Source organism: Peromyscus leucopus, chromosome 5 (assembly GCF_004664715.2).
Source record: "Peromyscus leucopus breed LL Stock chromosome 5, UCI_PerLeu_2.1, whole genome shotgun sequence".
NCBI classification, from domain to species: domain Eukaryota; kingdom Metazoa; phylum Chordata; class Mammalia; order Rodentia; family Cricetidae; genus Peromyscus; species Peromyscus leucopus.
The window spans coordinates 37,616,363-37,688,451 of NC_051067.1; positions in this window are offsets into that span (position 1 = coordinate 37,616,363).

A 72,089-nucleotide genomic window follows, 5' to 3' on the forward strand; every position below is an offset into this window, starting at 1 on the left:
CTAGGCCCTCTACAGATATGTGACAGTTATGTTGCTTGCTCTGTTTGTGGGACTCCTAACAATGGGAGCCTAATGCTTTGGCTGATTATTGGGAACCTATTCCTCATATTGGATTGCTTTGCCCAGCCTTAATAAAAGGGGAGGTGCTTAGTCATACCCCAACTTGAAATGTTTTGTTGATACCTATGGGAAGTCTGTCCCTTTCTGAACAGAAACAGAGGATGAGTAGATAGGGAAGAGGAAATGAGAGGAGAGGAGAGAGGAAAAAGAAAAAAGAAAAAGAAAGTGCCATGAGACTCCATCTCTTCCGAAAGAGCCACCAACTGTTTATAGTTACTTTGAGAAGAGATGCCATTTTCTTCAGTGGTATAGGCACTGCAGGACTAGATGGGGAGGAGAAAGAGGTCCAGAGGAAAAGGGGTGGGGAGAGTAGATTGGAAGGGAAGGGAGAATTGTGTGTGTGTGTGTGTGTGTGTGTGTGAGAGAGAGAGAGAGAGAGAGAGAGAGAGAGAACAAGCAAAATGACCAATAATGAAGAGCAAAAGCAATGTGATTCAAAACTATATTCTTGGTCAGCTGTATTGGGTCCTGGCATTCCAGAAAGCACTCTCATCCCTGTGAGGGGCTGGAGTTCAAGGAGCAATCAGATTTAAGACAATTGGCATTCAACCTTGGCTAGGAGCTCAGACAGAAGGCCCTTTGTTGAGTCAGCCAGCCATTGAACCTTGTGCTGAGCATGATCTGGAGTAAGAGTGCACATAGTCGCTTGTCACAAATGTTTTATTGTGTGTCTGGGCAAGTCATTCTCACTTGTTAAAGAACAGCCAGGGCTTTGTTCCCCATGGGCTCAAAATAAACCAGAAAAATCAGAGAGGTTCAAGGTGCTGGGGCACAGGCAGAATGGTCCTGCTGAGAGGTTATTTTTGTTTGCTTGGCTCCTTAGCTTTGGAATCAGCAAATTCCTGGAAATTTTAGTTTAGAGTCTTCATCAGCTCTATTTTAAAGTACCATTCATATTGATAGTTTTAGAAAGTAAATTGAAATAAGAAACTGACTAGCTATTTTGGAATAATCGTCATCTTGTTAAGCTGCAACTTAACCCTGACCATCAAGCGACGGACCAAAGGAAGACAATTGAATTGGTGAGAGAAAACCTTTTTTGAGTTTAGTTTCCCTCTATTTTTTCCTTTCTTGCTCATCCCTCATTTTGAAAACTGTAAGAATTTCATAGATTTCGTTCTGTTTTTTAAAAATTACTGACTCAATTAAAGACATATCAAATAATGGGAATATGTTTTTTCCCCAACTGTTCCTCTTCCTTCTTGCCATCTTTCCAGTGTCTACCACCTACTCTGAGGACTGTATTACCTAATGGAAAGACATGAACTCTTCACACAGTCAGAGATGCTGGGATCTGACACTTAGTGTGGCTTAACTTAGCTGTCATGTGATTTGTACAAGGTAGTTATTCTCTTTGGACATCAGACTCCTCATCTGGCTGTCATGAATAACTGTCTTCCTTTCAAAAGTATATTTTGATTATAAATGATAACAGTTGAAATACTGTGTGGATACTCCTAAGTCCTTTAAAGAGCTGTTGAGAAAGCTAACAGACACAGTGACAGATTGATAGATAGATAGATAGATAGATAGATAGATAGATAGATAGATAGATAGATAGATAAGGGAGAAAGGCTTTGTGAAGATCTTTTTTTGTAGAAATCAATGTTTGTTATGAGTTCACATTTGATGTGAAAAAGAGCAGTGAGACTCACTGACCATCTCTTTTACCTCTAGGCATAGTAAAACAATATTTAGAGGACAACACAGAAATGTTTAAAATCTTTCATGGCCTTTAGGAGAATCATACTACTCAAAGTGTGGTTTAAATCTAGGAAGACAACAGAAGGCTATGGAAGAGGAAAGAGGTGACTCCATTGGATTTAGTAAATATGAGGAGGTGTTTGCAAATAAGCAGATAGACATAAGCAAAGAAGGAGAGAAGGCAAAGATGGCTGCCAGTATATTCTATGCTGTGGGACCACTCACAAGGAGAGTGTACAAGAGGCTCGAACAGATGCTGGGAACTGTAATGGACTATATTTCTGTGAGTTACAGAATAAAGAGACTGAACTAGGACAGAAATGCTCATTCCTCCCATGTCCTGACTAAGCTTGACTAGAAGGTCTCCAGGAATCACCATCACCAATAGCCAATGACAGTGCCCAAAGGAAGAGGTCAATATTAACTACAAAGTTCTAGAAGTAAAAAAGAAAAGAACACACCAGGAAATGCTGCCCTGTCTCCTTCCTGATCCCTTTTTTCACATTTGATATTAGAGGGATCTATAAGGGTAGCTCGAGTTTTCTCCAGTCCTGCCTGGCCCACAGTCAGGACAAATCTCTCTCACCCACCAGTCCTGCAGTCGCTCAGACCCAACCAAGTAAACACACAGAGACTTATATTGCTTACAAACTGTACGGCCATGGCAGGCTTCTTGCTAACTGTTCTTATATCTTTCATCAACCCATTTCTATTAATCTGTAAATTGCCACATGGCTTGTGGCTTACTGGTATCTTTTACATGTTGCTTGTCATGGCTGTGGCTGGCAGCATCTCCTGACTCAGCCTTCCTGTTCCCAGAATTCTCTTCTCTGCTTGTCCCACCTATACTTCTTTCCTGGCTACTGGCCAATCAGTGTTTTATTTATTAACCATTCAGAGCAACACATTTAACATACAGTACACCCCACAGCATATAAGTACCAGCTGTTTATACCTATAAGTACCTGGGGCAGAAAGAAAAGGCTAAAATCTAGCTTAGAGCTTTCTACCAAGGACCAGAAGCTACTGTTTCAAAGTTATCAGAAAGAAAGAAACTATATCATTATCTATTTATCAATCTATCCTCTATCTGTCTGTCTATCTACCTATCTACTGTGTGCCCATGTATGTCTGTGTGAGTGTGGGTGCATGTGCGTCACGGCATATATGTAGACATCAGAGCACAACTTTGGGTGTCTGTCATCACTTTCCAACTTGAGATATAAACTCTTGATGTTTGCTGTGATGTATGTCAAGACAGTTGGACTACTAGCTTCCAAGAATTCTCCTGTGTCCATCTCTCATGTATGAGCACTGGAATTACAGACTTGTATTAGTGTGTCAAGCATTATATGGGTCCTGGGGAATCTGAACTCAGGTCCTCATGCTTCCACCACAAGTACTTTTTCCCCTAAGGATTTCTCTAACCAGCAATCCTTCATTTTAAGGAAAATTGGGACCTTTATTAATGTTTCAATGAACACATGCTTCTTACAAAATCGTTTGTTTGAGACTATCGAGCAGTTAGTGTGTGAGAGCAGAAAGGAGTGTCTGCATGGAAGCTGTGCTCAGTTGTGCATCTGCCCATTTCACCCTTAAATGCCTACACTTTTGTTTTGGAGAGATTTGCTTAATTGATTGATTGAATGTAGTAGATGTATAGTCTCGTAATGTGGCCATAAACTTGCAACGATTCTCCTGACTCAGTTTACCAGGTGCTAGAATCACAGCAACACACTACCACGCCTAGCTCTTAAATATGTTTTACTATGACAAGAAAGATGGTATGAAACTGCATTTATGTTTTTTATGATCTTGGTTCACTATATTGGTTGTAATATATATATATATATCAACTTGGTACATCAACTACTCACACTTAAAAATATAAACTGTGAATCACAAAATATAGTTTTATTCTGGGGTCAAAACTCTGAAACTCAAAACTCTCCATAGTCAACCACTGAACATGTATATTGCACAAGTAACTCTATTAAATGTTGTCAGGAAACAAGGAAAGGAAGTAGAAAAGAAGTCTCTGCCCTTGGGTTAGTTTGTAATTCAATTGTGGCTTGAGAAATGAAACAATATTTCAAGTTTTGAGCAACTGTACAAGGGTTTCCTAACATTCTAAAAATATCCATTCAGCAAACCTGGTGTAAGACAGTAAGGCAGCCCCAACACCCATTACAATGCTTATGTTTTACTTTCTTACCTTGTCCACACTAGAAAATAGGGGTCATAGAGTATGTTCATTCTCCCAGTGTGTGTGTGTGTGTGTGTGTGTGTGTGTGTGTGTGTGTGTGTGTGTGTGTGTGTGTGTGTGTGCCCATATGGAAGCCAAAGGTTGATGCTTAGTGTCTTCTTCAATCACTCTCCACCTTATTTTTTGAGACAGGATCTCTCAGTGAACTGGAAGCTTGCTACTTCAGTTAATATGGCTAGACCACGAGCTCCAGGGATTGTCCTGTCTGCCAGTTCAGAGCTAAGATTACCAACATGTGTACCCTGACCTACACTTTTACATGGGTGCTAGGGATTGAACTAGGTCTTCATGCTCACCCAGGAGGGGCAAATGCTTTACTGAGCAGTCTCTATAACCCCTTTACATCTGTATTTACTGTGGACACACTAACATGCATGTCTTAACTTTATCTTTTGAAACTCAGACCTCATCTCAGGTGAATCACATAGCTCTTGAGGAATGCACATCATTGGACCGGGGCAGACAGATGCAGTACATGGAAGCAGCAGATCTTTGCTCTGTCTACAGATCTTCCTAAAATGTGTCTCAAGAATCCCTTTGGAAATATTTATCAATTAGAGTCTTATACATAAGGGGGCCATGAAAGTCAGCCCACTTGAGATCATGGTGAAACAACTCAAAACTGAGCTCTTCAAAAAGCCAGCTCATGCACCAGGGATGGATCCTGATCCTACTGCCAGGGGGCCTCTTAAGCTGATCAAGCTACACAACTGTTTCTTTGCTTTTCAAAGCCCACTACTTGTGGAGGGACACCTCCCACAGCCTTGAGGCAGGAGGAGGGGCTTGGACCTGCCTCTACTGGATGTACCAGGCTCTACTGACGCCCCATGGGAGGGCTTACTTACCTTCTTGTAGGAGGGAATGGGGGTGGGTTGGGGGATAAGGCTTGAGGGGCAGAACAAGGGAAGAGAGGGATCTGTAATTGGTATTCAAAATAAACAAAAATTTCTTAATAAAAACAACTGAGCTCTCTAGAACAAAAGATTGTCAAGTGATTAGAGAACAAAAGTTAAGCTTTGTTGTACATTGAATCGTGCTTTCTGCTGAAAATAAGTTTGGGGGTTTTTTTGTTTGTTTGTTTGTTTTCCTATGTTGAAATATTAGCTACCAGAAGCCAAGAATGTGGCCTCACTGGGTAACCATATCACTGAAGAAGTAATTAGTAACACAGAGTTATACTAGAGCAAAGTGGGCTGTTCACCCAGTAGGACTGTGTCTGTGAAAGGAGGATTGGGGCACAAAGACCAAGGACCGTATTAGGTGAAGATGGAAGTTTGCCCTGGAGCCTGCAGAGGCAGCATAGTCCTGCAGCTTCCCACGAGACAACACTTTGCTGTCGCTAATGCCCCTCAGGGCATGAGATCTTTTCACAGCTTCCTTAGCAAATCAATATTTTCTTAGAAACCACTTAAAAAAAAAAAACAACAATGAAAGCATTTCTACATATAGTCTATAAAGGTACAGAAACCATGCTTTAAAAATAAAGCAGAATCAGATCCTTCTGTAAAAGCAGGCATGTTGGACATGCTTCAGTACCTCAGCCTCAGGTGTCATTAGAAATTAAAATGGAAAAGCCAAGTTTTCAGCTGTGGCCTTCATAACTGTTTTCAGCATCACATGTTAGTGTGTGTTCTCTCCACATCTCTCTTCTCAGGTATTCCCAAGTGCCTCAGTTGAGGCGCTACCTTATTTATTCTTACAGTCCTTGTAATTTGCACAGGATCCACGGCAATTCTATGAGTTTCCCAAGAATAAAAATTATTAGTTGTTCCAGAACAAGGTAAGAGGTTAACAAACTATTAAAAGTTGATAGCTTCTGGGGAGAGAGTGTCAGTTGTCTCTAAGTATGTGGGTCCTAATAGATCGACCATGGGTCCAGTGGGTGGCCCCACACTCATGAATTGATAAGTAGCAAAAATTGGTGGACTATTAAAAATAAAAAGTTGGAAGGGGTGGAGGTGGATCTGGGAGGAGTTGGGAGAGAGTAGAGGATGAATATCATCAAAATACATTATGTGTATGTATGCATTAAATTCTCAAAAAATAATTAAAATACTGTATTTTAAAAATCAAAATGCCCTGTGCTTTATCCAACCTTGGCTTCAACAATTCTCGCTCATATAAACCCTCTTCTTTCTCACTAATTAGACTCCCAGTGCTCCACCAGGGGCCCAGCCGTGGATGTCTGCACCCAGATTCCTCAGTCCTTGGATGGGGTTTATGGCACAACTATCAGGGTGTCTGACCATCCCATCACCAGAGTAGGTCAGTTCCTGCCGTCTCTCGACCATTGCCAGCAGTCTTTTGTGGGGGTATCTTTGTGGATCTACCAAATGAATGGAAGCACAGGATCTATGAACCAAAGGCTGAGGGGCCCCCAACTGGATCAGGCCCCCTGAATGGGTGAGACAGTCATTTGGCTTGATCTGTTCGGGATGCAGCTGTGCGTTGGTGCCGGGTCCTGGGCTCGTTGCATGAGTTGGCTGTTTGAATCCTGGGACATATGCAGGGACGCTTGGCTCAGTCTGGGAGGGGGGACTGGACCTGCCTGGACTGAGTCTACCAGGTCGATCCTGGTCCTCAGGGGAGACCTTGATCTGGAGGAGGTGGGAATGGGGGGTGGGCTGGGGGGAGGGGGAGGGGGGCGAGAGGGGAAGAACAGGGGAATCTGTGGCTATTATGTTGAACTGAATGGTGTTGTAAAATAAAAAAAATCAAAATGCATTGCATACATACATGAAAATTTTAAAGTATAAATAAAAACTGTTTTAAAAACAACAAAAAAGTGTTCCATGGTTTCCAGAAAGCCAACCTACAACAAGGAATTGTTATCTAGTTGGTCTGTGACTCCACGCCATGCCTAAGAATATTTTCTTATTGTCATTTAAATTCAATTTTAGATATTTAATAATATTTACTCTTGCATGTATGTATATTTGTTTTAGCGTGTGTGTATGCTACATATGTGCAGGTGTGCACAGGGGCCCAAAAAGGGCAATGGATCCATGGGAGCTAGAATTACAGACTTTGTGACCCAGCTGGGTGCTGGTAACCAGACTTGGGCCCTCTAATGGGCGATACACAGTCTTAAATACTGAGTTATCACTACAGCCCAGATTTCAGCTATTTTCAGTGAGTGTGTATTTAATAAACCACATTCTGGTAAAGAAAACTATCATGTTACTATACTTCCTAATAAACTTATTTCTGACTCTAAGCTCTGACTTCAAGATGAAATGACGGGAAGAGTGGTGATGATGTTTGTTTCTGCTTCAACAGTTGTTTTTGGTTGACTGTTAGTTTTACTCTGTGTGGTTAGTTTAGCCTGGAACTTGTGAGGCCTCTGCCTCAGTCTCCGTAATGTTGGTTTTTCATGCCTGGGCTTCTACTCCTGGTAGTTATTTGGGTTTAGAGGTGTTTCCTTATGTCCAGGATGGCCAATGGTGGGAACGTGCATTATCCTACAGTGAACAAGAACATGCTCTATTTTCTGTTACAATTTCCCTGGAGCTTCTCAGGAACCTGTTCCTAAATTTTTCTCAGAAGGCAAAGCTGCTTTTCACCTTCACTGAGGCCTGGAGCCCATGGGTCTGGAAAGCGAAGTCTAGTCACAAAAATACATTATCCCAATGGGCACAAAAAGGCATGCCTGCTCTTGCTGCCTCTCTTAGGAAAACATCTCCATTCCTTAGGTGTCTTCACCTTGGGAGGAACTGCTTTGCTTGCACACTCTAAGAGCTATCCAATCCTCACCTTAGGGTGCATCTCCACTCATGATTCTAAGGCTGGACCTTCTCTGGTGAAGAAGCCCTAGACCCATCCCTGACATCAGCCTGGAGCTCATTCCCAGTCCTCAGCTTAGAGATAGACCAGTCTCAGCCTTTACTGTAGGGACAATCCCATGGAGTCTTCCCCAGCTCCTTGCATTTTACCTAAGATCAATCTGGTTTCCTTGACAGGAAAGTCAAAAGGAAAAACTGATTCTCACTAGTTATTTGTTTTACTTTTTGTTGTTGTTAAATCGCTCTGTTACATGCTTTGTGTCTATTTTAAGCTCCAAGACAATTAACATTTCATAGACACCACATTGATTATCTGTTAATGACTCTTTAATGTACCCTCATTCAATACACTTCACTTTCTCCCTGGGAATAAGGTAAGGAGATAGGAGAGAAGGAGAGAGAAGTGGAAGGGAGAAGAAAGAAGGAAGGAAGGAGGTGAAGGGGGAGAAAGAAGATGAGAGGAGAGAGAAGAGAGGAGGAGAGAGAAGGGAAGGGAGGGGGAGAGGAGAGGAGAAGAGAGGAGAGGAGAGGAGAGGAGAGGAGAGGAGAGGAGAGGAGAGGAGAGGAGAGGAGAGAAGAGAAGAGAAGAGAAGAGAAGAGAAGAGAAGAGAAGAGAAGAGAAGAGAAGAGAAGAGAAGAGAAGAGAAGAGAGCTGGCAGCATGTAAGACAGGCTTCCGCTAAAAAGCAGCAGGTCTTAGAATACCTACCCAGGCCTCCCCATTCCCAGAAGAGTGAGGAAGGTCTGTACTTGGTGTTGAGGATTCACATGGGGAAGAGGAACATCTTTCCAAGCCCAAACCAACAGCTATCCACCAGGTGTGTACTGCCCCACCTGTACCACATCCAGGTACACTCTGTATAACCTGCAGCTTCCTTGAGGAAGCTTCTGAAGGAAGAAAAGGAGTCAGGAGTACAAAACCCAAGCCTAATTGGGGGACCAGCCTCCATAGAAGAGCATCTCTCTGCTTTTACCCTTAATGAAATTCCAGAGAACCTGTGTCTTTTCCATACTACTTCCATGTCCTTGATCATCCTATTAACTCAAAAAAAAAAAAAAAAAAAAAAAACCCAACTCCCATATGACTCCTAGTATACTATAGAACTACTACAGAGGAGTTTAAGAACTACCTCTGGACCAGTGTGTGTGTGTGTGTGTGTTTATACATGCCTTCATGCATAAATGCAGAAGCACACTGACTGTGTCTCGGGACTTATGTGCAAAGAATTGGCCCCATCGACTGTTTTATGAGTGTTTGCACATTTGGTGCAGAGTCACCATGCAGGCCTCAGTGTCTGCAGCAGCTCTGGCAATTAGCTCTGAATGAAACAGTCATAAATAGTAATTAGCCATTCCCTCAGTCATGTCCCAAAGCCTTTAAAAAAAAAAAGTCCACGGAGAAATCAATGCATTTTTTTCTAAAGACCTATTACATACACACCTCCCACTCACTCTCGCCAGATGCTGAGAGCAGCAGCAGAAGCATGCCTGCTATTCAAAGCCTTGTGTGTGCATTTCTGATGTGGGACTGGGCAGAGCAGGTGGCCAAAAGGGATGCAGATTGTGGTGCTTGCCTGACCCGAAGTCAGAAAAGTATTTCCTGAGCAAGGAAGTTGAGGGCTGCAGGACCTGGGCCTATTCAATAAGACAACATCTGAGTTTGGATTTAGCTCTTTCCTTTTACCCATCAATGAACCCTAAACCTTTAAAATGTCCAGAAAGCACTCATCGCTCTTCACTACACTTGTGGGTGTAGCATCCCACAGGGTCTCTTGTTAACTAAACCTCCTTTCTTAGAAAAGTGGATTATGAAATCTTGTGTAGTTAATGTGGCATTGTGACAGTTAAGCCTTGGCACCTGGAGCACAGTGGTTTTTGTGAGTGCTAAGCACCTGGATGCTGTCCGACTCACACAGTTGCAGGCCTGCGCTTATCGGGTTTATTCCCTTGGCTTTGGCAACATCTCCTTTATTCAGTTCCAGATAACTTTACATACACAAAAGACTGAGCTCAGTCAGTGTCTATCAACCATCTAGATTCAGGTCCGATCATTCACAAAACACTCAGGGTGCTTTCAGAAATGTGACCCAGGTAGTACCCAGGCAACAGTTGGCAGAGTTTCTTCTGTTTATTGGGAATTCTAGTGTCCTCTAGCCTGAGGCACCAGAAATGCGAACCCAATCATGTCTTAAATCTTTTTATTCACCTTACACCTTTTGTGCCCTAGTTAGCTAGGTTGCTGTATGCATTATCTCCTCAATATATTTGTATATGTCACACACATACACATGTGGATGTACACGCACACACTTTGTTAACGATGCTCTCTGCCATTGTCTTGCCCCGCTCTTCTGGACACAGCCTCTCACATCGGGAGAGGTTGAATTTGGCCCCTGAGCTCTAACCCTGACCTTTTACCCTGCATTACGTGTATGAATTTGGACTCATTCTTTGGTTCCTCTGAGCCATGACTTCCTAAGCCTGGCTACACATTAACATCACTGGAGAGATTTAGCTAATGAGAACTATGAGCACAAACAGCCACCAGCACCACTTTGCTTTCCTGCATCTGACCGCCCCTCAAGCTTACAGGGAAGGTTTACAGTCAACTCTTTCTTAAAACAAATGACACCTCTACACTAGAAAACATAATTGCAAAATACGTCTTTAAAATGAGAGAATCAAAGCTCAAACTCCACTTCCAGCTCCTCAGGGTCAACTCTAGGAGGAGTGTCCTGACATAGGTACTTACAGAGAACTACTCCCTACAGCTCTTCTGTGTACAGGTAAGGCCCGGCCAGACCTAGAAAACTCAGCTTTACTCATCTCTGTAAATGAGTGATTATAATGATTTGCTTCCAGGAGAGCACAGTGGCTCACCTCTGTGATCTCTCTACCCAGGAACCTAGCTAGCCTGAGTGGATCATCAGGAATTTGAAGTTAACTGGGCTACAAAGGCTACAAAGTGAGACCTTATCTCAAAAACCAAAAACCAAACGAAAGCTCTACCTTCTAGGTGTCCGTATGGATCTTTAATTCCACAGCATGACTAAAACACCTGAACTGCATTAAATATCCAATCCAATCGTGGTGACTATGCTATTACTGGGTGCTGAGTGAAAGCTTTACCATCCCTGAAGTCTGTGGCAGTGAGTCTGCTGCCCAGTGCTAGGCCAGTATCTGACATAGGAGAACAAGGTCATGAACGTTCCTTCCTGTTCCTCCTTCTTCGCAGTCACCCCATCTTTGAGGCTTGGGTCAGATTCCTCTTCTCTATTCCAAAGTCATTGCTGCCAGCATCTGCGTCTTAGAGTGCACCGTGTTCACGCAGCAGCGGCAGCAGCGGGTTCAAACTCACCTGACCGCACTCCTTCCTTTACGGCCTCACACTGCTTTCTCTCATCTGGTATTTCTGTTTCTATCTTTTCTGTCAAAATAAACATTGTTGTCCTCTAGTCTTTTTTCTATCCTTCAAGGAACTTTGTGTGGGATATAATATTTGGCAAATATTCAGAAACTAAATAAGTCCTCTGCTAAAGGGTTTAGAAGCGCTACTCAGATTTGGGTCCAGTGTGAAATGAGACAGAACCAGACCTTGAGTCAAGATTCTTAATGTGCTTACAAGAACTAGAGGTGCTTTTGCTTTGGATGTAGGTAAATATACGGTGAGCAGAAAGAGGGCAGAATCATATGAGAAAAGCTGCAGTATTTAGAGATGTGGACCCTAGTTCCAGGTCAGTTCCTCTAGTCGTTGAGACCTCCTGTGGCCAAGGCAGCTTTAGAGCTTCAGAGCCTGGAGAAGGTGAGCAATGTGTACTGATCTACAAGCTAGATTTCACCCTTGCAGTCTGCATTTGTGACTCTATTCTTTTTAAAGACAACTGTGCCAAGTTACAGTCATTGAAAATCTCCCCCTGGACACCATTATTCTCCTGAGCATGGATGATCAAATTATGCAGGGAAAGAAGGCAAATCTGGTTCAAGCAGGAAAAAGAAACAAAGAGTTTGCAACCACAGCCGCATTAGTGGGTCTCTACTGCCCTCCTCAGAGGGAATGGTGGCAGTGGGGCTCAAGGTAGAACAGAGTGGGAGGAGGAAAAGGCCTCTCCTGCAGCCACCCTGCCAGAGGCAGACTACCAGGGAAGCAACTTTTGTGAAGATTGAATTACATGTTTCCAAGCTTGAAATACGCTTGTGTAAGTTAAGAGTGTCAATTTGAAAACTAATCAAATAACTCCCTTAATCATTCAAACCACTATTACCAGAGAAACTGTTATGCCTTGCCCCCCAAAGGCAGTCTACTTAGGTCCACGATGAAAGCCTGTTACTCCCTTCTAGGTGAGCTACCCATTCCTCTACCTGGCCAGCCTTCCAGTAAGTGCTTACTTTGTTTTCTGTTTTGTTTTGTTTTTTAAACCACTCTGCATTTTCTTTCTCTTGCTTTATGAGTTGTTAAAGGGCCTGCAAGTGGGATGCTGTGGAGCACAGTCCCCAGTTTCTTGGAAATGTCCCTTTCCACAGCACCAGGGTCCTTTCCTCCAGGGCCTCTTTTCCATTTAAGCTTTTACCTCTTGTCTTACCTCCTGGTACAAAGATCAATCATTCATAAAATCCCACCTCAAAATTACTCCTTGGTGAGACATCTCCTACCCTTCCAGTCAAAACCCATCCATAGTGATATCACATAGGCCATCACCTATGCAAGGTTCAATACAAATATCTACTTCCCTTCTGGTGCCCTCTGCAAACCAGGCAAAAATGAGAGTAAGGAACAGAAAAGTAAAATGCTCAAGGGAGAGAAGAACTAAGACAGCCTCCTAAAAGTTTCTGTCATGATTAAAAATAAGAAAGAGTTCTGGCTGAGTTCAGTGGGAAAAAAAGGAACAAGAAACATATTTTCAAAGGAATTTTTCTTTACAAGAGGAAAAAAGTAGACAGAAAGAAATTAAAGAAAACTATCTCAAGTAGCATGAGAAGACAGGAAAAATCTTAATGTATCATATAACAAGCTGTTTAATTTTTTAATTGTATTGGGAAATAAAAATTATACCAAAATAATATAAAACACAAATCCTAGCAAAATAATTTGTCTAACATTTTAATTGTATCAATAAATAGCTAGACAAACATACTTTTATAGATGTGATAATTAACCAAACTGAAAATGACTGCCTTTGAGAAGACAAATACTAATTCTGTTCTTGCATGTGCCTTGATACAAGACTGTTTAAAGTTCCAGGATATTTAAAAAAAGAGAAAATGGAAATAAAATAGAGCCAAGTATGATAACATGACTTAGAGCCAAGTATGGTAACATGACTAAACACAGCACTCAGTAGGCTGAGGTAGGGGGATCTTGAGTTGGAAATTATTTAGTACAATCCTGTCTAAAAAGATTTTTTAAAAAAAGATGAGAGAAGAGGATAAAAGAAGAAAAGGGAGAAGAGAGGAGGGGAGATGAGGGAAAGAGAGGAGAGGGATTATCATCAACAAACCTCTGCATTTTAAAGACTGGACTTGAAGTGCTCTTTTTTTTTTTTTTTTTTTTTTTTTTTTTATTCTCTGAACTCCACTCTGTTGCAGAAATCCTGAACTATATAGGTGTATGTATTCCTGTGCAAGAAGGGATTGTTTCTTTATCCACATTTTGATAAACAATGGGTTGAATAAAATCAAACTTAGCTTCCAGCCCACAGGCCAATGAAGTTGAAGAGATTAAGGTTGTAAACCTATACTGTCACCAGCATGGGTGTGCCAAGCAGCCTGTTAGGTAGCATGGAATGAATACAAAAACTATATTTTGTTGAAACTCAGAACAGAACGAAAATAAGGGAAGTGCTATATAATTAATTCACTCTTAACATTGCCCTGCCCCAGGAGTCTTGGCCCCAGAAGCCCTTGGATAATGCTCATTGGGACAGAGTTTTCATGGTTGTAGGCCTTGGTTACTATCACTCCCCGTTTAGAATTCACTAGCTTAGCTAAAGTAGAGGAAAGAAATTAAAATCCTGAAAAGAAAAACTCTGGTCATGTTCTAGAGGTGATATCCCTGGTATTTGAATGCTCCAAAAGATAGCTTTTCAGCACGTGTTAAGGTCTACTTCTTTCTGGTTGTATTTGTTATGTGTCTATGTATAATTTGGCTTGAATTTATGCATGTCACATGTACTCAGGAGCCCTCAGAGGCCAAAAGACATCATAGATTCCCTCAGAACTCACTGGTGTTACAGGAGGTTGTGAGCTGCCACATGGGTGCTGGGAACTGAATCCTGGTCCTCTGCAAGAGCTGTAAGCACTGAGCCAGCTCTCTAGCCCTATTCCAGTGGTTGAATTTTGCTCAATTATGCTTAGAACTTCTGGCACTTGAGCAGAGCCCACATCTACCTTAGCTATGGATGTAACTGGTACTGGGAGACACACTGTCTCAAGGCAGCACACTGACTCCCAGACTACTAAGAAAGCAGGTTTTGATCCTTGTATACACATTTTTCAGACATAGTGGGATGTGGACATAGAAATTTCTTTCTTAGTCCATGAGTAATTACATGTCTTTTAAAGACAAGCTGTCTCTAAGTGTTCTCTAATAAAATCTGTAGCTTCCAGCACTAAACCATTTGCTCAGAACTGATACGTAAATCCAGGCTAAAGCAAACCCCAGACTGAAATGGGAGGATTTATGTGCTGTTACAGAATGTTTTCTAGTCACCAAATAATGACTTCACAGGCAAATAAATATTTGAGTAACTGCTCAGTTGCTTTATCAATCAAACTAATGAAAACAAAAAGTTTAAGCTGGAATAATTTTACCTATGAACATGGCAAGTATGTGAAAAGCAGTAAGACTTGAGTATCAATTCCATGCACAAAACATTATAAAAAAGAAATCTGGTTAATAGCAAATATTTAGAAACAACCTAAACACCTGTCATTAATCAATAAGTGGTTAATTATCCAGTCATTGGAATCATGTTTTCAAAGACTGTACAAGGACATGGAGAAATGATTATCATAAAACAACTTACAAGGCAAGATCTAAAAATGTTAATTCCATAAAATATACATAAGTATTGTCCATAATATATCACTATGGTACATTTCTGGGTAGCAAGATTATCATCATATTATATATTTGAATGCCTTATACTTTTCACATATTGCACCATGAAAATGTGTCATTTTTTAATTAAAAAAATAAATGGAATAATGTTACCCACTCAGTAGCACTCACAATCTCAAGGACAGTCCTTACTAAGTAAGAAGAAACAGATGCAAAAAGCAATTGCCTCAATTCCAGAGAGGCTTAGAAGTCTGATTGAATTAGGAGTGAAAAAAATCATTACTTTCCCCCCTTCTGAGATGGTTTTTATATATTGTCAGAATTGGGGGTGGACTAAAATATACCATGTGGAGTGCTAAATCAACACGAAATAGATGCACTTTTAAAATGTGTGCTTTGAAATGATTATAGTGAACTCATTCTCAGCACATTAGGTTGCAGTAATAAAATGGCACCCTCTTCTCTCTGTACCCCCTGGCTCCCCTGCCCTGTTCTCATACTCCTGAACAGGAAAATAAATCAAATTACACCAACAAAAGGCACAGTATTCTCCAAGGACAGGTCTTGTGTCTCTCGTTTTATTCTGTTTTGTGCCTGAAGAAAACACATGGGCTTTTTCTCAGTGAATCTGTCTAAATATAAAGCATGGAAACACCATGCAGACTCCACTTCCCCAGATCACGTGCAAGTCCCATTAATGTCAGTAAGAGCTGCATGGGGGGACGAGGGAAAACCACCCCCTGTTATGTTTTATTGCATTTCTATTTTATGAACTGGTCTCTTGGATGATAAATCAGTGCTACTGCAAAACTATAATTCTTTGTGGGAAACTTCCATGAAATCCCTCTGATTTGTCCTATTCCAGCACAGTAAGAAAAAAGAAAGGAAAAGAAAAATCCAAACGATGAAGTATACGTCTGCTGTTTTTTCCTGTGCTAGCTAACCAGGACAGCATTGATGACACCCCAATACGGTGCCAGCTTCCTCATCCCTAAGAAGGGGCAACTGTAGTTTGCCAAAAAAAAAAAAAATATGCTTGAGAAAATTACTATATTTACAAATATCCCCTTGGCAGCTGACTATTAGATAGCCCGAGTCAAACCATGCTCATCAACCCAACCTCAGGACCCACAGCTTCTGAGTCAGCGCTTACAGAAGTCCTGCAGCCTAGGGTGGCCCAGCGTCTTCCGGGCCACAGGGGAATGCTGCTGTTTTTCTTTCCTCAAGACGACATCTATAAGGATTCAGACCTAGAATCCCTCAGGCTTTACCTTGCCCACATTCTTCATCCCATACCATGAATAATCCTTTATGCTCCATGCCCCCTCCCACCTTAATAGTTCAAGTGATTCTCTAAGTATTTTCTTTCTGTTCTTTTCATCCTGGATGTTTGTTTTTTTTGGTTTTTGTTTTTGTTTTTTTCACAAACTTTTTTCTCTTCTACCTGAATAATCTATAATTTGTAACATAGTCTCTACCGGTTCTTTCACTACTTTCTGGCCTCTCTCTTTCTACCTTCTCCATTTTCCCCTCCTCCCTCCTTTCTTTCATTTTCCCTTCACCTCTCATTCTCATTTTTCCTTTCTTTTTTAGATGTCTTAGGCTTTGTTTTGTTGTTGTTTATTTTTGAAATAATTTAATTATAACCTCTCCCTTCCCTTTTTCCCCTTCAAACCCTCCCATGTAACCCTTCCTTGCTCTCCTTCAAATTGATGGCCTCATTTTTCACTAATCATCATTGCAAGCCCATATGTATTTTCACACACATATATTCTCACATATAACCTGCTGAGTGCATATAATGTCACTTACATGCATGTGTAGTGGGTAGCCATTTAAATAACTTAGAATTCTGTTGATGTGAGACACAATTGCTCCTGGCAGCACCAATTTGATCCCAAGGGAACGTTGGGCTTCTAAGACACTTCCATTTAGAAATTGTCTTCTTGGCACAAAAAGGCCTATTGGACAAAAAATCTGTCCTTGCCTCAACTGCTGACAATATGAGTGCTATCCTTCTGGACAATAAGAACACAAGGAAAAGTGACTTCCAAACTCTGCCAAGACAGGGTAAGATGGTCTTTCAGAATTCCAGCTTCTGAAAATGGTCTGTCAGATACTCTAGGCCTGTAGCCAATTTAAATGCACCAACAATGCTGAAAAACATTAGGTGACTGTCCAGGCTGCCAGCTGTCTCTGTCTACTCTTACAAGATTCCCAAAAGTTGTTTGCATCCATCTTCCATTTCTCAGGTACCATTATATTCCTTCTCAGATCTTTGATGGGATTAAAGACTAGTAGTTACAGTTACAACTTAGTAAATATATAATATCTTAGATAAAACATATTAAGTATCAGATTTGGGTTCTTTAGTATAGGACACTTTTTGAAATGATCTTTATAACATGCCATTTACCTATGCTCTAGACTTCTCTGGATTTTAGTATGTGTTTCTTGCTTGATATTGTTTGCATTGGTGGTAGTTCCATCTTATCTAGGTCATTATCCCTCATTACTCCTTGACAATATTTGATAACCATTCCTTTGTATATAGTCTTGTATCAGGTTAGAACCTTCTTACTTAGACAAAAGGGAGAGATGTAGTGGGTAGCCATTCCAGCTTTGGTCTGGAAGTTCCAACCCCCATTGAGGCTTCAGTAACTGTCATACCTACAAGATGGGGCCAAGAGAGGACCCTGAAGACCCAAGATCCAGATGTGCTGGCTCTCTTGGTTCCTGGACCCTGGACACTGGAGGCAGACCAAGCAGAGTTCTCCAGAGAACACCGCCGGACTGTGCTACACCTTTCCCAGACCCTGTTACCTATCCCTTCATTTGTGAGTTACCCCACAAAATAAACCTCCCTTTTAACTACGTGCTGTTGCCTTAATAATTTCACCAATATGTATGTTCTTAGAGCTGACCATTTGACACTGGACAACCAATTGCCATGCTCTTCCCTCAGGGCATGACACCAGGTTAGCATGACTAGAGTATGCCTGGCATAGAAAAGAATACTGCATTAGAACAAAGGATATAACTAAGTGTGTAGAATTGCTGCTGAATATGCAAAAAGAAAAACCAGGTTTCATCCTGAAATTGTGTAAATCAGGTTTGTTGGCACATATCTGTAAGTCTAGCCATATGAAAACAGAGGCAAGAGAATCAGAAGTTCAAGGTCACCTCAAGATACAGCACCATCAGCCTGAGATACATGAGACCTTGTTTCACAAAAGAAAAGCAAACTACCATCCTGTTTTCTGGAGTCTTTGTGCCAAGTTGCAGTTCCTTCCACTGTTGATAAGATTCCTGCTCATCCACATCATTATCAGCACTAGATGTTGCCAGTTTTTGGGATTCTGGCCATCCTAATGAGTGTGCAATGGCACCTCCTCATTTCGGTATGGAATTCCCTAGGAGCACATGGCATTCAGCATTTTTCATGTGTTTATTTGCTACATGTATATCTTCTTTGGGGGAAACATGTACTTAGGACTTTTGTTCATTTTAAAATCAGTTTATTCATTCTCTTCCTTGAGTTTTAATAGTTGTTCATATATTTGAATAAAAGTCTTTTTATCAAATATGTCTTCTACAAACATGTTCTCATCTTCTCACTCTCTTGGTTTTGCCTTTAGTGTGGTAACATTTTTAATTTTAGAAAATCCAGCTACAAATTCTTTCATCAGTTATATCTTTGGTGTTTTGCCATGTTCAGGTATATCTAGTATATCTTCTAGGTTATATCAGAGGAGTTGCTTAACTTTGTATCTTGCTTATATTTAGGTCTACAGTATATTTCTGCTGACTTTTTAAAACTTTTTAAAATGTCTCTTCAAATATTGAGATTTTTGCAAATAAAAGCTCACTCATTCTGGTGCTATGTGCTGAAAATCAATATATATGTTTTCTCATTAAATTGACTTTGCCCCTTTGTCAACAGTCAGTGAAGTTTATTTCTATGTGGGCTGATTTCTAGACTCAACTCCGGTTATGTATTTGTCTGTTCTTTCATTGGTGACAAACATTTGATTACCATAACTCTATAAAACCCTCCAGGATAGGTACCCCTGGTCCTCTAACTGTATTTCTTACCTTTGGCTGCTCCACTTCAGCTTTACAAGGAATGTATCTGTTCCACTTTCAGGCGCTCGTGTTGACTCTATAGATGAAATTAAGAATGGACATCTTGAAAATATGGAGACTTCCTGTCTCTCCATTTACTTACTTATTCATAAACACATTGTTTAGGGTTTTATTACTTTTTTTACACATTGATTTTATATTGTCTTTATAAGATTTATAGTTTAATATTTCATTTGGAGGGTTCTAATTTCAAATTCCAGATGTTCAGTACTGATATATAGGAAAATATTCCATTTGTGAGACTCAGTCCTACATTTTCAACATTTCTAATAACTGTTTAGTAGGTCCATGAGGCTCTTAATCAATTGTCAACATAGATAATAATGTCAGTTGTGAACAAGGGAAAGTTTTCATCTGTATATATTTCTTTTTTTTTCTATCTTATAGCACTTGCTATGACTTCCAGGGTGATGCTGAAACCAATAATGAAAGGGGCATCCTTGCAGAGAGTGTGTGAAAATCCAATAACGGATTTAAGGAGTATTCATAGAGTTACTCTAACCATCATTAAAAATAAAACTGTAAGATACAAAATATGCCTCGCCTGGAATTTGACATACTTTTGCTCCAATGGTCAATTCAAGAATTTCCTGCAAAACTTTGAAAGGTTTTGCACCCTTGCTTTCTATCTCTCATCACAACTAGCTGAACTTCAGTTGCTGGGGTGGCCCCTTCTAGTGACAGTGATTTGCATGTGCTGACGGGCAGTAATGGACACTCTCAACCTTGCCAAAGCTCGGTTTCTTCATGTATAAAACTGTGAGTATAGTTACCATGTTGGGTATTGTGTTGGCTACAGTTTTGTTAACATGGAATAAGCTAAAGTCATCTAAGACGAGAGAACTTGAGCTAGACAACGCCCCCATCCGATTGACCTATAGGCAAGTCTGTGGAGTATTTTCAGGATTGATGATTCATATGGAAGGGCCCTGCCATTGTGGGCAGTGCCTCCCTGAAGCAGGTGGTCCTGGAGTGAAGAAAAAAAAAGAAAGCCAACTGAGCAATCCAGGAGGAGTAAGCCAGTTGGTTTCTGCTTTAGTTTCTGCCTCCGAGTTCCCGCCTTGAGCGCCTGCCCTCGCTTCCCTTCATGTGGAAAGGTGATCAGGACAAGTAGTCATGGTTTTTTAATCATAGGAATAGAAAGCTAACTAGAATGCATGTATTGTGATTCAACTGTGAACTTTGTGTATTGGAATGTTCAGTTCTCAGCTGGTGGCTTTGCTTTGGGTGGTTACAGAATCTTAAGAACTGGGGATCCTGATGGAGGATGTGGATCACTAAGAGGCAGGCATCTATGGCTACAACTGAGCCCCACTTCTAGCTCAGTTTGTACATCTCTGCCTACTGGCCCACACAGATGTGACTAAGCAGCCTCATGCTTCTGCTGCCACAGCCAAAATTTGCTCTTGCCACCACGACTCTCTGCCATGATGGACTGTAGATTCAAACTATAAGCCATAACAAACCCTTCCTCTCTTAAGGTGTTTCTTGTCAGGTAGCTCATCACAAAAATGAGGAAAATAAGCTAACAAAGGGTATTTGTGTAAATTAAATGAGAAGGATTAGGTAGAGTATCTGACATAATTCCTAGAATCTGTCATTCAGTGTAACTTCTTTCTTGTCTGGCAAATGCTGTGTTTCAGGTTCTGGGGTATTGATCTATTCAATACTTACCCCAGCATGACTGCATTATCATCAATCTCTTCTGTATGAATGGAGATCAGTTTCAATGAAAAAAAAAATCACAACACTATCTAAGGGGGAACTGTATAAGTGGGGACAACACAGTTGACAGTGGCACATATACTGTGAAAAATGATGACATTTTGAGCAAGGACATAGTATACATTTATAATGGCTCCATAGGATATGTCAACCTAGTAATCTTCTCATCATTTTACTCTGTGTGAGCACACCTTCGATGTGCATATCATAGAATAGTCTAATGACACATTTCTGAGAATGTACACTCATTAAATAATTAGCAGGACATATATAAATTGAATCAAATAGGGAAAACATTGAGGTAATGCACAGAAAAACATGAGATGTATCCCCAGCTCTCCTACTTACTAGCTTCTATGCTTAGACATGTAATTTAATACTATTAAGCATCATTAAAATTAAATGACTTTTGAGAGTCTTTTAAATATAATATGCATTATTCTGGTCTTTATATAGAAATACATTCCAAATATACAATGTGCTCTGAATAATTTTCTTCCTATGTTAAGATTTAAACATAAAAATGTAATATACATCTCAAAGTGTCTACTAATATTTTTCTATTAAAGATGCTCTTAGATTGTTGAAACTAGGAGAATAAAGCATTAATGTCTTGAAAGCTATTAGGAACCTTTTCTTTTAGAGAAGAAAAAATTCTTAAAAGCCCCTTGAGAAAATTGAAACTTCAATTGGTGTACCCAAAACATATACTTCTGGGAAAAATACCTAATGAAAGGAACACTGAATTCCGAGGTGAATAAGAAAGGACATTACGTAAATGTCCAGAGTGATAAATGAGATCATGGAAAGCTACTACATTTGTATAACAATCTATAGGTAAATTGCTAAACATTTGCATACTGAAATTGTTTAGCATATTAAGAAGGAAATTATTTAAGTTATTATACTTCTTTCATTTTATATAGGGAATAATTAGGTTTTTATAAAATGTCAGTTACCTTTAAATTACAGTATGTCCACTTTTATAAAACACCTCTATGCAAAGATTTTTTACATTTTGAAAAGTTCTTTAGATACATAGTATTCAACCTTTTGTTCTTTGTTGTTGGTTTGGGTTTTTTTTGGGGGGGGGTTTGGTTTTGGGTTTCTTTTTTGTTGTTGTTGTTGTTGTTGTTGTTTTTGGTTTTTCAAGACAGGGTTTTTCTGTGTAACAGTCCTGGCTGTAGACCAGGCTGGCCTCGAACTTACTGAGGTCCACCTGCCTCTGCCTCCCAAGTACTAGGATTAAAGGCATGTTCCACATCTGCCGGGTCTAGTATTCCACCTTATTAACACCTGTTTGTTCAACACAACAGAGAGTTCTAAAGTCATTTCTCTTCTCCATATTACTGTAAATTATGTAGATAAAATAAAAACCACTGAGGGTAAAAATGTATCCATCAACTCAATCCCTGATGTCAGCTTCTCTGGCTCACTTAGAAAAGTATTTCCAGTGTGAACTATATTAATTGCTTTCAGCCCACTGATGCCTGTCTGCCCGAGTCTGTCTCATGATGCTTGCTTGTGCCACATCCTGTGTCCCCTTCAGGTGTGAATATTAAACATACCAGCTACATAATCTAACACAGACAGTCCTTTCCATTAACCAGTTTTCTATACATAAAGGACTGACTGAAACCTGCTCATTTATTAGGTCACTGCTTACAGGTACTGAAATACATTAAGGCAAATTATCTCACAAACACGTAAGAAGAATGACATTCCTACGATGCCATCCCCAACTGCACAACTTTATCCTTCTAAAATCGTTATCATTGTTTCTCTTATTTCTATTTCAAAGTAAGTTCTATTACCTTTAATGCAGGGTGAGCAGATGAATCAGTTATGAGTAGAAAAGATCAGAGAGCTCATCATATTTCACCTGTGCCACACAAGAGAATTTCAAAACACAGGTTCAAGGGGACCTCTCATTTCTATTTTTCTGAAGTACCAGACAGAATCAAATGCAAAACCAACTGCTCAAAATACATTGCCTCATATGAGGGGGGAAAAAAAGAATAAAAAATACTATTCCAAGAAAAATGAGGATCTTTCACTAAAACAACAAAAAATAAGAGTCACCTTAACTGAGAAATAGCAAAACTATAAAATAGTAGGCCCTGAAAAGATTTTAATTATATTACCAATAAAGCATAAAATAGAAAATACTTAATGGATAATCCCAAATTAGTAAAACACAGGTTTAAAACAGTGTGTAAAGATTAGAAAGCATGAATCTGGAGATACAGCTCAAAAGTTAAGGGCACATATTATTCTCACAGAGGACAAGAGTTCCATTCCCAGCGCCTATGTAGGTGGGTTCACAGTGATCTGTAATTCCAGTTCCAGGGGGATTAATGGCTCTGGCCTCCACAGACAACTGAAACATACGCACAGACATATGTGAAATTAAATAAAGTATTTTAAAATAAAATCTATACTTGAAAGATAGCAAAATGGTACCTCTGGAAAGGATAAATGCAGTAAATGAAGTTTAGAACTGAGCAGATAAACTGATTGATTCAGCTAAAGAAAGAATACATAAGCTGGAATGTGGGTGTTGTGGAAAGATATTCACTAAGCACCAGCAGACAAAGAGATGAAGTAAAAGGAAAGACTTCAAATGAAGCATAAAGCTAAAGCAAGTGTCCAACTGTCTACAAGGGGAAAGGACCAGAGAAACCAAAGGTAAGAGTTTTTGGATATATTGTAAAAATGTAGTTTAGGGAATGACCACTAGATATTGGATAACCAATTTGGAGGCTCTTGCCTAGGGAAGAATATTTCTCACTCCGTCAGAATTTCTTAGTTGCCTATAATTCTATTTATTTAGGAATGTGTGTGTGTGTGTGTGTGTGTGTGTGTGTGTGTGTGTGTGCATGAGTGTGTTGCTATATCCATTCATACACATTTATATGTGTACACATATATATAAATGGGAAACTAAATAAAGATATTGTATAATTAATTTTGGAAGATATTAATTCATAAAACCAAAGGAAACAAGAAATCTTAAGTAGAGAATTTCAAAAGAAATCCACACCCTATTACAATACCAAAATCATGGAGACAATGAGAAAATTACTAAAACATCCAAGTGAAAGGATAAATTATCTTCAAAGAAGTGATGGGGAAGTCAGAAGTGTTCCAATATTTATAAAAATACCTGTCTACCAAAAACTCTATACAAAATGCTTGATTATATGGATAACATATGAACACAAACTTCAAAAATATAAAAATAAAAATTTAGCATAGTAGATTCTCACTGTAGCAAATTTTAAAGAATATATATATATATATATATATATATATATATATATATATGTATATCAGACTTAAGTATGAATAAGAAGTAAAGTAAGCCAGAAGTGGTATTCAGAGAGAAAAGGGAGCCAGACCTTTGTGAGTTCCTGGAAAGCTTGATCTACATAGAAAGTTTCAGGCCATCCAAGGCTAAATAATGAGAGCCTGTCTCACAAAACATGAAGCGAGGAACCCTAAAATATCACTGAATTAAAGATGATAAGCTAGTGTGAGTTCAAAAGGAAGACAGATCTAAAACACATGGAGATAGTAGTACTTACATGGGAAGAAATTAAATTTAAATAGTTGGCTCCATCATCCTTGTTACTATTAACTTTAGATGGAATGCTAAATTTGTGTGTGTGTGTGTGTGTGTGTGTGTGTGTGTGTGTGTGTGTGTGTGTGTGTGTGTATTCAGGCCAGGCACTGAGTGTAGAGCAAATGTTTGGAGCAACACAGATTGAAAAGAGAGAAATGAAGTTAGAATGACAAACCCAAGAGAAGGGAAAAAAGGAAGAAGTAAAATGAATCACAGCAGGTCTTGACCAAGGACTAGAAAGGCACAGAAGCTGGAGTAGAAGAGAGCACCTACCATGAAACAACATAAATTAGCAAACACAATGTAGACAGACTCTATTCTTCAATTGAAAAGCATTTTTCCTACCTAGAATAAAAATCCAAGTACAGAATCATCTAACAAAAAAAATATAGATGGAAATAGAGGTGTAGAAATACAAAGGCCAGGAAAACTGTGACCAGAGTAGTATACTGTATTAGCATAGGTACAGGCACATTGCTACCAGGAAGGAAGAAGTATAAACACACACACACACACACACACACACACACACACACACACACACACACACACACGTTCAAAAATACAACCTAAAATATATATCCAAAGAAAGCTGATAGAAACTCAAGAAGAAACAGGCATACCTACAAGCATAGTGAATGATAGACTTTAACACATTTCTCTCAACAATTGATACAAAGAGCAAAAAATGCATCAATAATGGTAGAGAAGATTTGGAAATCATAATTGACCAGAGAGACACCAAGATAAAGGATAAGGAATCCTTTAATTGTCTGAAAGACTACATCTTCCTTAGGAAATTTTATTTATGTTTTCAGAAAATAAGGAGCCTAAGAGTCATAAACCTGTTGCTGAATAACTCAGTCTGCTCAGATATAAACTTGACCCATTGCTCCAAAAGATCAAGTTTACTTCAAGAAGCTGTGATGCTAGAATTACCTGGCAATAGATTCCAATGCCTGCACTGCAGCCTTGTCTAATTTATTCATTACAAAAATGTTACAATCATGCCTAAATAATACTCCTGGACTATGCATATTATTGTTCTCTAAAAATGGTGACATGATAACCTAATCATTCTAAGTTGGTCCAATGGAGTGAGCAGGTGGTCAGTCACAAAGAGTGAGGTGGGCAGAAACAGATCAGACACCTCACTATACAACACTTATCCCACCTCAGAGGTTAGCCACAGACATCTATTTGCAACTTCATTCATTATTACCTAAACTCCTCCCCTTCCTCTTCTATGAAGTACATAAACCCTGTTGTCTACTGCTTCAGGGACCTGTCCTAATTGCTTTCAGCTGATTCATGTCCCCATCTAAGTAAGAACTATCTAGTAGGCACTTGATAGCTACATTATTAGTGCACATGTGTTGAGTGAGGTAGGGTTTCTGTGTGACTTCTAATGTAGCCTCAGGAAATTCTCCATCAAAGTTAGCTTTGATGCACAAAAGCAGGCTAGAATAATGTCCTCTGTCCTGAACTGAATGCATTCATTCCAAGTTTGTTCACTAATTTAAGCTGCTATGCAGGGATAGATGCTGGTATGAAGGAGTGTATTTTCATGGGTAAATGGTGTCTTGACAGTTTTGACAGTTTTGAAGGATAGACTCGCATGTTATCATATGAGCATGTATGCATGTGCATCTGTATTCACATAGACTCATATATGCATAAACCTCTGCATGCATACACACTCAGACTAATTCATTCAAGGCTGTACCTTTAATCTCTAGTGTAGGAGTTCTGTACTAATACCAATCTACCAACGTGGACTTTTGCTCTCCTGGGACTGAAGGAAGAAAAATGATTCCTGGATTTTTTTCACTGTAGATGCTACTGGTTTACCATCTCAAACCTTCCCTATATTTTAGATGAAATACATACACACTCAACCCCTGCTAAGTAGTCTACCTTCTATTTTATTGTAATGGAGGTAGTCATGGTATTATTGCCGTCAATATTAATTGTATTGTTTGTTACTTGGTTATTTTGTCTTCATGACTCCTTGAACAGAGATTGCACTACGTAATTCTTCTGAATTTATAATGGCCTTCTGCTGCCTAGTTTTGTCAAAGTGAAATAATCTAGAATCACTTGGGCAGTCTTGATGATGGATTCTCTAAGACGGGGTTGGACTACGTGCATTCTCTTTCAGGGACTCTCTTGATTATTAATTGATGTGGGAAGCCCCAGTCCACTGTGTGAAGAATAATTTTAGAACACAATTCCCTAGGAAGGTGATTCTGGATTGCATAAGTATAGTAAGCCAGCTGAGCATTGACAGGCATGCGTGTCTTCATTTCTTTCTGCTCTAGACTATTGGTGTGGTGTGACTACATGTCTCGTGTCCTTGGTGCCTTGACTTCCCCACAGTAATGGACTGTAATCTGAAATTATATACTAAAATAAACCCTTTTCCCCTAAGTCATTTTTGTCAGGGTATTTTTTCACCACAGAAACAGAAGTGAAACTGGGGCAAGGCTCCTAATGGTTTTCACATTCACTAGCTTAGAGTTACTCTCTACAAAATATAGCCCCTAGTGGATTAAAGTCTGATCGTTTCCTCAATGCAATATGACAGAAACTCTGAAAATATTTTCTCTGTATAATCTATCCTTACAGAAGGCAGTATGTTGTGGTATTTTGTGGATTTCCTTCTTTCTATGTGCATGCATGTGTTTGTGCAAGCATGTGTGTGTGTGTGTGTGTGTGTGTGCGCGCGTGCGTGTATGTTTCATAGTGTTGCTTTACTACATTAGATCAATGTTCATGAAAAATAGCTATGTAAAGCAGCAACTGCATACAATACCAACTCCCAAATCCAATCTTCCAAAGTACACTCCACTCTTGATCTCCTGCATGGGAAGTAGTCCTTTCCCATTTCCACATTGACTTGCCTCTCTGTTTCTCATTTGCAGCTGTGTCTTGTTCCCCCAGCACTTGGCGATTGTGCTTTTTGCTCCCTGTTCCAATAAGTTAATTTCAAAGCTAAAATGTAGTGCTCACTCTTGACTTATTTTGCAGGGTAGGATTAAATTTGTCTCTGGATAGAAGACATAGGCTAACACTTTGGGTTATCTGACAGTATTTTGACTCTGTGTTTACATAACATGCTGAACTCTTTAAGGTTCCTATCTATTTGGCATCTGAGCAAAATGTGAAGTGAGATACAAAATTAGCAGACAGAAAAAGGCCCAACAAATCCCTAAATAATATTTAGAACACAAGGCCTTTTATAGTTACAGAAATGATACATATAAAATACCTCATAAGCATTGAAATGAACTGTCTCCTGTTCTAATGATAGGCATAGGCTTTAGGACATAATTTCTGCCCCTGGTAAAGGCTCCTGCTGCTCTGGAATCATGGAACCTGACTCCTATTCAATCATACTCTAGATGGCCTAGAGAGATTTTCTGCATGTAGAAGGAGGCCGAGTCCAGCTAAATTGACCAGGATGCAAAAGATCATCTTTGACCATGCTGGCACTCTATAGAGCATGTAACCTCAGAGGAGGCTGGACCTCCTAATCTCAGCAGTCACATTCAGACTAGCTTCCCCTGACCCAAGTAAGGAAAGAATAAAACATAAATAGAGACCAGGAATGTTCTAGCAAGAATTGATCTCTACACATGGAAGAAAATACCCGGAATGAAGATCATTCCTTCACGTGTACCACCTCCGGTGATTTTTTTCATAGACTGCTTCCAAAGCACCTCAGCTACAAGGCACCATAAACAAAGTACTCTCCTAAAAGAGGCTGCAATGAGTTGGGGGTGCTGTTTAGGGGTCTTGCCCCAACTCCATTATAGTTATGGATGAAAGACAGCTTCTCTTTTCTTATGAGGGGCAAAAATTATACTCCCAATCTAACTGCTCTGATCTCACCTCACCACAGTCTTGGACTCAGCTTACCACTTAAACTTCATTTCCTGGCAACCACATAGCATTTCACGGTAGTATAAAATTCTGTCTCATCCAAGACTACTGCAGCTTCACAGGCCAGGTCAGAAAGGTTACTATACTGTGTTGGAGCCTGCCAACCAGTCAGCTGGGTAGCTGGGTAAAGGCGTGCAGATTGTAGAGACAATGGAGAAGACAGAAAAGAGTCAAGAGGTCTGCCAGTCAATGCCGGACAGCCTCAAGTTTATTTCACAGCCAACTTATATACAGTCTTGAAGGACAGAAGTAGAGCAATGCACAGCACAGGCATTCAACCACCATCTATCCTGTCCTTGAGTCAAGGAGCAGGCAGTTTCATTTTCTATCTCAATGTACCTCCGGTTGCCATCAGCAGCCTGTGTCATCTAGCCAGATAGTGTGTTCCTTCCTGTGGGCTAGTCAGGACTTTCTCACAGCCCTGGAGCAAGCAAGCTTGAACTCTACTGACTCAGAATATATTTCAGAATCAAACTGAGAAACCGAGTCAGCTGTGGGCTCCCACAATACTGGTCCTAGAAAAGAGGACAGCATGACTTAGTTACCGAAAATGTGGGGAAAGACAAACATTTTATGCAAAATTCCCACATCTTGAGCAAGTCTTTCTGTTTTTCATTTTTCTGTGTAGAATAAATAAATAAATATAAATCTCTGTCCATGTTGTACAGCCCTGTGGTTTCCTAAAATTACAGTGTGAGATTTTATGCTATTTGGGTTACACAGCAATTATCACCTGCAGATGCTGTTAGAAACTCAAGCGTAGTATAAACAGTACTTAGTATTTCAGGGCACTTTATTTGAGGGTAATATACTCAGAGCTTCCTTAACCTCAGCTTATTTCCATTGGCTATCACTTTTATCTTTCTGATGCTCAATTTTGATACCTGATCCCCTGACAACCCAAATATCTTTGAAAATATGTTTGCTTTCTTTTAGTAAAATATCTCAATGTTTAGGTCCTGTCTCAAGACCGGTACTAACTGTACTCCCAGGAATTAGAGCTACTTTAGTAAATGCTAACAGTGCTCAAGAACTGATATTGGTGGAAGTATTAAGGCAACTCTACGTAGTTAAAAGGGGGGTTTATTTTGTGGGGTAACTTACAAGTAAAGGGATAGGTTACAGGGTCAGGGAAAGGTGTGGTGCAGTCCAGCGGTGTTCTTTGGAGAACTCTGCTCGGTCTACCTCCAGTATCCAGGATCCAGGAACCAAGAGAGCCAGCACATCCAGGTGGGTCTCAAGTCTTAAGGGCTCCCTCTCAGCCCTGCCTCATAGGTGTGACAGTTACTGGAAGCCTCAATGGGGCTAGTACTTCCAGGTCAAAGCTGAAACAGCTACCCACTACAGACTGAGGTAAAGAAGAACATGAAAATAATTCACTTTTGAGCACTTGCCAAAGACAGAATGACTCCAAGAAATTAGATAGAGGGTCTCTTACCTTGAAGCTGTGAGCTTATATTGTACATGTTAAGTCATTTTATCTCCTCCTAGTTGACCATTTCCATGTCACTTGCTGTAGTGTAAAGGCTTAGAAGTATATATTTCTATCCTTCCGAAGATGCTTTGTTGTCTTTATCTACTTCTTTCTTTCTGAGTGTGTGTGTGTGTGTTATGTACACACATATATGAAAGCAAATGTGTATACACATGGGGAGACCAGAGGAGTATGTCTGGTGTCCTCTACTTCAATCTACTTTATTTTTTTTAGACACAGACTCTCAGGTAACAAGAAGTTCAACATTTTGACTAGATTCCATGGCCACTAAGCTCATAGGATGGGCCACTTTCTACCTCTAATGCTGGAGGTAGAAAAAAAGCCCAGATTTTTTATGTGAGTGTTGGAGATTTGAACCCAATTCTTCTTGCTTTCACAATGAATTCTTTTGCCTAAGCACCATTGGCCAAGCTCTGACAGAGCTTGCATTCATAAGATATACACACATTGTGAAGCTCCACTCTTTCCACATTATAGTTATATCTATACAAAGAGGCTCCAAATAGCTCAGTTTAGAAATGGACATGCCAAACTATTTTCCCAAAATTAACACTTTCCAACCTTAAGATGCTGTGATTTTTCCCAAAAATATGCAAGTTGCCCAACTCTGCAGCTCAATAGCTTTTTATTTTTATTTATAGATTTTGTGGGAGTGCAGGACAAGCACTTTACCAACTGAGCCATCTCTTCATCCCCCACTGTTCTTCACGTATTACATCTAGAAACTCTGCCACACATGCCACTCTCTCATTAAGATATGCATAACCCTATTGTTGTCGACTTCCAGTTAATTCATCCTGGAGTTAACTACAAAGTGGATAGGCTATGGATATACTCTTAGTCTCATCTGAAAGCATCACTTCTGGCTGGCAAATCAAATGACATGCATCCTAAACCAGAGGACACCAGATAATTTGAATGAAAATTGCCTCACACTGGGCAAGGATCTCTAGAGCCACTTACCAAAGGACAGAGGTCAGACACAGAGCACTGTTGACCTGCAGAATGTCTCCTATAAGCTCTGCTGTCTCTACTCATTTGGCTTTCCTTTTCCTATGTTGTCACTGGTGTTTTGGTTATTGAGCCATTCCAGTCACAACTCCAGATTTCTCTTTCATTCCAGCATCAATCACCTCCACTACAGTAATTTCAGATGTGGAAGGCCATCACCAGATTTTTTTCACTTGTGATCAAGCAAAAGGAATTCAGAATGAACTAACAGTGAAGGATTGTGGTGCAAGTGGATGGGTTTTGTCATGATTTAAAACATACCAAATACAGGATAAATGTACACACAGTCATCTGAGAAAAGTGGACTGTATCAAAATATAACCTAACTTGTCCGAAGATGCCTATACAGTCTGGCTGTAACATCAGATAATACAAGATGTCCCCCCTAAGTAAATATTTGCTAAAAGCCCATTCATTTTTTCACTTAGTAATTTGCATGTTTGGGGGAAAATCATTTCAAAATCAGAACATCTTTACCATGGTGAGAACAACTTGATATATCCCTTTCAAAACAGAACTATTTGGAGTCCTTTTGTATAACAAATCTATGCTGTGGAAAAAGTGGAGCTTCATAATATGTATGCTTCTTACATGTGCAAACCCTGACAGGGCTTGGCCCGTAGAGCAAGCATTAGCTCAAGTTACCACGCAGTGCCAGTTATGACACACGTTGATCAGGATGTTCAGAATTATATGTGCTTAGGGGCGGAGAGGTGCTGGGGAACATAGTCACTCAGCATTCAACCTTTCCTTTTCAGCTTCTACTAATAAGCAGTGCAAAATTGATTGGCTCTTCTCATCTCTCTTCTGCTCTGTATTACGGAAAGTCTAATGCTGTTGGCTGGCTTCTTTCAGCACTGCCTCCCTTATAATGAGATGTGGGAAGGTTTCAGGGGACATGCTACACTCCTAAACCTTGACACTTTTAGGGTTTGTTAGTGATTTCAAGCCCATGTTTGCATATAGCCATTTATCAATCCTTGGGTGTAACTAGAGTTTTCCTGCCTTGCCCACAGTCAGGAAAAATCTCTGTCCCTTGCCAGTCCCACAGCAGCTCAGACCCAACCAAGTAAACACAGAGACTTACATTGCTTACAAACTGTATGACCGTGGCAGGCTTCTTGCTAACTGTTCTTATATCTTAAATTAACCCATTTCTATAAATCTATACCTTGCCACATGGCTCATGGCTTACCGGCATCTTCACATGCTGCTTGTCATGGTGGTGGCTGGCAGCGACTCCCTCAGCCTTCCTGTTCTCTCAGTTCTCCTCTCTGTTAGTGCCGCCTATACTTCCTGCCTGGCCACTGGCCAATCAGTGTTTTATTTATTGACCAATCAGAGCAATTTGACATACAGACCATCCCACAGCACTTAGGTATTTTATAGTTGCTAGAATGGGAATTAATAAATAAAAAAAAAATTCCTTGTCAATAAGCACAGCTTAAGTGTGTCAAGATGGCAAAGGCAACCTATTAGAAAAACATTAGGTGTCATCTCGATGCTCCTGGAAAAACTCAGCATCCCTTAGTGATCAGAGCACATGCCTTTGGGCTTGTGAAAAACACTATTTGATTCTGTATTTGCCTGGATGAAATTTTGGATTTATTCTTCTTTTTCTTGGAAAATGAAAACCCAGAGATCCAGTTCAAAGGCCTGAGTGTATAGCTTAGTCTTAGAGAGTATACCCAGCATGTGAGACACTGGGACTAATCTAAAGCCAGAAGAAGAGTGAGGAGAAGGAGGGGAGGAGAGGAGAAGGAGAAGAAGAAGGATGAGGAAAAAGGAGAAAAAGAGGTAAGGTAAGAGGAAGAAGAGGGGGAGGAAGCAGAGAGAAGAGAGGAGGAAGCGGTGAAGAAGTGGGGGTGGAGAAGAATTTAAAGAAGAAAAACAGAACAGAAAAAAAGGTGTTGCTCTTACTGAGTTAAATGCAATTTCTGTGAAAGTAAATGCCATACTATTCAAAATCATAATGAACATATTCGACAGATGTTTACTTAGTGGTCTGGGTTCTGGGGTGCACTGGTGAACCAAACAAGGAGAAATCTGCCTCCTCATCAAATTTACATTCCACAATAGCACTAAGAGTTCATGTGTTTCTTGCCTAACCACAGGAGTTTTTATTTTTAATTCATTTTGCTTTCTGTTTTTAGCTGATTTCAGAAAGAAACTGAGGGAGAGATGTCATTAATTTGCTTACTTCAGCCACTTGCTTGTTTTGCCAAGGCCTTACCTGGCTGACTGTGGTTCTCCGAATTGTGAGAACAGATCGGACTCTGCAAACCTGCAGGTGCCCACGTGCTCACTGCTGGGTCCTGCTCCTGGCTCTGCACTCCTCAGTCTGCAAGCCCATGACACCCACTGCTTGTCTGAACAAATATTTGAAGACTCATGTGAATTTCTAGCCTTGATGAAAAGTTTGTATTGTCTCTGGCTCAATTTTGGTGTTGCCCACAATCCTTGGATATGGTTTCTAATGTTTGCCCAGCACACTAGGTCATAGAAAAGAGTGATTCCTAACATCTTTGCTAACATGGCATCAACCTTCTTGCTCTCTTTAATGCCAAAATCAAGAAAGAGAGACTATATCTCTACCAAAGAACTCTTCTAAGTCACCACCCATCTCTAAAGTTGGTCTGAGTCTAGTTCCAGAGAGAGAAGGTGGTAACCAATGAGACTAAGACATCAACCACCATTTAATTCATTCCCTAACCACAGCTGCTCAGTGATATTGGCAGAGTCTCTTTGCTGACAGTCCTTTCCACTTCTCAGTATTTGGCTTCATACAGCTCTATGTATAAGCTTCGCTTCCAGGGCCACCTCTTCAGAAACAGACATCGACCTTTATTCTGTTGATAGCATTTATTATTCAGTAAACTGTGGGATAGGTGAGACCACCATAGCTCATAAATAATATTTAGGACTCCTACTGAGATAAAACATTTTGGATAAGAACATATTTTGCATTCTCTTCACTGAGAGCATGAATTACTGCTGAATACATCCTGTGTTACTATAGTAATTGATTTACAAAATAGCTTTTATGCAGCACATACAAATTCACTCTTTTTCCAAACAGGAAAGATTTTTAACTGCAACAGTTTGGTGGAGCAGAGAGCCTGCTGAGCTGAAAAGCCAATATAGCTATCTGATTAATTGATTCTGACCTCATAAATATTAGACTTTGGGGGCTCTAATGGAACTTCCCGAGGGCAAATTGCATGGTTCACCTCATTCATTTATATCTCTGGCTGACAGATGTACATTATAAAATGTCACTGACTGTGCTGGCAACAAATGAGCTATAACATTTGCATCTTGATTCTGTGGTGGGATTTTCATGAAACACTTTTGCTAAATGATTCCAACAGTAGTGAAGCATTACTAACTGTATACCACCCTTTCTACATTCATCAGTATCTCAGCATTCATATTGATCTGCTTTACTTAGAGCTAAAATTATAAAATTTCTGCATTAATACAGACAGGTTTTTCTATTAATACTATCTTTCCTGCACAGTTAGTGATGGCTGACAATCATTAAGAATTTATGGGAATTCTGGTTGTGGCATTATTAGTAAAGAATCAATAAAGAGTGAGCTAAAATTCCAAACTTCAAAATGAGGCAAAACTCAGGAAATATATCATAAATTGATAGACTTGTTGAAATTCACGACTTCAGCCTCATAATAATATTATTCCATTTGGACTGCCAAACACACCAGATGCTCACTGAGCAGAAATGGGGAGGGGAATCTACATGAATTCTATAGTACAAGCGAACACACAGGCCAGGGAGATGAATGGTCAGTTAAATGCTTGCTCTGAAAGGATGAGAACTTGAGTTCAGATCCCCAGTACCCATGTAAAACAGCTGGGCATGCCAGCATGCATCTCTAATCCCTGGCACTAGGAACATTGAGAGAGGAGGAGTCATGAAGTCTGATGGCCAGCCAATCTAGCTATATTGGTTGGCTCTGGGTTCAGTAAGGGACCTGTTATAAAATTAATGTATAAGAGAGGAATATCTATACACATATGGAAGACACGTGATGCTGACCTCAGGCCAACACATGCACACATGACCACCACACACCCAAACGTGCACTTGCCTGTGAGCAACTGCACACAAGAAAATATATATATATATATATATATATATATATATATATATATATATATTCTTATATACAAAATAAATGACTATGGAATATCATTTATACTTAAAGAGATGCTTAATATTGGCATGGTTACTCAGGCCTATAATCCCAGACCCTGAGAAGCTGAGGCAGGATGTTTGCCAAAAGTTTGAAGACAGTCTGGGCTACAGAGCAAGACTCTGAAAAAAAATATTCATAAATGCTAGAGAATAAAACAAAACATGATTCTTTTGCATAAAATGATGCAATCACATATTTTAACATAATATTAGATTTAGTGAGAAAAATCTGTGTACTTATATTGTAAACATATAAAATATGAGAATTTCAGTTAACATTAATATTGTCATTGGAAGATATGAAAGACTGAGCACCACTATTTCTGCCAAATAGAATAATTTAATAAATACTCACAGTGGGCTGGTGCAATGACTCAGCAGGTTAAAGGCAGTTGCCATCTGGCTGATGACCTAAGTTTAATCCCTGGAAACCACATGGTCGAAAGATTAGCTCTGGTTAGTTGTCCTCTGACCTCCACATGCACTCCATGGTGCACACACACCCCTAAGTAAATAGATAAACAGGTCTTATATAAAAGTCTGGGATACCATTATTCTTTCTTGTACTAGAGTCCTAGAACTAAGGGAGATTGTTTTAAAATCAGTTGTCAAAAAAGTTAAATCAGGAAAGATATTCAATTCTTTTCCAAAAAGCTGGAGAATTTGAACACAACAAAGATTTCTTATTGTCACCTGGCAGTCACCATTTTTATAAAGCTTTAATTTTCTGTTTATGTCTCTTTAAAAATCTGGAAGAAAAGGAATATTCTTCAAGCAAGTCAGTTACAGAGGAGTTAGGAAGCTCGAGCATGGAGATAAGAGGCCAGCATGTAAACTGGCCTCTTAGTTAGTGACAAGCTACATCTCAGCAAGCCACCTGGATATATGCAGAGTGCCTTTATGCGCTGACTGGGGCTCAGAGAAATAAGTGACCACAATACTCCGAAAAGCCTACAAATTGGAAACACAAATAATTTCTAATGTTATAGGCGAATTTACATACTAAGGTCCTGAGTGAGAATCCAAATTGGTCTGGAGAGATAGACGGCTCTGTGAATAGGAACACTTGGTGCTCAACAAGGAGACCTGATTTACACACCCAGCACCTGAAGGGTGTGGTTTTAAATGAACCTATGCTTCCAGGCTGAGGGCAGGGCCAGAGAAAGAAGGATCCCTGGGGCTTTCGGACCACCAAACTATTAAAAAAAAAAAAAAAGTAAAGCTTCAGATTTATTGAGAGAATCTGCCTGAGGGCGAAAATGCAAAGCGATGTTGTCTACCTCTGGTCTCTATGTGCCCACACAAGGACATGTGCATCCATATACACATGCACATATTCAAGAACTACATAACACATTTCCGTTATACACTTGCACGCACACACACACACACACACACACACACACACACACACACACGGAGAAGTTCTCGTCAAGCTTCTTTACAGAGGAGGTAAGTCATTGCACAGAGACCTATTGGCCTCTGACAATGTCTCTTTATATCTTTGGAAATACTTAAGACTTCTGTCGTTCTTGTGAGAACTTAGGGGAGATTAACTACTGCATTTGTAGGATTTGTGAAGCACAGAACTCTAAAGATGCAGAGTGGACAAAAAGCAAAACAGGCATCTGACGACCCATCTATCCTGGTAAAAATCTTCCACAACTGCATTATCTAGAAGCCCGACTGGAACATTCATTTTTAAGGACCTTGAGAGTTGATGAATCAGAGGTCCAAGATTATAACAATTGGCATGAGTTTCTCTAGGGCATCTTGTCAAATCCCTTCTTTTATTTATTTATTTATTTTTTGGTTTCCAAATTGTTCATTTTTTTTTCCTTTTATTTTATTTTGCAATACCATTCAATTCTACATATCAGCCACGGATTCCCTTGTTCTACCCCCTCCTGCCCCCCTCCCCTTCCCCCAGTCCACCCCCCCATTCCCACCTCCTCCAGGGCAAAGACTCCCCCGAGGACTGAGATCAACCTGGTAGACTCAGTCCAGGCAGGTCCAGTCCCCTCCTCCCAGACTGAGCCAAATCCCTTCTTTTAAAAGAGCAAATGCTTCCTGTTTAGAATCTGTCTGTTGTCTACAGAGGATAAGCACCTCCGTATAGTGAGAAAATCTTCTGAACAAATAGAAAGTTCTTCAGCCACTCATCAGCACCCACACTATCATAGCATAGTTTCAATCATTATTCTCATTTACTTGTTCCCTGTACAGACAAATTTTTATTTCCTGGGGTACCATCCCCACTGGACTTCTTGATTTACATAAAGCACTTTACGTAGTTGCAATCTATAGGCTTGTGCTTTCTCAACATCTGGATCTGCTCTGTGCTTCCATTGCTCTAATTCTCATTAATTTTTCTGTCCCTAGATATCTGTTTCTTTATATACAACATGAAAAAATCATTAGCACATCACTTATGGTGAATATGGTGGTTCACACCCATAATTCCACTACTCGGGAAGCTGAGGAAAAAGAATTGTGATTTGAAAGTCAGCCAGGGATATAAAATATCTTGTCTCAAGAAACCAAAATAATAGTGAATAAACCATAATATGTTCTTTGGATTGTTGTGATTAATTATGATTGCTAAATAATCTATATGAAGCTCCTAAAATAGTAATTAACACTGGGAAGCTAATAAATAAAAACTATTAATCAACCTTAATAATATAATTATTGCAAATAATCAAAAAAGGAATATTAAAGATAAAAGAGGGGAAATGGAAAAGTCTTCCCATCTTAGCTATTGATGAGTGCAGATAATAAGTAACAGCACCCTAGAGTCTTGTCTTTCAATTTTTGAATTCACCATTCTTTGATTATCTGCTTTTTCTAACTATATGTCACTTTCTGAGACTACCAGTTGTTTCAAATTTTATTCCTTCTCCTGGGAACAACATAATCACCTATTTTATGAGGCACAGCTCAATTATTGGCAAGTTTCAGAATATCTACATGGAAGTGCAGTTGTTAATGTATGCTTTTTATCCTCCCTAGTAGATTGAACCTTCCTCCAAGAAAGAGACTTTTGGGTTTTATAGTCTCTATGGTGCTTACAAATATTTGTTTAATCAAGTCAAATTTCCAGTCTTAATTTCTTTTTTTTTTTTTTTTTTTTTTTTTTTTTTTTTTTTTTTTTTTTTTTTTTTTTTTTTTTTTTTTCTTTTAAGTAAATTTATTTTACAACATCATTTAGTTCAACATAATAGCCACAGATTCCCCTGTTCTCCCACTCTCGCCCCCCTCCCCTCCCCCCATCCCACCCCCATTCCCACCTCCTCCAGATCAAGGTCTCCCCTGAAGACCGGGATCGACCTGGTAGACTCAGTCCAGCCAGGACCAGTCCCCCCCTCCCAGACCGAGCCAAGTGTCCCTGCATATGTCCAGGATTCAAACAGCCAACTCATGCAACAAGCCCAGGACCCGGCACCAACACACGGCTGCCTCCCAAACAGATCAAGCCAAATGACTGTCTCACCCGTTCAGGGGGCCTGATGCAGTTGGGGGCCCCTCAGCCTTTGGTTCATAGATCCTGTGCTTCCATTCGTTTGGCTATTTGTCCCTGTGCTTTATCCAACCCTGGCTTCAACAATTCTCGCTCATATAAACCCTCTTCTTTCTCACTAATTAGACTCCCAGTGCTCCACCAGGGGCCCAGCCATGGATGTCTGCATCCAGATTCCTCAGACCTTCCTTGGATGGGGTTTATGGCACAACTAACAGGGTGTCTGGCCATCCCATCACCGGGGTAGGTCAGTTCCTGCCTTCTCTCGTCCATTGCCAGCAGTCTTTTCTGGCGGTATCTTTGTGGATCTCCGTGGGCCTCCCTAGCTCTCTGCTTCCTCCCCTTCTCATGTGGTCTTCATTTACCATGGTCTCCTATTCGTTGTTCTCCCTCTCTTTTCTTGATCCAGCTAGGATCTCCCACTCTCTTTCCCTCGACCGTCGCTCTTCATTGTTCCCACTCATGACCAGGCTGTTCATGTAGATCTCATCCATTTCTCCATGTCTTTTTTGGGGTCCCGTTTTCCAGGTAGCCTCACTGGTGATGTGAGTAGCAGTTCAGTCATCCTTGTTCCACATCTAGTATCTTCCTATGAGTGGGTACATACCATATTTGTCTTTCTGAGTCTGGGTCACCTCACTCAGGATGATTTTTTCTAGATCCATCCATTTGTCTGCAAACCGTATGATGTCATTGATTTTCTCTGCTGAGTAGTATTCCATTGTGTATATGTGCCACAATTTCTTTATCCATTCTTCAGTTGAAGGGCATCTAGGTTGTTTCCAGGTTTTGGCTATTACAAACAATGCTGATATGAACATAGCTGAGCAAGTGCTCTTGTGGTATGATTGAGCATTTCTTGGGTATATGCCCAAAAGTGGTATAGCTGGATCTTGGGGGAGATTGATTCCCAGTTTTCTAAGAAAGCGCCATATTGATTTCCAAAGTGGTTGTACAAGCTTGCATTCCCACCAGCAGTGGAGGAGAGTTCCTCTAGCTCCACAACCTCTCCAGCAAAAAGTGTCTTCAGTGTTTTTGATCTTAGCCATTCTGACAGGCGTAAGGTGGTATCTCAGAGTTGTTTTGATTTGCATTTCCCTGATGATTAGGGATGTTGAGCAGTTCCTTAAATGTCTTTCAGCCATTTGGGTTTCCTCTGTTGAGAATTCTCTGTTTAATTCTAAAGCCCATTTCTCAATTGGACTGTTGGTCGTTTTGATGTCTAATTTCTTGAGTTCCTTATATATTCTGGATATCAGTCCTCTGTCACCTGTGGGGTTGGTGAAGATCTTTTCCCATTCAGTAGGCTGTCGCTTTGCCTTGTTGACCGTATCCTTTGCTCTACAAAAGCTTCTCAGTTTCAGGAGGTCCCATTGATTGATTGTTTGTCTCAGTGTCTGCGCTACTGGTGTTATATTTAGGAAGTGATCTCCTATGCCAATGCGTTCCAGAATACTTCCTACTTTCTCTTCTAGCAGGTTTAGAGTAGCTGGATTTATGTTGAGGTCTTTGATCCACTTGGACTTAAGTTTTGTGCACGGTGACAGATATGGATCTATTTGCAGCCTTCTACACGTTGATATCCAGTTATGCCAGCACCATTTGTTGAAGATGCTTTCTTTTTTCCATTGTATACTTTTGGCTTCTTTGTCAAAAATTATATGTCCATAGGTGTGTGGGTTAATGTCAGGGTCTTCAATTCGATTCCATTGGTCCACATGTCGGTTTTTATGCCAATACCAAGCTGTTTTTATTACTGTAGCTCTATAGTAGAGCTTGAAGTTAGGGATTGTGATGCCTCCAGAAGTTGTTTTATTGTACAGGTTTCTTTTAGCTATTCTGGGTTTTTTGTTTTTCCATATGAAGTTGAGTATTATTCTTTCCAGGTCTGTGAAGAATTGTGTTGGTATTTTGATGGGGATTGCATTGAATCTGTATATTGCTTTTGGTAAGATTGCCATTTTTACTATGTTAACCCTGCCTATCCATGAGCATGGGAGATCTTTCCATTTTCTGACATCTTCTTCAATTTCTTTTTTCAGGGACTTAAAGTTCTTGTCATATAGGTCCTTCACTTGCTTGGTTAGTGTTACCCCAAGGTATTTTATGTCATTTTTGGCTATTGTAAAGGGTGATGTATCTCTAATTGCCTTCTCATCTTCTTTGTCCATTGTATATAGGAAGGCTACTGATTTTTTTGAGTTGATCTTGTATCCTGCTACGTTGCTGAAGGTGTTTATAAGCTTTATCAATTCCTGGGTGGAATCTTTGGGGTCACTCAAGTATACTATCATGTCATCTGCAAATAGGGAAAGCTTGACTTCTTCCTTTCCAATTTGTATCCCCTTAATCTCCTTATGTTGTCTTATTGCTCTGGCTAGAACTTCAAGTACTATATTGAATAAGTATGGGGAGAGTGGACAGCCTTGCCTCGTTCCTGATTTTAGTGGAATTGCTTTGAGTTTCTCTCCATTTAATTTGATGTTGGCTGTTGGTTTGCTATATATTGCCTTTATTATGTTTAGGTATGTTCCCCGTATTCCTGATCGCTCCAAGACTTTTATCATGAAGGGGTGCTGGATTTTGTCAAATGCCTTTTCTGCATCTAGTGAGATGATCATGTGGTTTTTTTCTTTGAGTTTGTTTATATGGTGTATTACGTTGATGGACTTTCGTATGTTGAACCATGCTTGCATCCCTGGGATGAAGCCTACTTGATCATGGTGGATAATTGTTCTGATGTGTTCTTGGAGTCTGTTTGCCAATATTTTATTGAGTATTTTTGCATCAATGTTCATGAGGGAGATCGGTCTGTAGTTCTCTTTCTTTGTTGTATCCTTGTTTGGTTTAGGAATCAGGGTAATTGTAGCCTCATAAAAGGAGTTTGGTAATGTTCCTTCTGTTTCTATTATGTGGAACAATTTAGAGAGTATTGGTATTAACTCTTCTTTGAAGATCTGGTAGAATTCTGCGCTAAAACCATCTGGTCCTGGGCTTTTTTTGGTTGGGAGACTTTTAATGACTGTTTCTATTTCCTTAGGGGTTATTGGGCTATTTAAATAGTTTATCTGGTCTTGATTTAACTTAGGTATGTGGTACTTATCCAGAAAAATGTCCATTTCTTTTAGGTTTTCCAGTTTTGTGGAGTAGAGGTTTTTGAAATATGACCTTATAATTCTCTGGATTTCCTCAATGTCTGTTGTTATGTCCCCCTTTTCATTTCTGATTTTGTTGATTTGGATTCTCTCTCTCTGTCTTTTGGTTAGTTTGGATAAGGGCTTGTCTATCTTGTTGATTTTCTCAAAGAACCAACTCTTTGTTTCATTAATTTTTTGTATTATTCTCTTAGTTTCTAATTTATTAATTTCCCCTCTCACTTTGATAATTTCCTGGCGTCTATTCTTCCTGGGAGACTTTGCTTCTTCTTGTTCTAGAGCTTTCAGGTGTGCTGTTAAGTCACTAGTGTGAGATTTCTCCAACTTCTTTATGTGTGCATTTAGTGCTATGAATTTCCCTCTTAGCACTGCTTTCATTGTGTCCCATAAGTTTGGGTATGTGGTGTCTTCATTTTCATTGATCTCTAGGAAGTCTTTAATTTCTTTCTTTATTTCTTCCTTAACCCATTGGTGATTTAGTTGAGCATTATTCAGTTTCCATGAGAAAGTAGGTTTTCTGTAGTTTTTGTTGTTGTTGAGATCTAACTTTAACCCATGGTGGTCTGATAGAACACAGGAGGTTATTCTAATTGTTTTGTATCTGTTGAGATATGCTTTGTGGCCAAGTATGTGGTCAATTTTAGAGAAAGTTCCATGGGGTGCTGAGAAGAATGTATATTCTTTCTTGTTAGGATGGAATGTTCTATAGATATCAATTAGGTCCAATTGGGTCATGATATCAGTTAAGTCCTTTATTTCTCTGTTAAGTTTCGATTTGGGAGATCTGTCCAGTGGTGAAAGTGGGGTGTTGAGATCTCCCACTATTAATGTGTGGGGTTTTATATGTGGTTTAAGCTTTAGTAATGTTTCTTTTACATATGTGGGTGCCCTTGTGTTTGGGGCATAAATGTTCAGAATTGAAACTTCATCTTGGTGGATCTTTCCTGTGATGAATATGTAATGTCCTTCTTCATCTCTTTTGATTGATTTTAGTTTGAAGTCTATTTTGTTGGAAATAAGTATGGCTACCCCTGCTTGTTTCTTAAGACCATTTGATTGGAAAGTCTTTTCCCAGCCTTTTATTCTTAGGTAGTGTCTGTCTTTGAATTTGAGATGTGTTTCTTGTATGCAGCAGAAAGTTGGGTTCTGCTTTCGTATCCATTCTGCAAGTCTATGTCTTTTTATAGGTGAATTAAGTCCGTTGATATTAAGGGATATTAACGACCAGTGATTGTTCATCCCTGTCATTTTTGGTGGTAGTGTGTGTGTACTTCCCTTCTTTGGGGTTTACTGTTGTGGCTTTATCTATTGCCTGTGTTTTCGAGTGTGTATCTGACTTCCTTAGGTTGGAATTTTCCTTCTAGTGCTTTCTGTAGGGCTGGGTTTGTGGATAGGTATTGTTTAAATCTGGCTTTGTCTTCGAATGTCTTGTTCCTTCCGTCTATGATGATTGAAAGTTTTGCTGGGTATATTAGTCTGGGCTGACATCCATGGTTTCTTAGTGTCTGCATTACATCTGTCCAGGTCCTTCTGGCTTTCAAAGTCTCCATTGAGAAATCGGGTGTTATTCTGATGGGTTTACCTTTATAGGTCACTTGGCCTTTTTCCTTGGCTGCTCTTAATATTCTTTCTTTATTCTGTACATTTAGTTGTTTAATTATTATGTGTCTAGGGGACTTTTTTTGGGGGTCTAGTCTGTTTGGTGTTCTATAGGCTTCTTGTATCTTCATAGGCATTTCCTTCTTTAAGTTGGGAAAGTTTTCTTCTATAATTTTGTTGAATATATTTTCTGTGCCTTTGAGTTGGTATTCTTCACCTTCTTCTATCCCTATAATTCGTAGGTTTGGTCTTTTCATGGTGTCCCAGATTTCTTGGACATTTTGGTTCATGACTTTGTTGGCTTTAGTGTTTCCTTCGACTGATGAAACTATTTCTTCTACTGTATCTTCAATGCCAGAAATCCTCTCTTCCACCTCTTGCATTCTGTTGGTTATACTTGCATCCGAAGTTCCTGATCTTTTACTCAGGGTTTCTATTTCCAGCATTCCCTCTGTTTGTGTCTTCTTTATTTTTTCAATTTCCTTTTTCAGTTCTTGGCCTGTTTCCTTTGTTTGTTTCATTGCTTTTTCATGATTTTCTTTCAGTGTTTTATTGTTTTCTTCCAGGACTTTAATGTTTTCTTCCAGGACTTTAATGTTTTCTTCCAGGAATTTATTTTTTTCTTGGAGGGCTTTATTGTTTTCTTCTAATTTGTTTGCTCTTTCCTCTAGTTGTTTATAGCGTTCTTCCAATTTCCTTGTCTTTTCCTCTACACAAGCCTCTACCTTCTTCATGAAGTTACTCATAAGGCTACTTTCTTCTGCTTCTTGCAATTTTTGGTGTTCAGGTCTAGATGTTGGAGGCGGGCTAGGTTCTGGTGATGCTGTATTGCTCTTCATTTTGCTGTATGTACTTCTGCCTTGACGTCTGCCCATCTCCTTGTGGTTCTTTCTTCGTCTTATCAGTGTACTTGTTTCAGAAAGAGCTGACAGATTCAGGAAGACTCTCTCTTTTGTAGAAAAGGGAGTTCTCTTGTCCAACTCTCTGGTCCAGAAGGGAAGTCCGGGGCGGGCTCTGGTCCAGAATGGCAATCGGGAGCAGGCTGGGAGCTGGGGGCCGGTCTCTAAGTCTCAGGAAGTGGCTGGAGTCGCGGGCAGATGGGCGTGGGGGCAGGGCGCGGAGATTGCAGGGGCTGCCGGGGGGCTTGGAAAAGGGGATCCCTCCCGATGGGGCTAGAAGGGGAGCTGTCCGGTGGCCAGAACCTGGTGCCAAGTTGGGCAGGTCTTCCCGGAGTGGCTGGTGTCCAGGGATTGGGTCCGGGTTGGATCCGGGTACTCACCTCTGGACCAGAAGGGAAGTCTGGGGCAGGCTGGGAGCTGGGGTCCGGTCTCTAAGTCTCAGGAAGTGGCTGGAGTCGCGGGCAGATGGGCGTGGGGGCGGGGGAGATTGCAGGGGCTGCCGGGGGGCCTGGAAAAGGGGATCCCTCCCGATGGGGCTAGAAGGGGAGCTGTCCGGTAGCCAGAACCTGGTGCCAAGTTGGGCAGGTCTTCCCGGAGTGGCTGGTGTCCAGGGATTGGGTCCGGGTTGGATCCGGGTACTCACCTCTGGGCCAGAAGGGAAGTCTGGGGCAGGCTGGGAGCTGGGGGCCGGTCTCTAAGTCTCAGGAAGTGGCTGGAGTCGCGGGCAGATGGACGTGGGGGCAGGGCGCGGAGATTGCAGGGGCTGCCGGGGGGCTTGGAAAAGGGGATCCCTCCCGATGGGGCTAGAAGGGGAGCTGTCCGGTGGCCAGAACCTGGTGCCAAGTTGGGCAGGTCTTCCCGGAGTGGCAGGTGTCCAGGGATGGGGTCCGGGGTTGGATCCGGGTACTCACCTCTGGACCAGAAGGGAAGTCGGGGGCCGGCTGGGAGCTGGGGGCCGGTCTCTCTCCAGTCTTAATTTCTTTATTTTTTTTATGAAAAGCAATTACTATATCATGCCTTTTCCCAAAATTTCTATTGCTGCTAAAAACACACACTATTTTATAACATCTAACATTGCATTAGGATAACATGAAGCATTTACCACTGTAATAGGAAAACTCAAGCTATTGGCATAGGGTACAATTTAGAATCATGTACAAAGGGAGAAAAATAAAAATAATACAGGTATTTGTCATATACTCCAGAATATAAAAGTTCAAATATACCTTAGTCTGTGTTGCCAGTCAGAGTAGGATATATTTGCTTTTAAATTTTTATTCATAATTTGAGTTTTAAGCCACAATTTAAGATTCAGTTTAACTCTGATTTTGAAGTTTGTTGAAAACCCAGCCATCAAGCTTTGCTGATCTGTTTTTCATGTACTCAACTTCAAGACTTCTTTAACCCAGAGAATGACTGGGCCTTGTCCAAGTAGGATAGGGTAGTTGAGCCAAGATGCTAGACACTGATGTGATTAGGGGTTTACAAGTCAAAGACACAGTTCCTCTAAGCCTGGAGGTGACCACCAAAACCAGAGTAAGCAGTCTGAGGAACACACCCCTGCCTGCCAAGCGAAAATTAGGAATATGGTAGAAAGAGAAGCTTTTGAGGTCAGACAAAACAGAAACTGAATTCTACATCTACCATGTGTTTACTGTGGGCAAGACTTCTTGCCTGCATGGCCCTTAATTTCTTATATATAAAATTAGAAAGACAACCCCAACTTTAAAGGGTGGCTGTGATAACTGAGGAAACAGACATGCCTTGGCTTTCAATACTTAGCATATCAACTCTCTGCACCCCTGCATGTGACCTCTGAGAACTTTCACTTCCCATGTCAGAAAACACTGTGGACGATTCTTAAGAAACCCCGTTACTCAGAGTCGAAGCTAAACCACTCTGGCCTAGTCTACGAAGACAGTAAATCATAGCCTGCTCTCCATAAGCGCAACCACAAGTTTTACTTCTGTTTGCCAGAAAATTCTGTTGATAAGGTTGCCCTTTAAAAGACAGACTTATTCCTGTCCTTAAAATTCTTGGACTTGTATCAGCTAGAAACGTTGAGCTTCACTCCTTCCCACCCACACACTTATCTTCATTTATAGTCCTTCATCCTTTATCCATGACACCTCTGGCTGTGTGCCTGGAAGAAAACTTGGGCAGTCCAGTTAACTTACTTATGGAGTAGGAGGTGAGCAGGCTTAAGCTAATCTAGAGGACACCAAGAAACAACATCTAGGATATGAAGGCTGAGCTTCAGTAGGGAAGGCCCAGACAACTGTCACCAAGACTGAACATCAATCCAGCTGAGATGAGTTCATTCAGAAGGCAAAGAGCAAGTGGCCAAGTTTCAAGATTCATCATTAGAAACTGGCCTCATTCTGCCCCACCTACTAAGGGAATCTGCTCAGCTCCCAGGCAAGTCATTCTGAGCAGGTAATGCAATATATTCAAGTTACTTCTTCAAGTCCTCCCCAAAGAGAAAAATCATAAAATTGTATCATCTTCACACCACCCCGAGTCCTCAAATATCCACAGTCTAGGAAGCTGTTTTGATGTGTGATCACACATGAGTGCATTTCTGACAAAGTAGGGAAGCAAACGGGGTTCTCAAACGTTTTGTTCCGGTGATTTATTTCCAACACTCGATTTAACACATCTGAAACGGGAAATGAGAAAATTAAGAAATCTGAAGGAAATAGAGCTAAACGGAACCGTGGAATCTGGTGTGAACGCTGTGGCTGTCTGCCAAGCCCTTCTCACGTCACAAATCTGCGTTCACTACATGTGCGGGAAGTAATGCTGCGCCGTGGGTCCGGAAAGTCTGCCGGGAATGTGGCTCTGTTGGCTTTGCATCCGAAGCAGCATCCTGTAGTTAGCACCCGTAGACTTGGCCTGTTGTTTGCTTTCCCTTTCACCTTGAACATTCTAGAAGAGCGCTTGGGTTTTCTGTGATTCTTTCCTGCAGCAAGAATCATTCTGGGTAATAGGAAGCAACGCTGCAGGCAGTTTTAACCTGAACTACCAGAGGCTGCCTTGGAGTGGGCTACAGTGAAAGGTCTGGGCTACCTTGCCTTCTTCTTACTGTTAAGTACAGTAAATTAACCTTGTCAAAATGAGAAAAGGCTCTTCTCAGTAACTTCTCTAAGATAAATCGTGTGTGTGTGTGTGTGTGTGTGTGTGTGTGCAGGTGCTAGGCTAGCCTTGTGCTTTCAGCAATCTTACTTTCTCAGCTTCTCAATTGCTGGGGTTATAGACCTCAAAGTGTATTTCCTTGTTGGGTTGTATTTAACAAATGTTCAGCCCTTGCTCTGTTCAAGTGATTCTGCTAGGTGCTAGCCACAGGAAGATATAAAACACAGACTCCCAAAGAGTTCATAGCTGGGAATGGAAGGTAAAAATGTGCATGCAAATGATTCCAGCATTGTGTGATGTTTTTACCTCAGTGTGTAGTCACCTAGACTTTTATAAATTATATTATGGGGGCAGTAAAGGAGAAAAGAATGCAAGTCCAGCTACAAAGAAAAAAGAGTTCCCTTATAAAATTTAATTGTATGGAGATGCGAGATGAGATTTGAACAAGAAACAAATATTGCAGCCAGAGAAAGCACAAACCATATCTAGCTCAAGAAAGGTGGTGAAATAAGCAGACTGGCAGGAGCAGGATAAAATTGAAGGGTCGAAAGATGAGATAACAAAAGACCAAGGACCAACACTTTGTGTCCCATAAAAGGGGGTGGAGAGTCAGGGAAAAACAGTTGGATTGTAAAATGGAAAGGCCAGATGGTGGTGGTGGCATGCACCTTTAATCCCAGCATTCTGGAGACAGAGGCAGGTGGATCTCTATGAGTCCAAGGCCAGCCTGGTCTACAGAGTGAGTTCTAGGACAGCCAAAGCTGTTATATAGAAAAACCTTGTCTCCAAACACCAAAGAAAAAAATCAAGAGAGAGAGAGAGAGAGATACAGAGAGAGACAGAGACAGAGAAGAAGGAAGGAAGGAAGGAAGGAAGGAAGGAAGGAAGGGAGGGAGGGAGGAGGGAGGGAGGGAGGGAGGGAGGAAGGAAGGAAGGAAGGAAGGAAGGAAGGAAGGAAGGAAGGAAGGAAGGAAGGAAGGAAAGTAGAAAGGTTGTAGATGAATTGCTAAATGGTCTTATTAATAAAAAAATAAAAAGGAGCCAGAAGTTGGGGTGAAAAGTTGAGGGAGCAGAAATAAGCCAGCCACGTTCTTACCCACTTGGAGATCCTCCACCAAAAAGACCTACTTCCTGTATACCCACACCTATATGCCTTTCTGTTCTGCCATCTCATTTCCTCTCTGCCCAGCTACATCATTTCCTGTCTGTCTGTACAGACCTCTAGACCTTTATGGTTAGTGCTGGAATTTAAGGCATATGCCACCATGCCTGGTTCTGTTCCCAGTGTGGCCTTGAACTCACAGAGATCCAGACAGATCCCTGCATTTCAAGTGATAGGATTAAAGGTGTGTGCTACCATTGCCTGACTTCTGATGACTATAGTGGCTGGCTTTTTCCTCCAATCCCCAGATAAACTTTACTGGGGGACACAGATAAAATATCACCACAAAAGGTTGTGTTGAACATGAAGAATGTAGACTGGAGGAGAGAAAACAGGCAGGGATGGGGTGAGTGCAGTTGTCCATAGCATGATGACCATGAGACTGGGAATAGAGAGGAGGAGAGAATCAGGAAAGAACAGTGAAAGCATGCATGTACAGGTAGAGATCTGGTATTTACCTTCCTCTGAGAAGTACATTATATGAAAAATGAGTAGGTTCCAGGTTGTGCATCTCCAGTGTTCAGAAACAGTGACATCTATATATCTATCATCTATTTATCTATCATCTATCTGCCTATCTATCCTCTGTCAACCTATTTATCATCTATCTATTTATATCTGTCTGTATCTGCCATCTGTCATCTACCATTTATCTGTCTACCTTCTCTCTGTCATCTAACATCTATCATCCATGTATCATCTATCTGTCTATCTGTCTACCTATCTACCTGCCTACTTAACTATCAGTTATATATCCATCTTCCAAATGGTGAGAGATCTCCAGATGGCATTTGGAGATGGGGATGGAGGAGGAGAAAGTACAGCAAAGAAAAGACAATTTCAATCTTTCTTCCCCTATCTTGCCCCATCTTCTGCTATTTCTTGTTGTAGGAAGAAGTATCAGTGGGTAGGAAAATACAATTTTCAAAACCTGAGTTTAAGGCATTGTTTGTTCAAAATGAATCTATTCCTCCTACATGTTCTTCATAAAGCTTAGAATTAAATATATTAGAATTCATCCATAAATTGTCAAATGTTATAAGTTATAATTTATTCACAATGTAACCAACTAGTGTTTATCACATGCTACATGCTTACCACACAAGAATTGGTCCCTTGGTTAGAAGAATAAATAAGGTATTACCATTAATATTTAAAACACAAAGTGCAAATAATGGAACCAAAGTAAAAATATTATAATTGTTAGATTTAGATCTGAGTTTATATGGTATAAAGATCTTTGTTAAAATTATCATCATCCTGGCTTTGCTTCCCCAAGACAAGATGATTTGTTTATATCCACATGATAGTTATATCTAATTCTAAGATCTCCAGCACTCTTCTTGAAACCTAAAGTAATCCCCATTTCTGTAATTTTACTCTTCCTATCTTAAATGTATCATTCTTCCTGGGCCTCTATTTTCCTTTCTTTAATACCTAGTCAGGACTTAAATGATAATAATGGTAAGCAAAAGTCAATTAAAATTATGACATATGTAACATTTATATGTAACAAAATATTTGAGTACCTGGCAAAATTAATTTACAATTGGATTGATCTGTATTTGAGGTAAAGTCAGTTCTAGTTAAGAAATAGAAAATCAAGATTTTTCTCCTGATTTTCTTCCATTAGAACAATTGCATCCCTCTCTGTTACCTTCCAGCCACTGAGAGACTTCATAAGAGTTTCACAAAGAAAAGAGCCTTTATTGTGATCACTTCCTCCACTTCCTCCACTTCCTCCCAGGCTGTTTGCCTCTCCACTCTCCACACCCAACAAGGCACACAGTAAAGTCAGATCACTTATATTCAGTTCTTTATGTATAGTAATGGAAATCCAGAGTCTTAAATCTAGGGTGTGAATCTATCACTGTGAAGGACACTGATTCAAGTGAGACAGGAACTTGCTAAGGCCTGACCAAATAGAAGTGTTTCACCTGAGCAGTGTGCATATATGAGTATAACTGAGCAGTGCCTGTATAAGAGTGTGCATTTGTATATGAAGATGAATTTTATGCAGTTTGAGCTCAACGTACATGAGTGTCATGCCTGCAGATTAAACCAATAGAAGATAAAAATATCCTGAGAAAAATCACATCCCTACTAAATATGTACAGAATCTTTTCTTGTATTTATTCCCTAAATAGTACAGTGGTCAATTATATAGCATTTACAATATATTAGACATTATAAATAATCTAGAAATAATTTAGATTATCCATAAATTACATGAAAATAATAGATCATTCTGTATTAGAGACTGGAACACTGACTTGAGTATGTGTAGGCTAATCAGGGGCTAATTCTCAGTGCTATGAAAGTATGACAACATAAGACTGTATCTATAGTTCTGTGTGTACAGAGAATTTGAACTCTGTCATGTGAGTAGGAAAGGAAGGAGTATGATGAGATGGACTATTCAAATGAAGTAAACATAAAAGTAGTCACTGATTGCACTACGAGTTCTTCCAACAGGAGGAAAAAGCACTAAGAAATTAGGACAAAAGTGAGCACAGGTCGATCAGAACATGAATGTTCTTTCAGGTATTATTGTGACTGTGGCTGGAAGGAGAGTACTTTACATCTGAGGGTTGTTATCAGCTTAACACAGCAACACTGTACAAAAGACTCCCTGGTGCCTTTTCATAACAGTGGAATGGTGGCCTATGAGTCCCAGGCCTGGCTGTAGGCACCACCATAAATCAATGTCATCATCAGGAAAGCAAAGCCAAAGAAGCATCTTGTCACCTTGTTCCCAGCCTGTTTTCTTAACAGAGCCTCCTAAACTGCTTCCTTAACTGGAGCTGACCTCTGGGATACAAGTGCACAGAACAAAAATTAAATGATGTGGAACACAGAGCAAAGGAGCTCAGGGAGATCCCTGCAGGACACAGTGGTATTGGCAAAGGCTTTTATTCTGGAAACCCAGATCTCACTTTCCCCCAAAGTGTTTCTGGGTCTTATGTGCTCCAGGGGAAGGAGCAGAAGGAGGGGCTCAGTGTAGCTCCCTGCCCCTCATCCAGTCCAATACCACAACTCCACCCATTCCTTTAAATATTGTGATACCATTAATGTATTATAGGCAAGAATGATGCCAATATTTGGTATTGCTATCACAAGGTTGCAAATTCTGTGTGAAAAGTCAGGATTCTAGTATTATTTTTGAGATCTCATTGTTGAATTTTTAAAATACACTTTATGTTTATCAATTGAATTTATGTATTAATACTATAATAGAATGATTTGATGTGGTTTTAAACAGAATAAAAGAAAAATGTTTTTTCAGCTTATAAAATCCTTTCCCCAGAAACAAATTGTAAAATAATCATTTTTTCTAAGTGGTTCAATGAGACAAACACATTCAGTAACTAAACATATCTAATTGATCATATCATATTGATGATAGAAAGTGAAATTTAAAAAAGAACTTTCTGTGCATTCCACAATAATCTAATACATGTTATTCTTTGAAGGCAGTAATTGTAAAAGTTGTCTTTTTCATTCCATTGAGATTTGATTTTCCTGTATCTTGCTTTCTACTTAAGATAGAAGTTTATCAGATTCTTTGTCATATGTGAAGAAGCATAGGAAAGGTCAGTGGTTCCATACACATCAAAGACCTATACAAATCTGAGAAGTAAGGTACCAAATTAAATATGATATTTATAGTATTAAGCCATGCGTCAACTAGCATGGCTACCAACTGTGACAAAACACCAGGATTGTAGCTGGAGTTTTCTCCAGTCCCACCCGATCTGCAGTCAGGACAAATCTCTCTCACTCACCAGTGCTGCAGCCACTCAGACCAAAGTAAACACACAGAGGTTTATATTAATTAAAACTATTTGGCCATTAGCTCAGGCTTACCACCGACTAGCTCTTACATTTAAACTCAGCCTATTTCTGTTCATCTAAATGTTGTCACATGTTCTGTGGCTTTACCTGTGTGCCATTACATGCTGCTCCCTGGATGGAGGATTGGTGTCTCCTGACTCAGCCTTCCTCCACCCAGAATTCTCCTCTCTACTTATCCTGCCTATACTTCCTGCCTGACTACTAGCCAATCAGCACTTTATTTATTTATTTATCCATTTACTTTTGTTTGTTTGTTTTGTTTTGTTTAATATTTGTATTTTATAGTTAGCTTAATTTCACATATCAACCATAAATTCCTCCATCCTCCCTCCTCCCCCCCCCATCCTTCCCCTCCAATCCATCCTCCATTCCCACCGCCTCTGAGGCAAAGTCTCCCCTGGGGAGTCAGCCCAGCCAGGTAGACTTAGCCTAGGCAGATCCACTCCCCTCCTCCCTACACCAAGGCTAAGCAAAGTGTCCCAGCATAGGCCCCAGGCTCCAAAAGGCCAGGACATGCACCAAGGACAGGTCCCAGCTCCACTGGCTGGGGGCATCACAAACAGTTCAAGCTAATCAACTGTTCCACTTATCCAGAGGATGCAGTTCCATGGGGGCTCCTCAGCCATTGATTCACAGTTCATGCATTTCCACTAGTTTGGCTATTTGTCCCTGTGTTTTTTCCAATCATGGTCTCAATATCTCTCGCTCATACAATCCCTCCTCTCTCTCACCAATTGGGCTCCCAGAGCTCCACCTGGGGCTTTGCCATGGATCTCTGCATCTGCTTCCATCAGACACTGGATGAGAGTTCTATCATGACAGCCAGGGTGTGCAAACTGGGGGTGTGGGGGGAGGGGGTTAATGGAGGGCAAGGGTCGGGGGAAAGAGAGCTTAGGGGAGTGGGAGGTATCAGCTAGATCAAGAGCAGAGTGGGAGAACAGGGAGGGAGAGACCATGATGAATGAGGACCCCATGGGAATAGGAAGAAGCAGAGTGCTAGAGAGGTCCCCAGAAATCCACAAAGATACCTCCACTATAGACTACTGGCAATGGTTGAGAGAGTGCCTGAGCTGACCTGTTCTGGTGATCAGATGGTTAAACAGCACTTCATTTATTAACCAATCAAAGCAACACATTCACAGCATACAGAGTGATATCCACAGGACTTCCCCTTTTCTTTTTTTTCAAAAAGGAAGTTTTTAACTTTAACATAGTCAAATTACATATAACAAAACAATTATCAAGCAAGAATTACAGTTACAGTATCTAGTCTATTTATAATATCTAGTCTATTTGTATTAGGCAAAATTAAAGAAGATATCCTATCTATCTTATATTTGTGTGTCTAAGATTTTATATCTAACTTAATCTTTTATCATAACTAAGGAAATTATAGCTATCTAGTCTTCAACTACATCAAAGACCTCAGAAGGATATAATACTACCTAAGTAAACAGGAAGTGCGTTATAATCACAGCATATAGAGCAATATCCACAGCAGAACTTAAAAAAAAATAAAATGGAGAATCCCTAGGGTCCAGAGTTTACCTCCATAGCCAACAACTTGTAAGGTGTCTGTCGGGTAACACTGAGAAATCTTCTGTGGCCTTGCTGGCTGTGTGCAGAATATTCTCTATTAGGACCGCCTCCAAGTTCTCACCCTGAAACCAGCCACCTGTGAGGTATCTGTCTGATAACACTGAGAGATCCGTCATGGATCACCTGGCTGTGTGCAAACTGCTCACTGTTAGGACCACCTCCAAGTTCTCACCCTGAAATCAAAGTTTCATTTTGTTCCTTAAATAATTGTATTCATTCTATTTTCCATTTTGTTTGAAAGCAAATGTATGCCACTTGGAAATTTGGTTACATTTTATTATCATTTTTAATTTATTTATCTGAATTATGATCATCTTGTGCTTTGTTTTGAGAAAGCGTCTATTCTCTGTAAATGATACTGATAGGAAAAGAATTCAAGGTGCCTGATACCCATCAGACCAAAGGATAGTCAAGTTATTCATAAGCCAATTAGTTGTATTTTCTTCGGCATTTTTATTTTTTGTTTTATTTTTGGATAGAGAATTGTGATATAGAGCCCTGGTTTGCTTAGAACTAAAATCTATAGAAAACCCCTTTATTCCCAGTGCTGGGATTGCAGGCATAAACCACTAGGTTCAGCGTTAAGTCTTTACCATTTTAGCTGAGTTGCGTGAATTAGGAAATGATGGTGATCAGGGACTTCCATCATGGTGATGGACTCCAGAGTCTCCGGTGGCTCTTGGGTGAAGCCAGACAACTCTAGCCAAGTCACCTTCAATTTTTTTCTTACTTATTCCTAATGCTGTTTCTTCAATAATCGAATACATTCACCAAATTAATTTTTATCCTTCTGATGAAATTCCTTCTCTTTGACGTAATCAGATTAATATTATGGCTTTCAAACAAACACACAGAAACAATAACAACAAAACCTGTAATTAACTTTGTATCCTTAATCCACCTCTGGTTATATTAGACTATGCTCAACCAGATAAAGTCTGAGGAACTAAGCATTTGACCATAGCATTCAGCCACATTTCTAGATTATTAGTACATGCCTTACTTTATTCATGGAGTTTTATATGGTTTTTTTTTTTTAAGTTTCGTCATCCCAACTCATAACAGTTTTATAAAGAAGGTTCACACAAATTATTTAAAAGCAGGGGAAATTTAGAAATTCAAAGATATCTCTCATTTCAAAACAATTTTTTCCAACTTAAGTACTCCATGAATTGAAATACTTAGCTAAAGGAATGTTTTGCCTAACATCCTGATCATGACTTGGGGTTGTTGTAGAATAAATAATCCTAGAATTAATATTATAAGAGTTGGAATGTGCTGGGCGGTGGTGGCACACACCTTTAATCCTAGCACTCGGGAGGCAGAGGCAGGCGGATCTCTGTGAGTTCGAGGCCAGCCTGGACTACCAAGTGAGTTCCAGGAAAGGCACAAAGCTACACAAGAGAAACCCTGTCTCAAAAAACCAAAAAAAAAAAAAAAAAAAAAAAAAAAAAAAGAGTTGGTATGCTAAACTGTGGTTTAGAAGAGGATGCATTTGTTAGTGTGGCCATGTTAAGAAATATCTGGTAACATGAGCATGAATGTTCAACATTAGTGTTGTTGACAGGGTAAGAAAGGCAGATAGCAGTTGACATTTTTTTACATTTTTTTTACATTTTTCATATTTAGCCATGTTCTTGCTTCAGCGAACACTTACAGCCCAAGCTGTTTAAGCATCCTTCACCTCTCAGAAGGTCAGGCAACACCTTTGTGATTTGTTAGACATTCTCCCAGTGTGGAAAAGACCAAATTTGGTCACAACCTTTGGATAGGACTAATTTACTGATTTCCTACAGATGTTGACAAATATCTGACATTTCAGGTCCAGTTTAATCTCAACTCTTGATCTTTTCTTTAATTACTGTTATTGAAAATTGCAACCATATGGCTGAAAAGAAGTCTTCATGAAAGCTTAGGAATGTTCCTTCCCTAACCTCTAAGAACTGCAGCGACATGTGTGAAAGCTTGTTTAGTTATTTCCCAGAATGCTTCCTTACATACTTCAAATCATATTATATGCCATTTGTTTTCCAAGCATAAGACAATCCCAAATTTGTGGGTGTACATGTTTTGTGATTAAATCTGTTGGAATCACTTCTTCACAGATAAAAAAAATACATTACAGAATATTAGCATGTATGAGAGGGTATATATGTGAGGTTTCTGAAATCTCAATCTATTCATGCTCTCTCAGTAAGAAAATATTTCTTCTTTTAGTCACTGAGTTATTTCACTTTTTCTAATAAATTTATATTTGAAATTCACCTACTTATAGGCAAAGATTATTTCAGTTATTAGATAATGAGTAAGGGAGGTACAGTCCCCAAATTTTAAGACTTTTTTTTCATTTCTATTTATTCTTTTATACAATACATCTGGACCATAGCTTCCCCTCCCTCCATTCCTCCTAGTTCCCTTTCTATCTCCCCCTCCCCCAGATCCATCCCTCCTTCTCCTCCAAGAAAAAGGCTTCTGATATAATACCAGAATGGCCAAATCAGAAATAAACAAGAAGATAGTATTTAAAAAATCTATTGTCATGCCCCATGGCAGGTAGAGAAGACTGCATTATGCTTGAATGTATGCACCTGCAATCCCAACACTTAGACTTAGAACCAGGAGGACCAGAAGTTTAATCAATTGCATCATTCAAGACCATCATAAGATGTATGAGACCCTATTTCAAATACAAACAAACAAAACCAGCAGTAACACTAAAAAATGAAGACTGTAGCAGAAAACTAACCCACAGAAGTTGTTCATGAATGGCTTCACTTAGGGCACAATATTGATATAGATAACTCTTCTGAAATAAACCAAGTAAGAATGCTAAGTAGTGAATTCCAATCAGTCATGACAGAGCTTGGCAGTTGCAAATATCCTGTTACTCAGTGCAACTAGAAAACTGGTGAATGGAGAGGATAGTGTTACTCCAAGGCAGAAACTGGACCAAAATAAATGGCTCAGGTATTGTCCTAAGTACAGTAGAAAGCTGATAAAGAAGGTGGGAAGATGAGATTGATGCCTTTATGGCTACTCTCACTGCTGAGTGCAGACAAGGGTGGGAAAACACCCAGACATTGCACTAGTTGGTATCAGTGTAAGCAATGCTGCTGCAGCTTCATGCAAGCAACAGAAAAGGAGGAAAGTAGAAGGAAGGATGAAGATGGGGTGGGGAAGAAATAGGCAGGGAGTCTTCTCTTTCACCGGTAAAATAACTTTTGAGCAAAGGTTCATAAATAATTACTAGTGTGTATTAGAGAAAAGAATAAAGATGTAAAATTATATCCTGAATTTTGTCATCCTGAGTGAGCTCGTTTTTCATACTCAATCCCATAAAAGCATTTACAAACATACCCAGTGGCATACATTTAACATAGCAGATGCATCCATATTAGAGGCAGCCCCAACTTCTTTTGCTCAATCTGGAAATGTCTTCAAATTTACTTAATAAAATTAATTGGATTTTAATTGATATAGGGTAATTTGTAATGTGAATGTGTTGTGGTGTATTCTTGCTTTTCCATAGGAACATAGATAGATAGATAGATAGATAGATAGATAGATAGATAGATAAATATGTGGTTAGAGTCTTAAGCAATGCAGTTTTAAATACTTAAATATAAACTGTTGGTTTTACTCCTGTATTACACATATACACTGGAGGAACTGTTGGGCAAATAATTCTATATTGCTTTTTTTTTTTTTTTATTTTTTGGTTTTTCGAGACAGGGTTTCTCTTTGCACCTTTCCTGTAACTCACATGGTATCCCTGGCTGGCCTTGAACTCACAGAGATCTGCCTGACTCTGCCTCCAGAGTGCTGGGATTCAAGGTGTATGCCACCACCACCCAGCGCTTTAAAAAAAACAAAAAACAAAAAACAAAAAAACAGGGTAACTTGTATCATTATTCAATAAATTCAACAATACCATTCATTTTTTTAAAGTGGTATAAAAATTCCAATTTTATCACCTATATATTAAAAGGAGTTTCTCTGTGTCTGTACCAACAATGATGACTATTTTTTTCTTTCTGGGCACCCATCCCTTCTTTGTATCTGGAAAGTCTTTATATAGAAGCCTCTGTCCTCAAAACATGCCCAAGCCTGAGTTTCCATGAGAGACCATTGAATGGAGCCTACATAATATGAAGCATCTGCTCTGGAAAGGATCAGAAGAGTTTCACCTAATTTGGAGAAGGAACTGTGAAAATAAATAACCCAGCAAAGCAGATTCTGGATTGGAGAAGCTTAGTTTAAGATGGGCTTTTCACTGCCAAGTGGACAGACAAGTCCATTACCGATGTAGATATTTGGACTTCAGTCCTCCAAAGAAATTTCTTGGTGAGATGTAATAATCAGCATATTTCCAAAGCTATTGTGAAAGGCATTCCAGCCTGTTACACAGAAGGCCCAAGGGTCCACCTCAACACTGCATAACCTGAATTTGTTAGCACATGTTTATAATGCCAGCACTTAGGAGGTAGAGACAGGAGGCTCAGAAATTCAGTCATCCTCAGTTACATTGTAAATTCCAGGTAACCCTGAGATATATAAGACCCAAAAAAAACTAAAAGCAAAGAATTCCATTCAATGACAGAGTATAATGAGACAGCTCTCTAGCCTGAACCTCTAGAAGCAAGTCAAAGAGGAGAGCCTGAGAAACAGAAAAGTTATCCAGAAGACAGCAGGCAAACAGGTCACCATGCAACTCAGAGACATCTGTTTTTCTTTCTTTGAGCACACTCCATGAACAAAGCTAGTGAAGACCTGCATAATTCCAAGTGAGCCAGGTGTGGAATTTAAACTGAGGCATGTGGAGTGGGAAACGGGGAGACAAAGGGCAGATCAGAGGCCAATTCCCTTACCTTGCCCTGAAAGGAAGACCTGAATAAATAAGGAAAGCCCAAGCTTAGGCAACTTAGTCCTGTCCCATAGAAGATTTAGCCCATGATATTGAGACATGACTACACTAGCCACATGGGCTTGGTTAAAATGCCCCTTAAGATCTATCAATGTCCTTGATCCTTCTTGGACCCAGAGTGTTAGACAACATGAACTTAGTGCTTGCAATATTGCCATCAGTGATGTTGAAAGAGGTGGATGAGTAGAAGGCACCTTCAAGTCAAATGTCTAGATGAAGATTTGGGTAATGATTGAGAGATCCCAGTAAGAGCTAAAAAAAGACAAGTTAGAAGGAAAGCCCAGCCAGGCCTTTGCCCAGTCTAAACAGTTCTGCTGTACAAGGCATTGAGTTTCCCCAATCACTATGCTATGCAAAGTAGCTCAATAAACATGAGAAAAGTGAGGTTTGGGCATATGACACATTTCATTCCTGACACATACATTAGAAAGAACAGAATCTGTTAAAACCAGATATGAAGGATCATATACATTAAAATAGACAAAAAAGAAAGGTCACCTAAAACAAGAACTGGGACCTGCCTACTGTGGTGAACACACACAGGTCATAGCATCTGAAGCAGTCTTCATGAGTGAGCTTTGAGAAGGTCACAGCAGGTGAACCTGCCTGCAGAAGTTTTCGTAGAGAGGGTAGCAACAGATGAACTAAGCTGTAGAAGTGTATTGTGGGAGAGTCCAAAGCATGTGAAAGTGAACTTTAGGGAGTCACAGCATGTGGAGGTCTGTGAAAGTGACTTTTGGGGGTCATAGCGTGTGGAGGTCTATGGAAGTGAGCTTTGGGGGACCATAGTGTGTGGTCTGTGTAAGTGACCTTTTGGGGGGTCACAATGTGTGGAGGTCTGTGGAAGTGACCTTTGGGGGTCAAAGCATGTGGAAGTTTATAGAAGTGAGCTTTGAGGAGTCAGAGTGTATGGAAGTTTGTAAAGGTGAGCTTTGGGGAGTCAGAGTGTGTGGAAGTTTGTAAAGGTGAGCTTTAGAGAAGTTACCACATGGGTGTTGCTGGAACTGCTGAAAGAGTGGTAGAGTACAAAGCTAAAAGAAGGTGGGGTAACATGTGGGGTAAACTAGAGAAGCAGGAATGCTCTTGGGGTATGTGCATATATGCTTTTTACATGTTCTTCCAGGGCTGGAGTCTTAAGAACACAGTCATCAGTATTTTCTCAGACTTTCTGACCCAGGAAATTGATCATAAGCTAGAGGAAGCAGGATTTATGCTCAAGTGGTTCCCTAATACATCAACTACATTTTCAAAACAAGTGCTATAGCAGAACTGGCCATGCCATGAATCTGCCAGTTGCTGGCAGTAGAAACGTCAGCACAGCCATCAGAGACAGGATGACTCAAATGCATATTAGCAGCCATTAGACTAGCATATTCAAGAATGAGTCTGGGGTCCTTTTCCCTCTGGAACCCTGACTTGTGGAGCTCAGCGTGTGACCAGTTTCTCCTTGGGTGGGTGAGTGACAGAGTAGATTTTGAGCTGTTATGCAAAAGGGCTAAGGAGACCGAAGTACATATAGTCAAATTTATTAGAGCACTGAAAGTTTTAGACTAGACTGGTCTAAATTTAATCCCACAACTCCATTCCTCCTGAGAGGAATGGGCACAGGAAGCCTGGACAAGATTTGGTCAGCCTGAGAGAAGTACAGAATGAGCATTTTTGCTCCCAGGAAAGGGGGACATCAGTGAGGACCCTTCTTTGTCTCTGTAGACAACCATTTTGATAAGACATGGACAGATCACTGACAGGAGTTCCACGGTAGATATCTGTGATAGTTTACATTTTCAGGAAACGGTTGTCTGTCCAGTTTCTTTATATGTTTTGCCATCAGTTCAAATGGGAGAAGGAATACCCAGGTCAGGGTTCTTGGTTGCTTTAACAGACAGGTCAGGGTCATAGCAGATAGGAGTTTCCTGGAGGAGAGGTATTGTTGAAAGAAGGAGACATATCTAACCCACTGTAGAACTCATGACAGAATCAAGCCCCATTTCCTGGTCACAATGGGCATGAGTGTGAGAAAAGAAATAATTACTTTTGAAGGAACTGTGGACAGCAATCAAGAGAATTTCAAGAAACAGCTGGTCACAGAAAACACTTTCAATTTTTTTTAAATAATTAAATTAGACCTCAATTATTTGTGGTACTGAGGATGGAGTCTAGGACTTTGTACATGCTCAAAAAGTATTAGACTGCTTAGCTCTGTGCACAGGCCCCTATTTCCTTTACATTTTAAGACAGTCTCCTTAAATTCCACAGACTGGTCTTGAACTCACTCTGCAACTGAGGCAGAACTTAAACTACTGTCTTCCTGCCTCAGCCTTCCAAGCAGCTGGGATTGCAGACCATCATTAGCAGATCAATCTATATTTATATTAACTGATATATAAAAGCACAAAATTGTATGTTCATGAGTTACTATGTGCTATTTCAATAGTGTGCACTGTATACATGATTACCTACCTGGTAAGCTTTAAGATAAACAGTATATAATATGTAGAGGTGAAACAACACTTGGTCTTTCTTGAGACACAGAAAAACTTGAGAGGCAAAAGATGCAGATGATGTGTAAGAACGTACTGTCTTGATTACTCAGCAATGAGGAAAGAGAAGAAGAGACCTATGTTAGGATCAATAAAAGCTTTTGCTGTGCTCAATCCATGGGCTTGCCATTGTGCACTTACATTGGGCTTTGCAATGTCGGAAAATGAATGGCTAGACTTTCACTATTCTCAGGCTAAAGTGCACTTATTGTCAAGTAAAGGTCCATATTTCCACACATATCCACAGATTCTTATCTCATGTCTTTTTCCTCATTGCTCACACCAACTTCTGGTAATACCATCTTACTCTCAACTTCTATGACATCAGCATTTTACAGTGGTCTCTTATGAGTTAAATCATGTCTCCCTGTGTGGTTCTCATTTTATTAACAGTTATTTCTAGGTCCACTCTCATAGGCAATGAAGGAATTCAGGATTTCATTCCTTTATGGGTGAATAGTATTCCATCATGTTTATGTCATATATTTGTTTTCTTTACTCACTAATTAGTGTATAGGGGAGGTAAATGAACCAAGTATGTTGATGAGCTCTGTACTCCCAAGTTTACTGCAGGACTTCCCATGACATAGGGACCTTTTGAACAGTGATGGTTCAGAAAGCATGGTGGAAACAGCAGACTGACAATGAACAGGGAGCTGTGTCAGCTCAGATGGCACGCAGGGCCACAGAATGAAAGATCACACATGAAGCACTGAATTGTCTGCAGAGTAAATACTTCAGACAATGGTTGTGGTGACCATGGGTGGAAGAGCCTGTTGCTGTGTGAAGCTTCACTGTCTCCAGAACCTTGGGAGGAGGAGTGCTGATACCTGAAAGGCTGCTTCTTCAGAAGTTCAAGTCCCTACTAAGGTCAGAAGAAAAGCCAGTGTTCACTCCCTGCTGCAAGCTGCTCTTGTTCTAGCTCTGCCTTTGAGGTCTCTGGATCCACAACTTTGATGTGTGTGAGATTGTCCACAGTTACCAAATGCTGGGCATACTGACTATAGGCTACATGAGACATTAGTCAAAACACATCTGCATTTAATTTTTTTGAGAATTTTGTACATGAATACTGCCTGTACTTGTTTCATCTCCTCCTTCCTCTACCCCTCCAACTCCTCTCATGTTCATCTACACAATCTCAAGTTCATGACCTATGACCCCTTCTTTTTTATTGTTACACTACACACACACATATATATACATACATATATATGTATATATATACATATATATATATATATAATCTTGTTGAATCAATTTAGTGTTGCTCCTATGTGTATTTATTAAGAGCTGATAACTTAGGAATGAATAACTATCAGAAGGCTCATTCTTGGAAAAGGTTGATCTCTGTCTCTCTCTCTCTCCCTCTCTCTCTTTCTCTCTCCCTTTGGCAGCCATTAATTCCCTATATATAGATCTTCATAGGTGTGGAGCCTTGTGAGATTTCCTCCATCCACAATGGAATGTCAACTGGTGTTATTGAGTAGGTTTTGTTTATGGGACCCAATTTTTGTAATTTCATGAGTGAAAATTCCCTGTCCTATGTAGAACCTCACATCAGAGTTCCTAGTTCCATGGGTGTTATAATCTTTCTTCTACCTCTTCTGCAATGTTCCAGTTGTGTTGAAGATATATCAGGTCATGTTGGATACCCCACAAATAGTTGTTCTCTGTATTTTTATCAGTTTTATATTTCTGTAGTAGTTTCCAACTTCTGCAAAAAAAAAAGAAGAAGAAGAAGAAGAAGAAGAAGAAGAAGAAGAAGAAGAAGAAGAAGAAGAAGAAGAAGAAGAAGAAGAAGAAGAAGAACAAGCTTATTTGATGAGGGATGTGCACTATACTTCTCTGTGACACAGTTAGGGATTATACTGATTTAAGAAATCAGCAGTAGAGATTTTCCTCTAGGGTCCATGATTATCCAGTCTCAGGCCATTGCCAAGTTTACCATACAAGGTGTGAATTCCCCGCAATGGGTAGACTTTAGTGTAATTAGACAGTATATGTGCTACTGTTGCATCCTTGGGAATATTTTTCCATGCTGATCATTGCTGTGGTTTGCAGGTGTCTCAGCTGGGTAGGACAAGTGATTTATTTTCTCTGTAGGAAGCTTACATAGCATCTTCTGATACTGTAAGAGCTAGTCCTCAGGCAAGAGTCTTCTAGGTCAGTACCAGCTTGATTCCTCCAAGTCCTGTGACCAAAGTGTGCGATGTCAGCAATAAGGTCTTATGTTCAAGTTCCAGTGGGCAACCAGAGACAATAGCAATATCCTTTACTGTTCTGGGAGTCATATTATTTCTCCTTTTAAGTTTCTTGTCTGAGGTATTTTGTTAAAGTGCTAGAAATTCTCGTAAAGCATTGCTGTAGGTATGGCCTATGCCATCAGTACTGTAATGCAGGACTTGGCAGATGAATATGTTCTTGCTGATATCACAGGAGACAAACTGAAAGGGAAGAGGATAGATCTTCAACACAGCAGATTTTTGCCTAGAACACTAAAAATTGTCTTTGCCAAAGACTATAATGTAGCTACAAACCCAAGTTTTTTTTTACTACCACAGCTGGGTCTCATCAGCAAGAGGGAGAAACTGTTTTAGATTTGGTTCAGTATAATGTGAACATCTTCAAATCCTTCATAACTAATGTTGCAATGATTATCTTGCAGCATTAATCCATTAAAACATCTAATTCAGCATACATTGTGGAGTATATGCTTTGAAAGGTAAGTGGTTTCCTCAAAATTCATACTACTAGAAGTGGCTACCACTGGATTTCTCTCAGTTCCACTAAACAATGAAGAAATGACTGTATTATATTTAATAAGCTGTCAGTGGAGAGTATGTAGGTTGCGGTGGGACAAGAAGAGTCTAGTGTGCCTGTATGGAGCAGAATGATCATTGCTGGCAACTCTGTGTACTCGTGGACCTAGGTACTGAATCAAATAAAAAATGACAAAAAGAGATTCACAAGCCAATAGTTGGCAGTGCTTCTGAGGCCATAAATCCTAGGCACTGGGTGATCTGCAGCAGATTTGGCAAAAAGTGTAATGAAGAATATTAGATGGTTTCATCCAACTTCTACAGCATGGTTAAGAATCTCTTCAGAATAAAAAATGGTGGCTGTCTCAATGCACTTTGCATTTTGGGACAAATATACAATCTCTGAATTTCGAATATGACTCTGATTCCTGAACAAGATTTCTGATAGATGAAGAGTACAGATAGGCATCCTGCGCTCCACAAGGATCTGCCATGTTAGAATCTGCAAAGTCACTGGCACTTCACTGTTGAGACTGCAAGGTGAATCCAGTGATGGTTTTTCCTGTTGTCCTTCTGGCTGATCTATGACGGAAGTGGTATGGGCCAGGCAAGATCCAATACATTAAACAGAAATATGCATGGCTTATAAACCCAACTCATAGATCCATCCTGATTATATGTCTAGTCCTAAAGCAGTTTATGTTAAGTAGTTTCACTGCCTCTGTGATTCCAGTGAGGACTGTTTGTTAAATACACCAAACAGCCAAGTTCAATATTTCCTTGGATCCAAGGTTAAAAAAAATTTGAGAATACATTGATGGATTATGTTGTATATGTTATGTGAGTCTATAATGTGTATAGCCATATAATGTAAAAAGAAAGGTAAAATATAAACAGAACTACCAACAACCAAACTACCATAAAAACACCCCAAAACTTCAAACAGTTTGGGGGATGTGAGGAGATAGCTCAGTGACGATGAATACTATACATCCATGAGGACAAGATTTCAAATATCAGAACCCATATAAAAAGCCTGGCATGACTGAACACACCTACAACCCCAGCAGCAGGGCTGGAGACCGGCACATCTCAGAACTTGCTGCCCAGTCAGCTGTGAGCTTCCATTTCACTGAGAAACTGTGTCATAAAGGAATGAGGGAGAGAGTAACAGAGAAAGGCTCTCAACCTTCTCCTCCAGTCTCCACTTCTAAGTGCACATATCACCCATGTCCACTGCATACACATACACACATACACTGTATGTCAAAGGGAAAAAAAACCTTCAAACAATGGGGTGAGAGGGAAAAAGAAACAAAAACAAGAATACTGTGATGGTTTGAATGAGATATCAACCATAAATCTGGGGCATTTGATTGTGACCCCCAGTTGGAGGCTGTTTGGAGAGGCATAGTAGGTATGGGCTTGCTGGATGAATTATATCTCTTGGGGTTGTTGGCTTTGAGGTTTCAAAACACTTATGCCATTTCAAGTTAGCACTCTCTGCTTCTTGTTTGTGGTTCAAGACATGAGCTCTCAGCACCAGAGATAAGAACTTTCAGCTGCTGCTCCATCTGCCTGACACTTACTACCTCTGCTCTGCCATCATGAGCTCTAATCACCTGGAACCATAAGCCCAAAATAAACTCTTCCTTCTGTAAGTTGCCTTGGTCATAACGTTTTATCATAGAGAGAAACTAGCATGGGTTGAACTGCATTATACATGACTTGGTATGCAGTTTTTGCCATATGATGTCAATGAGGTATCAAAGGGCTTTGTGAAATTCTTATGCTCATTCATAACTTTTTCATTAGTTTCTCTTGAGTAGTTGTTGACCTAAATGATATGAAATGCACTTTTAGAACTTGCATGACATATTTTGGACAAGTCTAAAAAATCATAAACTTCAGAACATATTAAATGAAGATGTGAGTCACAGCATGTCATGTGACTACGAGATGAAAATCAAGCTCAAATTACTGGTGATGGAATCATATGTAGATGCCATTCATAGCTGAATTCTGGTGAATATTCATGTTAATGAGTAAGGAAAGACCCATTCTCTGTCATAACTGTTTAAGCAATAAAATTTTGCACTGAATAAGCAGTGGGGTGAACCAATGTGCACTTTAGCATACAGGTTAAAAGAATTTTTCAGAGGTCACATGGAGAGTCAAAGGTTACACAGGGAATGTAGTTCAGCTCTCCTTAGCAACAATCTAATTTTATATCCTTCAAAATGCATTACCAAGTTCATGTTCTCCTGAGAGGAATAGAGTTATTTCTGTCTTAAATTCCCGTTTCTAGAATCCAGTTTTGCTAAAATTCTATAACCAGTGCATAAAAGTAAGACATGCTCTGCCGAAATAAGGAGTAGCTCTTGTTCCGATGAGTTTATCACCCAAAGACAAGAGTAATGGGAAATGTTGAGTAGCTACAAAGTAGCAAAAGGCAGAAAAGTAGTCAGTATATTTAGAGTGAGAACATAATTTCCCAGGAGAGAAAAAGATTAGTAAATTCAAACTAGATACCCAAGTCTAAAGGGAGGTACTATAGTACGAGGGCCATTATTTGAGATGTAGAATGCTTAAGCACAGAATTGGTCCTCTCTGTTTTTCACTGTCATGTGACACTATTTGGGGGAAGATGCAAATGATTATCTACTCATTCCAGATAGAGTACAGATGGCAAACCAAAGCAGTGATAACATCAAAATTCAACTTGGTGAACCAATGATTTTGTTAGGGTTATTCACAAGAGCATGGGTGAGGGATTACTTATGGGAACAAAATGGCTGAGTCAGCTGCTCACCCCAGCTGCTCACCCTATGTGATGACTCATAGAAGCTTAAAATCTGAACTCTTTGCATGATTTGTAGGCAGCTCAGCAGGTTACAGATTCTCCTTTGCTCCATAGTACTTATTGCTTATATCACCTTGGGGAGGGATGGGCCTTGCACATTTGAAAAGTTTTGGAACTTCCTGAGACTTCTGTGTTGTTTACTTTCTGAATTATAACCTACCTCTCTTTAGAAATTTGTGAGCATCGGTGAGTCTCCTTCAGAACTTCCTAAGTCTTAAGGAGACTTGCTTTAAAACGTATCAAGCTTCCCTCCAGGATGGAATGTTGCAATTGGAAGGACTGTGTTACGCAACAGTGGCACATGCACACTGGATTTCAACCTTTCTAATGCTGCAACCCTCTGTGACAGGTCCTCATGTGGTGGTGACCCACAACATGAAATTATTTTCATTGCCACTTCATAAATATAATTTTGCTGTAGTTATGAATCATAATGTAAATATCTGTGTTTCCCAATGGTCTATTGGGGGTCATGAACAGTTTGAGAACTGTTAGGTTAAGGCCTCATTGCTCCATTGTCCAGGCCTGGTACTAAAAATCTACTGTAAAAGCCTTTCATATCTGTGCCCTAATGTGCTGATCTATTTGTTGGAAGCAGGTTAGTTAATATTTAAAGATTATAATGATTTCATTCTGTCATCATGAATGGTACAAAGTACAATGAAAATAACAAGGATGCTAATATTCATGTCATGCATGAAGATTTGCACCATGTTGTAGTTTCAAGATTCCATCACCTTCATTCTTTTAAACTAACGTTTAAAACATTGTGAGTTAGGTAAGGAAGAATATTTGTCTTGCCTAAGCAGATGTTGAGATTTTTCCACTGCCTGCTGAAGGCTAAGCTTAAAAACTGCAGATTGAATCACCTGTCCACCTTACCCAGCTGAGCACATGCTCACTCAGATGGCTCACAGCCTTCTCAGTACCCACAAAATGTTTAAAACCCTCCCTTCTACAGAACTGTTTACTTATTTTCTCAGTTTTGATGTTCTGGTGCATTTGTCTCCTTTAAATGGTTATAATTTTTATTTCTCTATTACATTGTCATTTTTCCTTTAAAATATGGTTGTATTTTCATGTCCTCATTACTATTTGTGGTTATTGATGCTTTTGGTGTGTGTGTGTGTCTGTGTCTGTGTGTCTGTGTGCCTGTGTGTGTTATGTTTTCCCATTCCCTTGAAGGCCAGAAGAGGGTGCTGGATTCTCTAAAGCCAAAGTTACAGTCAGTTTTGAGCCACTGGACATGGGTGCTAGGAACCCAAGTCAGGTCTCTTTAAGAGCAACAAGTGCTCCTAACCACTGAGACATCTCACCAGTCCCTATTATCTTTTCAATGTCTGAATACTATTAAAACTATCATTTTCTTCATACTTTCCATTGTTAGATATTATAGCTACTTTATTCACTATGATATTTTTTATTTTCAGCAGCTGTGATGAAAAGTTTCATAAATAATATTCTTGCATTATTTCCTTATGATACATGTCTAGAAGTTGAATTTTAGTAGCTCAAAGGAATATGTGTAAATTTATAGCTTTTATATCTATTGCCAAATGTCTTTTCAAACATTTAAAATCAATTCACATTGCTAAAAGTGACATAGGAAAAAGTAACCTCATTGTTCATTCTGTCTTCCTTCTGTAACCCAATAAGAAAAAATAACCTTAATTCACTAAGCAAACATTTATTCAAAAGCAACTATAATCTGCAACATTTTCAACCTCGAAATGCAAAGGTAAGTTGACACTAAGCTTATACTAAGGAAATTAATACCAATTTTCCTATAGATAACTTCAGAAAGTCAGGAACCAGAGACATGTGCAATGAGAGCACATATGTGTTTGCTAGACAGATTATTTTAAAAGGATTTGAGTGGTGATAGGTCTTTGGCTTTGTGTGGTTCCATGTAGAGTATGCCATTCTGACTCAGTTGTCAACGCCTTTGTGAAAAGGTCACACTCAACTGTTCATGTTCCTATGCAAAGTCCTAAAAAAATCATATTCATAGTTTTTTATATTTCCCAAATAAAACAACTGATTTGGAGCCTAGGCCATCTTTCTTTACAAATTTTCACATTTAAAAAAGTCATTCTTCTTTTATGATGCTTCCCAAGCACCAGAAATCATATATTGATAAAGAAAGACACTGGAGCAAAATCACAACTTTCTGCTTTAGCCTGGATCCATCACTAAATAAGCAAGCTAGCAAGAGACCTAACTGCTTTGTGTCTCTTAATGTGCATTAACTTCCTCTGTCCACTCCACCACTTGCCTTATACAGCTAACCTCCCCACCATAAACTAATTCTTTGCATCCAGCACATATGGCTTCTCAGACTGCTCTCCCACCCATTACTATCTTCATGCTCAATCCCAAATACAGAGTTCCAGGTCCATCCCATACAGCACCCTGCCAAGTGGTCCATCTTTAGGATTCGGTATGTGAATCAGTAGGTAGACGTGCTTGCCTGGCAATTCACAAGGCCATGAGTTCAATCTGCTGTGTCCTGTATAGTTGCTAGTTCTGGCAGAGGTAAAAGCAAGAGGCTCACAAACATTGGGTACATTGGGAGTTTGAAACCAGCCTGTGATATAGGAGACAAAAGAGGTCTGTTTTTCATTCTCCTGGCCACATTGATTGTCCTTCTTGCAAGGTGGTAGTAACATCCAATTCAGCTTTTTTATTGGGACTTCATTAAACCGTTCCCTACATTTATATCTACCCCCCTGTGTCACACACCTCCACTAGGTATACCGGGTTGATTGAAGCAGAAGATAAAATTTTCTGTCATTCTTCAGGAACTCTTAGTGTGTCAGAAGCATGGTTTTAAAGATGATGAAAAGCAACAAGGGATTCAAAATTTGAAAGTGCATAATGCTAAAGCAGACATGAAAGAAGGAGGAGGGGTATATTGTTTTGGCAATCTGACTTGGAAAATGTAGATACACAAACTGTGCCTGTATCAAGGAGGCACCAGGCATCAAGGAGAAAAGGCACAGCAAGAGCTACTGAGCAGCAGTGTTGGGAGAAGCCTTATAGAGTCCTTAGATAAAGCTTGGCACTGCGGGAGAGGCAGGGTAACAACACAAGAGAAAGGAGAGTACCATTGACAGCATCTTAGCCACAGCTACAAACGCTGAAAATGTGCATAGATATATAATTGAATGAAAATTAAAATCATGTAGCTGAAGACTGATTCATAAAACAATTAAAAATGTATTTTAATTACACAATTTGATTGGATTTTTATGTCAGGAAACAGAACATATCCATCACACTATAAAGTCCTTTGAAGTTGCCTTGGGGGAAATCCACAAACCCCACTTGTCTATAACCACTGAAAAGCTTTCTGTGGCCTGCAGTTTCCTTACCTTTCCTAGGCTATCAAATATATGGTAAGTATTATATATTCATATTTAGGATACACATGTATGCACATAGGCTTATATATGTATTATTCTACGTGCACTCATACTCTATATAAACCACACTGTCTATTCTCCTATGTCCTTCACTGCTGCACTTTTTATTGCTTAGTAATACACAGTGCCTGAATTCCTGCAGTTTGTTTTATTATTCAGTTAGGGGTGTATTTTAGTAATTTCTAGTTGGGAATGTTATAGACAAAGCAACTGGCGACATTCACATATCAATCTTGGTTTGTTTTTCTCTCCTGGGTAGATATCTAGGAAGAGAATTGCTGTTGCCGGTAAGGAACTGTCTTTCAGGGCCCTCTGTGGCCCCATTATAAGCGTCTGCTCAATCAAGTTGCCCCACCCCTGTGCTAGACGCAATCAGCACTGCGTCTCTTTTCCACCTTACCCCTGCCAGTGACTGCATGTGGGTTTCCTTTTTCTTTTTGGATGGTTCACTTTTTTTTTTCTTATTAGACTGTGAATGTCCCTTGTCATGAATTCATATCAGGAATGTTGTCTCCAGATACATTGCTTGTTTTTGGTTTTTGTTTTGTGTGTTTATTTGTTTTCTTCATTTTCTTGGTGTGCCTTTCAGGACAAGGAGTTCTCTATTTTCATGGTGTTGTTGATGGCTAGTGCTAACATTTTCTTGTAGCATGGATCTTAAAAGTTCTTAATAATGAAATCAAACCTGAGCTAAGTATTGGGGTGAACTGGAAGATCAGAGAATGAGAACAAGCTACAGCTACCTCACCTCGCCAGATCCTCAGCTGGTCTTGTTTCCTCAGACCAGAAGCTTCTGTGTCCTCATCCCAATGGCTCTCAGCTGAACTGCTGCTAGAAGCCTGACGCTTAACCAGCTAAAAGCTTAACCAGGCCAAATGCTTCTAGTTCCTGGTCTTCACACCTTATATACCTTTCTGCTTTCTATCATCACTCCCTGGGATTAAAGGCTCGCTTTCTGGGATTAAAGGCATGAGTCACTATGCCTGGCTATTTCCAGTGTGGCCTTGAACTCACAGAGATCAAGGGATTTCTGTCTTTGGAATGCTAGGATTAAAGGGTGAGTGCCACCATTTTTCTAGCCTCTGTATCTAGTGGCTGTCTGTCTCTGACACCGATAAGTTTATTAGGGTGTACAATATTTTGGGGAACAAAATACCACCACATTTTCTCTCTAAAAATCTCTGTATATTTCATTAAATTTCTCCTGGGCTTTCCTCAAAAGGTTTAGATTTTAGCTTTATGATAAGGCCCACAATGCATTCTCTATAATTTCTCAGTGTGATTTAGGAACTGAGATTTTTCTTTGCAGCTCAACTGCCCAGTTATCCTAGAAACATTATTGGAAACTATTCTTTTCTCACTTTATTGCCCTAGCATCTCTACTGAATGTTCAGTACATATATGTAGACTCTCTCCATGGCAACACTACACAATATCAATAAATTGTTACTCTTCATTTTATATCTTAAAAATGTACATGATCATCAAACTTCTCACTATTTGTAAGTGATTTTGTCTCTTCTGGATCCTTTACATTTCCATATAAATATTAAGATA